Raw genomic sequence first — 72,089 nt, 5'->3', positions numbered from 1 at the left:
TGTTTTCAAATAGATGGTTGCTTTTGACATGTTGATTGTCAAGGTGTTTCAACCAATGGGCAAGACTTCTCTTGTAGTCATTGCAAAAGTATATCCAAGCTTAATGACTTTAGAATGAGAATATATGGAGAGAAGCTAGTACAAGAGAAGAGAGGGAATAGGGGAACAAGATTTGATAGAAGATTGGATTACCTCATTAGACAAGAGCTTAGGCAAACAACACTTGTTGTCAAAGGACATGTAAGAGATCTTACTCTCAAGTTATGAATGAGTAAGTCTCAACTTGCAATTCTCTTAGTGAAAATAAGGAGTTTACATGAAGCCAACATGGAGTCTATAAATCGAAAAGATGTTAAGAGTTTTTGTAACAATATAGTAGAAGCTCATAGACTAGGAAAATATGGTGGAAAGCTTTCTTCATGGGAATTTTTACAAGATATAGCTACAAACATGGTACAGTTAAAGGAACGTCAATGATATAGTGCAAATAAAAAAGCTTTGTTTTTGAGGTTGCAAAGATGTGGGATAGGCCAAGGTTGCATGACTTCATCACTGCTTATCTAAATGGCCCTTCACTCTCAACGAAAACCAGAGGCCATAGAAAAGCCACCCACTTTATTCTCGAGATACATGGATATATCTTTGATACTATTGTTGAAATATATCAAAAGGTAAAAGAAAAACATGGCATTACAGGAAACATTTCCTTTGTTTTGGTGGAAGATGAGACCGCTATAAAGAAGCAAATAAGGTAAATATACTAAAATATTTGTTCTTTTGTCTTGTAGAAATAATTATCAATCAATTTTTAAGATTTTATAACCTTTACTATTTTCATCGTAGGTGGAATCCCAAAGATGATACTCTTGTTGGATTTGATGGCTGTAAATCTTTAGACCATGAATGTGGGACATCATACATGATTAAAGTTGGAGAAGGAAAAGCAAGTTATGATATCATTGTTGATGCATTTGAGACTCGTATCATTGATAGTTATGCAAGAGTATTTGCTGCGAATTCACTTCATGAAGCACTTCCACGTTTGGTTGTGGCTGCTCATTGTACTTGTAATCAATTTGATGCAAGTTTTATTCATAGACAATGGATTGAAATTTTGACATTGTGGGATGAGAAGCTCAAATCAAAAGTAGGTCCTATTATTGGACATGCATCAAGTGGAGATAGCTGACAAAGAAAATTAATGTTAGCTGATTATGTCAATAAGCATGGCACTCGATATGAGATCGGATGGGATGGATGGCCTCTTTCAGGCAAATTATTAAATGGAGAGGTCTCGGGCATGCTCATCAAGATTTTATGCATAATGGAAAAAGCTAGTTGATATTCTCAACAAATCAAAGCGTCAATTGGCTCTTGGGGATGTTTGGGTTACTTTGAATCATGTTACCATTGTTTATGATTCTTTTTCTATCGATAAACATATGCTTAAGGAAATAGATATCAAAGGAGATGATTGTCAAAATTAGGCTGCAATATGGAGGATATGTAGCAGGCAAGTCCAATGGTGTTTGGGAGAGCTAGCAAATAATGGAAAGTATAGAAAGGAGTGGAGAATGGTTGGAACACAAGTCTATCTTGAAGTTGTTGGAGACTACATTGATATTTTCTTATCTCCATAATTGAGCTTGGTGAAGAGAGTCCATTTAGTAGCAAAAGTGGCATTCTTCTTCCAACTCAGGAGATCTTGGATTTTAAAACATGCCACGCATACATTATCAAAGAATTTTATTTTAGTAAGGAGGCATTCTTAGATGTACAATTCTCATGCCACTTCGTTGTATTGCTCATAAAATATTTTAGAGACTTCCATCTAGAAAAGATGCTTCCAATACATTTGATTGGATTTGATGTAGTTGAAATCTTTTTCAGCAAAGTTGGCAGCATGGTTGGGCAAGAGCACACTTATGACTTGATGGACATGTTGCATAGTATAGGAATCTTGAATAGGCTTTCACATTTTGAATGTGAGGATGGTGGGAAATTTACATGGGCCCATAAGAAACAAGAACATATTTGAAAAAGTTAAATCTCAAAGAGAACATGAAAGAAGCAAATCTAGGTGATTATAAATGTGTTTCAACTAATGAAAGATCATTGATGCCTTGAAAGGGGGATTAAAAAGTGCTTAATAGATTTGTGAAGGTTTGCAAATGAAGCCAAGGGTAAAGAGGATACGAAATGGTGGTTGGAGCCTTGGTCTGAGGGCTTTTTTCAGGCTTACACTAATTCAAGTTTGCAAGATTCTGATACAGATGAGGAATCTTCAGATGATGGAATGAATTCAAAGGAGGATGCATCTAAAAGTGAGATAAGACATGTAGTAGATTTTATGTTGGATGAAAATGATGAGAAAAAAAGATAAAGTGAACCCAGTAGTGGAGCTTGAGAATAGTAGATTTCTTTTTAAGTTTACATTGGTAAGTCAACTTAATGGCAATCCCTTGTTTTCCAAAGATAGGCTTACAAGAGTACAACAAGGAGTATATCACAATAAGAAGAAGTATCAAACTCAGACAAATGATAATCTATTTGGCATTGGTTCAGATTCTGATGTATTCTTCCAAGAAGAGAATACCAATGGGAAGATCACAAGGTTATCAAAGCCAAGTTCTTCAAAAGGTATGAGAAAAAATAAATCAAAGTGTGTGGTACTTGGGACCAGTTCAAAAGATGAGAAGAAAAGTTAGCAGTGTCTATGTGGAGTACAAAAGAGGGTTTTACAAAATCAAAGGGACAGAGGAGTTTTACATATGATTTGATAGACCTTGATATGGTGGATATTGAAAGTATCATTGCCCTTGCAAATCTCACATATGATTGTAACAATAATAAATATGAGCTTGATGAAAATGAAAGATCTTCAACGAATTTGTAAAGAACCGTTGAGATAGGTAAAGGAACGTCACTTTTTCTCTCCTGTAATGTTGCTTGCTACATAAAATGACTATAAAATCTTATTAATCTTATTCTTAGAATTTTCCTTGATTTTAATTTCTTGTATTTTTATCTTTGCTTTAGGAATATAACTAGCGGATTACGATGATGCATCTAAGTATATGAAAATGACAGTGAACTCTAGCTTCAACAATGTTGAGGTGCTAAGTAGAATGCATGGCCTAGAGGAAAATTTTGTATATACAATTTTTTGTATAACCATATCTACTTTATAAAAGAAAATGAAATAAATTTTGTATAGATGCGAATATAAAACATTGTGCTTTTAGTTACATCTTCATGCAAATAAATTTGAAATTTAGTTGTGAACTATAGGAAGGCAATATATTTTTCCCTTCAATATAGCTATCTTTTTTAGCTACAAGTTAAACTCATTTTTTGGCTTTTGTTAAGACTTGATATTAACTAAGTGATTTTTTTTTGAGTATTTACTTCTTGTTATCTTTAGAATCTATGTGTGTGTGTGTGTGTTTTATTGATATGCTTTGTAGAAATGGCAGAGACAATTATTTAAGATGAATTAGATACAAAAGATGTAATGATATAGTCCAAGGTTATCACTAAAAGATAAGACTAAGATAATATTGCAATGTATGAGAGCTCAAAGATAGTATTATGATGGTGAAATTGCATATTCTTGTATTTCTATTTTAATTTTCATGTTTAAAGATCCACAAGGCTCACTTCTCACTCACTTTAAAGTAGACTTGAGCAACCTTGGATTAGTTACTCATGAATATATGTGTGCATCTCGTGAGTTCAAAATAAGATATCTTTAAAATGCTATTTTTATACATTTTTTACATACAAAAGGGTATAATATAAAGGGATTATTTATAGATTGAATAGAAAATGGTTATGTTTTATTTTAAAAAAACACAGATAAGGATATTTATAAATAGGCCTTGAAGAACGCATGTAGTGTAGAGAATATACATATAGTAACTTACTGGAGTGAGCAACTAGCTTAAGTCTAGCACATGTACACCATAGCTTGTGAATTTTAGGCAATGGTAAAATGCGTTAAAACTTTCTAGGATCACTTTCTTTTAAATGGAAGCTTGGAAGTTTTAGGATCTTATATGTTATGGGGTTGTTTTAATGAGCTGATCAAGTTTAGAATGCATTTTTAGCTCATCAAACATTTGGTCGTACATTGTGCTTGCTTGTCATATCTTCTTTAGATGCACCCTTCATGGCGTTCAATGGTGAGAACCATTAATATGCTTGTACCCTTCCACAAAATAGCTTGAAGTCGTGTCTCAACTAGTTTGTGATCAACTCTATGATAGAGCTAGTGTTTTGTATCTATTACATAAGGATTTGTTAAATTCTTTTATGAAAAAAATAAACTTATAGTAAGGGATTTATAAATTATGGTAAAAAGTTACATAAGGGTCAAGAAAATATCACAAAATAGGTTGCATAGGGATATATAAAACATGCCATGAACGCACATAATATATAGGATTTTTATACCTATGACAAAGCTTCAATTGCTACAATGTTGGTTGCATTTTTGTCCTTTTCAAGATCAAGAGAAAATCAATGAATCATCTCAGTTGGAGATTGAATCATAGAGTGTACCTCATAAGAAACTTTAGAAAAGCATTCAAATTGATGGCATTCTGTAATTCTTCATATTTAACCAACTCCTACAAAGGAAATGTAGTAGTAATCCTATAATCCTACTCTTCTTGCAAAGGAATTACTATGCTAATCTTGCAATCCTGCAATTCTTATAGTAAAACATTGACTCATTTAGATTAAGTAATGTAATGGCCTAAAAACTTACCTTGCATATTGGAAACATGGGTATTTTAAATAAATACATCCAAAGGTGGTGCATTTTACACTAGGAGTAGTGGCGCTTCTTCAAGTTCTTTCATTGAAATCCAACTTAATTGTTGCATTAGCTTTCCTAATATCAATAAGAGAACTAAGAAAATCATCCACAATAATATCCTCATTACGAAAACCATAATCCTTAAACTTATCATCCATAACAACATCATCTTATTGAATACATAACTCATCTTCTTGATCACCAATCCGATCATCTTCATTGTTCATAATGCTGGCTTGGCTTTTTCTTGATTAAAGAGCTGATTAGAGATTGGTTATGGTAGTTTACCAAACCAAAATATGAAAAATACCTTGAGATTATTGATGCAAAGTGTGTGATAATCCACTCTCCCGTTAGCAAGTTGACCTATTGGGTTTGGGACACTTAAGGATTCTTGGCTTCTTTAGCTTTTGTCCTCGGCAAGACCATAGGTAAAGAGCACCAATTATCATCATCATCATCATCACTTGAACTTGAATCGAAATCGAAATCCAAAACATCTTCATATCCTTCCTTGAGCTTTCCAAAAGTGTTGTGTAAGCAACCTTCCAATATGCTTAACACTTGAATAAGATTTTACCTTCTTGTAATCATGATTATCAAGCCATTCATAAGCATCATGAAAAATAACCTGAAAAGAATTGGACTTTTCCCATGCTTTATCCACCTTCAAACTTTAACCCTTCTTTGCTACTACTAAGAACTTCTTGAGAATACCATCAAACTCATTACATAAATCAAACAAACATAAATACTTGTAAGGTTTTTCTTTTTCACCAAACCCATGAATATAAGAATAATTCTTTGAAGTATGTACATACTCAAAACACACTTTGCACATCCTTTTTCTTCTTCTTTGATTTACCCATTGCAATCAATCAGATTGAAATTTTAAACTTTAAAATTGAAAATGAAACCTGAATGATCTCTCTTGAATCTTGCATAATTGGCTTCTTGTAGCAGGTAAAAGATAGTACTTCTTTCTCACTAGATTTAGCTAGAGTTTGTTACCAGAGAGGATATTTTTGTAATAATTTTGCATTTTGAAATATCTCAATGAACAACATGTCTTTATTCTTATCTAGGATTTAGAATATTTATGCTTCTTCTCTTGTAATCTTCTAATACTCTTGCTATTGTTGCTTTACAAATGGTTTCTTTAATTCCTAAGATTTGTCACAAGATAAAATAATAGAGTAATTGTTTGTTATACAACCATAAAGGAAAAATTAACCATGTGAACTATATCCTCCTACTTTAGGTAATATATCACTACTTTAGGTAATTGTCGATGCTTCAGGTTGTGACAAAAAATTTGCAGATTTCTAGCATCAAACAGAGATGTTTTCTTAGTAAGATTTGAAATAAGTGATGTAGGGTAAGAATTATTGAATTGCACCATGTTGCTATATGAAATGTATCATTGTTTTATATAGAAACTTTGAATTTCTGCCATCAAGTAAGTTCATCTTTCCTAGTGTTTTAAACTAGAGATACATAGAAATAATAACATGGTATATACATAGAAAACCCTTTGAACTACATATAGTAAATTTATTTTTCATCCATAAAACAAAGTCATTTTTCACAAAACTTCACATCAAAGGTCCAAGATGACAATGGCAGTGTTGCCAAAGTGTTTGAGCCCCAAATCTATGCAGAATGCATAATAGGATTGAATTGTCTCATACAAGATTAGACTATACTATTTCATATAGTGTAGAAAATACATAATGTTGCATGATCCGGCAATCAACCAGAACGTAAGATACAATCACATACAAACATAGAACTATACTCTTCAATACTAATAATGATAAAGTAGAGATAGAAATCATAGTGTATGCTGAAAATAGATTAGAAATATAGAGAAACCATGGCATCATCTGTCAAATCTAATATAATATTAGAAAAATCCATCATTGCTGAGGTCATAATCATCAATAATGAGCAAAAAATATGAGACACCCATAATACCTATTCAGGTCATGCCTGAAAACTACCTACATAACTACACTTCATGAGGTATTGTAAGTCTGGTTCATACAGAAAGTAGTAAAGACTAAGGTTCTAAACCATGCTAAGGGCAATGATAATGTATCAAGCTAGTGGCTAACAAAATTCTCTTCAGGTGTCATACTATGTACAAGAGCAGTGGGTGTCTTGTTCATAATGTATATAGGAGTAGCAATTACTTCGGTAGATGCACATTAGTGAGCATGTTTAAGTGTATGTTTAAGACTATATTTAAACTCATGGTCCATAAAATGTATGATGCACATATTTAAATTAACATATGTATAAATCCAAAGCAATATCCATTATACATTGTTTCTAGACTACTTTTAGATGCCTACATTTTCAAACATCCACCATATCAAATCTAGGCATTCCCAAAACCAAAGAGGATGCTTGGGACAAGCACATTGTACATAGGCTCCACAAAAACACAAATGCACATATAGAGAGAGAGAGTCACATGTATGCCTCGATTGTGTTATAGTATAACTACTAAAATAGAAGGATCTAAATAACATACAACATTTCAAAAGGGCTTTAGTATTGAGAAACAAGTTGGCAATAATCCCTTATATTATCTTTGTCGTGCTAGCATTTGCACATGAAGCACACATATAAGCATAAAGGAAAGTAGAAATATTGCTATCAAGAGAAGTGTTAAGGCATTTAATACTCTTTCCCAAATAAGTGTTATGTAGGGTCCCTAGGCATAATTGTTGCTACACAATATCTCACACCTCCAATATCTTACACCAATGTACAATAACATAATATTTTAAACTTATTGATAGTTTTAATAATCTTGCTTTATGATTGAGATTTATTGTAGTGGACTATTTGTAGATGTTACATAATGACTATTTCCTTGGTATTTGGTAAGCATATTTTATTTTAATGTGATTCTACTTGGGGAAAGTCTTTTGGCCAACACTCAAGTAATTTCATTGACTTGTGTGGTCAAAGGTAGTTTCCTACGAAGAAGAAGGATAGATTATCTACTATAGACATGATGTGGCGCCAACCATGCACCTACACAAATCTATGACCAAATTTACAAAGTAAGGGTTGCAAGTTTTGATAGTTTGTCATAAGTGAGACCAAAGATATGTGCAAGGCGACTGACTTGGTGATGATGGAAGAGAGTATAGTAATAAGTTTGCTAAAATGATGGATCTACATGAATATAGGATGATGTAGGGCTTCAATGGATGATAAGAGTGAGGCAATATTGGGTGTATATTCTATAGAATGATATACCCTAGATGAATGATATGAAGGTGGTATAATGTGACATAGTGCTTGGATGTACAATACTACCCAAGTGGAACAATGGTACAAGATGATTTAGCATGGATGGATTATTGTGTGTTGTATGGAATGGTGTAAGGCCTAGATACATAATAGGAGCAAGGCAATGTTGGATATGTATGTAAAGGAGAGATGGTAGAATGTGGTCTAGGATGGTATGAAGCTATGAGACAAGTGTGACATATGATGATGTATCTAATATGATCATATTGATAGGATGAACTTGGTGTATTTATTGGTACAAATTATGTAACCTAGAGGGACGATGGCAATATGTTAGTAATATGCTCTGGAATGAACCAAAGCTTGGATGCAATAATAGGACCAAGGTGATGGTGGATGTGTATGGTAGAGGATGGACACATATTGTGGATGGATAATTGAAGCAAGGTGATAGCTACAACTTGGTGGCGGATGTATGGTATTGGATCGTGCGATGTAGCATCTATGGATGATAAGAAGGTAAAAGTTTACAACTTAGGAATAACCACATAGGCCGAACTCACACGTGAGGCCTGGGGGGCACGTGTGGCCGACAGCGCCGCAGTTCAGGGGGTCAGAGAAGAGGTCGCAGCAGGTGCCGTTGCAGCAGGAGAGGCCCCAAGAGAGGCAGGCATGGCGGCAGGAGCCGCAGTGGAAGAGGTTGGAGAGCAGGTCCACGCACGTGTTGTCGCAGCACCTCGTCTCCTTCATCTTTCCAGTATGATCATTATGATTATAATGAAGCCCGCCGCCATGAACGACATGATTGTAATCAGAGCAAAGCTCCGGCAGCCACTTGCATCCCACTATCGGCACATCAGACTTCAGCCGACGACTCATTGCTGCAGTAGCCCATCGACCATCATTAATTTCATCATCGAGAGGCGGCTTATCGGCCATTATCCTTAGACCTTCTCCCATCACGATCGCAGTTACGATTGCTAATTCCATCAGCAGTACGTCAAGGCTGACGCTTGCCATAGCCGGCTTTGTATTTGCAACAGCGCCGAAGCAAGACATGGCGAAAGATGAGAACGATGATGAGAGAAGAGGGTATTTAGGTTAGTCATGCAGCGTTGAAGCAACTTTGAAGGATATTTTGGATTGGTGAACCTGCAGCTCTGGTTCCTTGACATTTTATACTTCTCCTCATGAAACTGAAACCGCTTACTTTGCCTTTCAAATCGGAGCACGACCATGTTTCATGCTTTTCTTTTTCTTTCTCATGGGCTTGCACGTCCTCTCTATGCCACAAATAATTATATAGTTCTACCACCCCGGAACTTTTGTGGAACAATACATTTCCTTGAGCCTGCGTGTACACCCTTCTATTAAAATGTTTCAATTTGATCGAACAATAAGATTATTTTGTCAGCCTACAAGGTGAGAGTCTCACTTCGATCACATAATTAGATTCAGGAAAATATATGTTCCCTTGTTCACTTCGTCTTGAGCTAGCTTAAGTTTTGGAAAAGCCATATTCAAAATGGTATGAGAAACAAAATCTTGTCCTTAAAAACATCAAAACATAGTTATGATCTTGCAAGAATATGATATATTGTAAAACAAGTTTTATTCTCAAGGCTACTGCCAAGTACTTAGCTCAAAACATATCTTGTAACCTTTCACCTAATTTTACCTCTTGGCTTGTCATATAACCATGAGGTGTCTTCTTTCATTATATAGAGCTTTAGTTAGCATAGAGCAATTGGAGCAAGAGGAGATTAATTTAACACTTTCGCAAGCTATGTTGTACATAAGATCTCATAGCGTGCTTTGGATTAAATGAGAGGGAAACTTATGTAGCTCAATGCTAGAAGAGGTTATGAAGCTAACAAAGTCATTAATTTTGTTAATGACACAAAAAATTGGGCTTCACTATACACATACACTAGTGCCTTACTTTGAGCACCACATATGGGTGTTTGCCTTCATATCTTATGTATCTCTAAGAGAAATAATGAATGTAGTACCATCCATGAATGCTCATGGAATGATACCCATGGATGTAAGAATAGGTATACATGCATGCTATCTAGGAGACCACCAATCAATTAACATGTGACTTTCATTAATTGGGGTTTTCATTCATTGCAACAAGGGATTACCACGGACAAAAGGAATAGAATATTGTAATATCTCAACATTTTCCACATATATCTTAACATGTGTGCTTAACCATTTGTGACTATGTTTTTCATTAAAGAGGGAGAGGAAGAGGAAGAGAAGGTGTGAACTAGAAGAGACAAGGACTTAAAGAGAGAGAGGGGGGCAGCGAGGAAAAGAATGAGAAAAAAAGGGAGAAAGAGAGAGGGGTTGAGAAATAAATAAATATATGCACACACACACACACACACACACACACACATGCATGGATTGCGAGAGACAAAGGGTGAGAGAGAGAGAGAAAGACAAAGGGAGAATGTGTGTGAGTAAGAGAAAGTGAGAGTCAGAGAGAGAAATTGAGAGAAAGAAAGAGTGAGAGAGAGAACAAGAGAGAATGCAAGAGTGAAAAAGAGAGAGAGGAGTAAGAGAGTAAGATGGAGAAAGTACAAGAGAGAGTAGGAGAAAGAAGGAGAGTAAGAGCAAAAGAGAGATTGAGAGGAAGTCTTCCTCTCTCTCTCTCGCTCTCTCTCTCTCTCTCTCTCTCTCTCTCTCTCTCTCTCTCTCTCTCTCTCTTGCTTGTCTCTCTCTCTTTCCCCTCTCTCTCTTACTCCTCTCTCTCCTTTTCTCTATCTCTATCTTTTCCCTCTCTTCCTCTCTCTCTCTCTCTCTCTCTCTCTCTCTCTCTCTCTCTCTCTCTCTAAAACTTAGACAACAAGATCATAAGTTGGATGAATTAGCATATATATATATATATATATATATATATATATATATATATATATATATATATATATATAGAAGTTGAGAGCCACAGTAAGGGATCATGAGGATCTAATGAAATATTTGGAGCTTACATGTACTGTAATAAAAATGAATAGCAACAAGGACTAACACATTGGGAAAAAAGAGTCACATATCACACATTATTTCCTTATCAATGCATTCAATATAAGTAGGCAATTTGTATAAAGCATCACATGCCCATAGAGCATGTGTGACACTATGGAGAGTTCTAAAAAAATCAGCTTATGCCCATGGAGCACGTGTGATAGAAATCATTAATTAAGAAATCATACACTACAAGGAAATGGAAGCATAACGACGGTAATTTTCGACGTGATTAGATGGTATTACCATAGCGTTGGCCATTTTCAATGCAATTAGGTGGTGTTGCCGTATGCGTCACTAGTTGTATCACTAATACAAATAGTGACGCAAATAGTGACACTAATAGCAACACAAATAGCGACCCTAATAGTGATGGTGTTCTGGGGAAAAACAATCACCCAAACTTGAGTGTGGCATTTTATAGGTTTGTAAATGAGCAAGAGCGTGAGAGCAAAAGAGAGAGAGGGAGAGAGCACACACACACACACACACACACACATACACACACACACACACACACGCACACATACACAGAGAGAGAGAGAGAGAGAGAGAGAGAGAGAGAGAGAGAGAGAGCCACTGCTATCCATGAACAGGGAGGAGATAGATGTAAAGGAGACGGAAGGAACCCACGAAGGAGAAGAAGAACAAGGAGAGAAGTGTGAAGGGATTCTTCTTCGAGCGTTGAGGTAAATGCATTCTCTTTTCACTCTTTGTTTTTTTCTTTCTTCACTACTCTCTTTCTTTTTATTGATGGAGAGAGAGAGAGAGAGAGAGAGAGATGGACATGGAGATGGAGACGAAGAGAGAAAGTAAGAAAGAAAAAAAGAGCGTCTACATAAGGCCAATGTGGCCTATGAGATAATCCAAAGTACATCCATGTCTAATGCCATCCCCATCAATAAGGTGAAGGTAACATTAAAATAAATAAGTGGCCTATGAAACAATGCTAAGAATAACTTTACGATGGGACTACGCTAGAATAGAACCATGTATAGTATTTTCCCATCAATAGAAAGAAAAGAAAACCCAAATTTGACAGAGCTATGTACATAAAAATGTGATGGAGACTATAGGATGTAGCCTTTAGCTAATCTTAGGGTTTGCACATGATCTTAGCTACGATGTGGTCCCTAACTACTGTTGAGTGTTGAAATGACCTATTTTTTGGCTGATTTTTGTTATGTTTGAGAGCTGAATGGTTGATTTTATGAGATGATTGATTGGTTTGGAAGTGTTTTGAGAGTTTTTTGGATAGGTTGGAATGGTTTTATTAAGTTCATGATGTTTATTAGTAGAGATGTGAAGTTCTATTGATGATTTGATATGTTCTGTTTGGTCCTGATAGCTTCTGTTGAGCTTCTGTTTTGTTCTGTTTTCTCTCTGTAAGGAAGGATGGAGTATTGATTGATAGGGTTTGAGATTTTTTGAAATATTATTGAGTGATTTTTGATGGTTAGGAATGGTTTTGGTATGAGTTATGTGGTTCTGATGCTTTCTATTGACCTTCTGTAACTCTCTGTTGAGCTTCTATAACTCTCTGTAGACCTTCTGTATGCTTCTGTATGTGTTCTGTTGGATGAGAGTGTAGCTTGGGAAAATTTTCTAGCCTTGGAAAGAGGTGAATACAAGTGCAAAACAGCTAAAAGAAGTCAAAGATGTAGCTACTTAAGACTCAAGTAAAGACTGGAGAGAAGTGACAGTGGTGAGCTATGAAAAGACACTGTAGTGGCTCTATGCCTCTTCATATCAGACATACCTCTTGGGAGGTGTATCCACGACCCAAGAAGGATTATTGAGGGTTATTATTGGGTGATTGTAGTAAGGAGAAGATGTACTATTGATGGAGAGAGAGAGAGAGAGTCAAAGATAGCCAAATCTATCAAAACAGTGCAACTGTATGGTGCACAGATCGGACGTTGTATACTCGCGTAGTGAATGCTGGAAGGTCCCCAAGAACAATGAACTCTACTTTTTGCACAAATTACAAGGTAAAAAGCATGAACGACAAGAGCAAAAGACCAATTGGGTGCAATCTCCCCCCATGCATTGTGTGAGCGCTCCACAAAGCATGTATTTTATGTATATTTCATCTTCATGCTCAAATAATAGCCCAAATTACAATTTTTTCAGGCTTTTAGCTTTTGAGTTTTCTTTTACACATGAATAGGAATAAAGCTAATGGATAGTGCCCAAAGAGTCTGGCACGCCCAATACAATGTCCAAATAGAAATAACATAACCGTGCGCCCATGCGCATACAAAATAATAATAAATAATCAATGCCTCAATAAATAGGCATGACAAAATATAGGCGTGGCGCCTATCAAAATATAATCCATAAATCGAATACTCACTCTCCTCCATCACTGCTGCTATCTCTACACATCAACTGAAGCATTCACAATCGTTAGTAAAATAATACAATTAAACCAACAAAAGTGAATACCTAGCAGTCTTCAGCTACATAAATAAATCAATTGGTTAGAAATAAATCCTAACCTTAATTTATTATAAGTGCGCACTCTAAACTCATAAACGTTTATTAATTTAATATGCATTTTGCAGAATCACCCGTTATGGAAACACCCATGTACACACTAAATTAATGAAACGCCCGAAAAGGACAGGCGTCCCCATCAACTTCTCGCACAAAGAATCCACTTTGTGTATGAGCCCTGGTCATCAAAGTTTACGGAATCCACCGTAAAATCTCACGGAATCCACCGTGAAATATGCCTCATAGCATCATACCTCCGGGGTGGGATAGCAATTGACCTTAATTGCTATTAGCTCAATGTGGAGCTAACAGAGTGGGGAAATCATTTAAGTCTCTAGCGTGCATCCATTGTGCTTCCTCTACTGGATGGTTCTTAAATTTAACTAGATATCTAGAATATCTTCGGCCATTTCTAGTGGTCATGAAGTCAGTGTCTATGATAGCTTCGGGTTCAAGTATTTCAGTCTCTTCCTCTAATAAAGGTGGGTTTTCATAAACAGGGTGTACAGGTAATTGGCCTCTAAATGGTCTCAATAAACTAATGTGAAATGTGTTGTGAATTTTCCAATGAGGTGGTAATTCTAACTTGAATGCATTATCATTAATTTTATGAATGATCCTAAATGGTCCATAGAATCTAGGGGCTAATTTCACAACTGGGTGTCTATCTACACTTTGTAGTCTACATTTTTCTATTCTCAACCAAACATAGTCATCAACTTTGAAATTCATTGCTTGTATTTTCTTATTGGCTTGTTTGGTATATGATTGCTGGGCTTTGGCAATCATATCTTTAACCTCATCAAAAATAGTGTAATGCATACTAGCAATATCATCACCACTTTGAATTCTATTTGATAAAGATGCAACACGTGTAGATAATCTATATCTATAAATCACTTCAAACGGTGCTTTCTTTGTAGATGTGTGTGGTGTATTGTTATATGCAAACTGTAATAAATACAAATGTGTGTCCCATGTCTGTGATTTAGAGATAGTATATGCACGTAAACGATCTAGAATTGTGCTGTTAGTGGCTTTTGTTTGTCCATTAGTTTTTGGATGAAATGCAGATGAGAAATCAATATTGGTGCCTAGGTTAGCAAACAGAGTAATCCAAAAGTTGTTACAAAATCTAGAATCACGATCTGAAATAATAACTTTTGGCAATCCATGGTTAGTAAAGACAGCTTTCAAAAACAATTGTGCTGCTTGTGATGCTGTTAAAATTTTCTTACATGGAATGAAATATGCTTGTTTACTAAATCTATCTACAACTGTCCAAATCATATCATGGTTAGATTTTGTATTAGGTAAACCAGTAATGAAATCCATAGAAATTTGTTCCCAAGGTTTAGATGGAATAGACAAAGGCATAAGTAATCCATACTGTTTACCATGATGTCTCTTAACTCTTTGACAAATCAAACATTCAGAAACAAAGTTAGATACATCAGTGTCCATATGCGGCCAATAAAAATCTTCAGTTAACGTACGTAAAGTAGATATGATACCTCTATGACCTTGATATGGGGGAGAATGAATCTCATTCAAAACAAAAGTTCGGAATGGAATTGTAACACACAATCTCTTTTCATAAAACATAAATCCATCATTATATGACAATGAATCAATAGGAATCAAATTATTTTGGACTAATTTATTCCAATCAACATGAAAAGTAATATCCTGATGATAAGTATCTTTCATAGCAATCAAAGAATCAAAAGATATAACAGAAATATTATGAATGGCAGGTCTTCTACTTAATGCATCAGCCACTACATTTTATTTTCCAGGTTGGTATTGAATGATAGGATGAAAACTTTGAATAAAGGAGGCCCATTTGATATGTCGGTCAGAGATTTGGGGTGGGCTAAGTAAATGTCCAATACATTGCTGATCGGTCTTAATCATAAATTCTGAACCCATTAAGTAGTGTTTCCACTGTCTTAATGCTTGTATAACTGCTAATAGTTATTTGTCATATGTGGAATATTTCAGTTCAGAAGGTTTCAGCTTACAACTAGAATAGGCTATAGGATGATTGCCTTGCATAAGTACAGCTCCTATTCCTGATCCACTAGCATCGGTCACTACTAGAAAGAATGGTCTATTAAAATCAGCCAACTGTAGAACAGGGGCATGGGTTAATGCATGTTTCAGTAAGTCAAAGGATTTCTGTTGATTTTCAGACCAATGATAGACAATACCTTTCTTCAGAAGTTTGGTCAATGGTAAAGCAAGTAATGAAAAATTACGTACAAACTTCCTATAGAAACTAGCAAGACCAAGGAATGAGCGTAACTCATGCACGTTTTTAGGTACATGCCAATTCAATATTGCATCAATTTTCTTAGGATCAACTTTAATTCCATCAGATGATACAATATGACCTAAATACTCAATTTCTGTTTTAAAGAATTCACTCTTTTCAGGATTTGCATACAGTTGATTTTCTTTCAATAACTGAAAAACCAATGACAAATGCTCATAATGTTCTTTCTCATTTTGACTAAACACCAAAATATCATCAAAGAAGACAATTACACAATACTGATATTTCAAAAATATACGGTTCATCATTCTACTAAACGTAGCAGGTGCATTAGTCAATCCAAATGGCATCACTAAAAATTCGTAATGACCAAACTGTGTCCTAAATGCATTCTTGAATATGTCTGACTTATCTAGTCTCACCTGATGATAACCAGACTTAAGGTCTATTTTACTAAATATAGCAGATCCTTGCAGTTTGTCCATAAGGTCATCAACTCTAGGAATGGGATACCTATTCTTTACAGTGATCTTATTTAAAGCGTGATAGTCAATGCACATACGATAGGTATTATTCTTTTTCTTGACTAACAGAATAGGTGCACCGAATGGAGAACTGCTAGGTCGAATCAATCCTTTATTTAGTAATTCCTCAACTTGACTCTGAATTTCTTTTTGCTCTATCTGGTTATGCCTATATGGTGCTTTGCAAGGTGGTCGTGTGCCAGGGATCAAATCTATCTTATGGTCTTCTGGACGTGAAGGAGGTAAACCAGGTGGTAGGCCTTCTGCAAAACAGTCCTTAAAATGTGCAAGAAATTCTTTATGCCTAGGGTGCATATGACTTTCTTTTACTTGCAATTCATTCACCCAAATGAGATAGGATTCACTACTCTTGCGTAATGCACGTTTAGCTTGAGTATGCGAAAGCAGTGGAAAAACATTAGATGCATGCATACCATATAATGTAATAGATTTTCCTTGAAAGTTAATATTCATTGAATGTGTGGAATAATCTATATCTGGGTTATGCTGATGATGCCAAGGCATACCTAAAATAATGTCACTCGACTGTAATGGAACAACTAGGAAATTTCTTCTTTCAGTGTATTGACCAATTTGAATCTCTAAGTCATGCACTTCATGTATACCATTATACCTAGTGCCTAAGAATGCAGCTTTGATGCGATAATGCGTAGGTACAGTCTATAACTTCAATTCTTTTACTAATTTTGCTGAAATAAAATCATGAGTGCTACCGTCATCATGCAAAATAATCTTTTCCTTTCCATGCACCAAACATTTCATAGTCAATAAAGAATGTGGAGTAGGCATACCTGGTAAAGTATCCGAAGGTGTAATACTGTCATCCTCATCTTCAGTGAAATCAGGCATATCTTCATGTTCGTCTTCGTCCATTGCTCCAAGGTAGTTGATATGGGCAGGTGGCTTCTTTGAATGACAATTTGCTACTAGATGTCCAGGCTGGTGGCATTTATAGCATACTATTGGCTTGGCTTTGGTTACATTGTTTGCAATGGTGGGAAGTCTAGGTACATTAGGATTTGGCTGTGGAATAGGCTTAGGGTTTTCATTGACATTGGATGGTAATGCAGGTGGTTTTGCCCAATTTTTGTGAAAAGATGATGAAGAGAAACGACCTGGATTAAATCTTCTAAAATTGGGATTGAATTGTTTAGATCCATAGTTACCATTGGCTTGGAATTGCTGTGGACATCTGTCTCTACCTCGTAGCTTATCTTCAGTGTCGTGAGCTAGTGAAATGGCATCTTCAAGTGTAGCAGGCTTGAACATGTTAACTTCAGCGTAGTAATGCCCAAGGAGTCCAGACATATACTTGCGCTTGTGTGTCACTTCAGGTACGTCTTCAAGCATGCGTAGCTGGAGTAATGCATTCCAAAAACGCTCTGTATACTGAGGAATAGGCTCATGATCCCGTTGCTGAAGAAGATCCCATTTCTTAATAGCTTTCTCATGAAATTGTGGTGGAAGGAAATTCTGCATGAACTTCTTCTTGAAATCCTCCCAAGTAGCAAGACAATCTATACTCTTGCGTACTACAGTCCACCAAAGAGATGCTCTGTCTACTAAATGATTAGTGACACACTTGATTTTATCTTTTTTTGCATAGGTTTCTTCATGGAAATAGTCGTCAAACTGACTAATGAATGCTAGAACAGTTTTTCCTTCTCGTATGCCATTGAAAGTACGAAATTTGAAACTTCTTTTACTTATCTTTGATTCCTTGCGGATGGTTTGAGCTTCAAGAGTTGCATCGATGGTACGTCAAATAAGATCTTCAGCTTAAGGTTCTTCTTTATCGGTAGACGCTCTTTGTAAATTTGCCAGTTGAACTTGCAATGCTTGCCTAGCCCTTCGTTCTTCTTCCAATTGCATCATGATTAAGTCCATCTTTTGCTCCATCGTAGGTTCAGGTAAGTCGCCTTCAGCCATAAGATCATCCATATGTGGTTCCGTCATCCTGCAAAACTCAAAAACCTTTCTCACTCAAAATCAAGTTAGTGGGATGAGCGTAGCTCAAGTTCGGGAATACAAGGCTTATGTGTTTTTAGGTATAGCTTTCACAATCTTCAAAAAATCTACGTTTTATCCTTCTTCGTATGCTGAAAATTGCTTCAGCAAACCTGCGTATGGGTAGAGTACCTTCCAATTAACAACTTTGCAGTTCGGAGTTTCTGCGCAGGAACAATCCTTCTAGGAGCTTTGAGCACAAGTCAGTTCTGACTCGGCCAGTTGACTTATCTGACTTGCAGAGTTGCAGACTTATGTAACTTGTAGAGTTGTAGACTTGCAGAACTTAGTCGATTTACAAAACTTGCTGAACTTGACTTGAAGATACTTATTGAACTTGACTGTTTGGGTGTGACCTGGAGTTAGTTGTGACTTGCAGGATTGAAGAGCTTTGTGTGACTATAGCTTAATTGATTAAGCTTGAAGCTTATGGGCAGTAAACGGCGCAAATCGGGGGGGGAGGGGGGGCGTTTTTCTGATGCCGCGAAATTCACGCTGGTCTCCCGAATTTCTAGACGTTGATTTTTGTGGCTTGTGGCTTATTTATTAAGCTTAATACTCATAAAAGCTTTAAAACTTATTGGCTATGGAGGATTTCTCACTGTTTTTTGACGACTTGTATATGAGGATGTAGGAGTGGTCCTCCGCCTCTGTAGCCCGGTCCTTCGCAATCCAATGACAGAAACGGGGGTTCTTGGCCAGAAGTCTGTTTGTATCGACACTTCACGACAAGATTAACCGTAGAGCCTGATCGTTCTAGGAGCTCCGCCTTCGCACGAGATGGGTAGCGATTGGAAGCTCTTGATCTCAACTCTGCTCTGATACCACTGGTGCGCAGATCGGACGCTGTATGCTCGCGCAGTGAATGCTGGAAGGTCCCCAAGAACAATGAACTCTACTTTTTGCACAAATTACAAGGTAAAAAGCATGAACGACAAGAGCAAAAGACCAATTGGGTGCAATCTCCCCCCATGCATTGTGTGAGCACTCCACAAAGCATGTATTTTATGTATATTTCATCTTCATTCTCAAATAATGGCCCAAATTACAAAATAGTAAGCTTTTAGCTTTTGAGTTTGCTTTTACACAAAAATAGGAATAAAGCTAATGGACGGTGCCCAAAGAGTCTGGCACGCCCAATACAATGTCCAAATAGAAATAACATAACCGTGCGCCCATGCGCATATAAAATAATAATAAATAATCAATGCCTCAATAAATAGGCATGACAAAATATAGGCGTGGCGCCTATCAAAATATAATCCATAAATCGAATACTCGCTATCCTCCAATGCTTTCCTCCACCATTGCTGCTATCTCTACACATCAACTGAAGCATTCACAATCGTTAGTAAAATAATACAATTAAACCGACAAAAGTGAATACCTAGCAATCTTCAGCTACATAAATAAATCAATTGGTTAGAAATAAATCCTAACCTTAATTTATTATGAGTGCGCACTCTAAACTCATAAATGTTTATTAATTTAATATGCATTTTGCGGAATCACCCGCTATGGAATCACCCATGTACACACTAAATTAATGAAACACTCAAAAAGGAAAGGCGTCCCCATCAATTTCTCGCACAAAGAATCCACTTTGTGTATGATCCCCGGTCATCAAAGTTTACGCAATCCACCGTTGTCGTATTGCTGTGCATTCGAGGTGTGAAATCCACCCAAAAATTGTGTGTGTGGGATTTGATACTTTGTACATATTTAGTTGTTGTCTTTATACTTTTTTTCTGCGTGAAAGAGGGTTTGGAGCAAGAGGAACTTATCAATAATGCTCTAGTTGGCATGTCTTGCCAAGTGGTCAGTCAACCTAGACGAGGAGGTTTTGATCAACAGCCCACAGGAGCTTTGGGAGATGTGGCTGAGACTAGCACAGACTCTGAGATTGGTTATGCATATGGTGCTTTGATATTCGTAGGTGTGGTTGGTGGAGTTCTTTGTGAAGCTCAATATTTTCAGAATGTCATGCATGTTAGCTTTCACATTAGATCTTCTATGATTGCTGCTGTATATTCCGTAAAACATTACGGTTGACTCATGAGGGAGAAGAAGTTTGTCAAGAGAAACTTAATGGCTGGAGGAAGCTCACAAGTGGGTACAATAAGTGAGGATGAGCTTTTGAAGTATAATGGAACAAATCCGGAACTTCCCGTCTATGTGGCGATAAAGAAAAGAATTTTTGATGTATCAAAGGCTAAGAACTTTTATGGGGCTGGAGGTGCTTATGTTGTTTTTGCTGGCAAAGATGCCAGCCGTGCTCTTGCAAAAATGTCTGTCAAGGAGGAAGATGTTAATGGGTCATTGGATGGGTTGTCAGAGAAGGAGTTGCAGGTGCTAGAGGATTGGGAGAAGGCCGCTTTTCTGAGGCTATTGTGAGAGGAGCCGAAGAAAAAAAAAGCAAGAAGGGGATGACTATTTTCAAATGGGGGGCTTTTTGGAGGGAGAAAAAAGGGAAGGATGGTGCCCTGTGAGCGTGGAGGAAATGGAGAGACGGGCACTGCACAGCGATCACACCAGAAGGATGGGGGAAAGTTCCAGATTCTGTGCTTGCTTCTTTCAAAGAAACTGTGCTGAACGTTCCTGGAGTAAAGGGATGTGACGAAAGGAGGAGGAGGTGCATGCTCCTTCTCAAAGGAAAACTGTCAATCACTCTCAACCTCTGAATCCACAGTCAAATGCATTTCTGGCATTGCATAAAATAGCCCAGAACAATACAGAGAGATCCAGGAAGGTGGAGAGTATAGTTGAAGATGGGAAAGGAAGGAAAAGTACTGATCAAGGGAGTAAACTGTATCTGGTACTGGAATTAAATAATACGTCATGGCAGGGTGAAAGAAAGGAAAGACTTGAGGATGACATGCTGCAGCAGGTTCAGCTTGCTGATAGGAGATTCCTGCTCTGGGATGTGCCTATTATTCTTGTGCTGGTCAATGATGCTGCCGACCTTGCTTTAGTGCAAGCAGCCAATGATAGAAAGGTAGGCAGAAGATGAAAATTCTAATATGAAGGGGAGGATTATCGTCTGGTTTTGGAGGGCGAGCTCTCCGTTCAGAGTGAGAGGAGCAAGACATCGAAAAGGAAAAGAAACGAAAGAAGTTGGAGAAACGGGCGTGTTGTAGGCCACCTGGGGGGGAAGGAAAAGCAACAGTTGAACAGGTTAAGAGAAAAAGAAATTGGAGAATCATCGTAATAGCACAGGAGCAAGAGCTTATGAAAGATCTTCCAGGTCCCGATTTTCGAGCTCTAGGAAAAATCCAAGATGAGAGAGCTCATCTCCTCCACCAACTCCATTCGGCATAGCTAAACTGGCTACTCAGCATTGATTCAAACCAACAATCACAATGAGGATTTCATGCTTTGTCTCTCGCACACATGCATATGTGTATATATCAGAGTCGAGACTGCTCTGGAAGACACCATTACCTTCTTCATCAAGCTTCTTAGAGCTTGAAGCCTGCTGAGGAATGACATCGTATCATCTTCTTCAACCTCTACTCCTCTTCATAATCTGGTTGATTCAGAGATGAGATTATTCCTGTGAAGACAAAGTTGGTGGATGCAAAAACTGGGGCAGATAGGCATGTTGTTTCGGTTGATGATGGGATCAGACCTGGAACTTCCCTTGCCGACCTAGCCAAATTAAAACCTGTTTTCAGAAAAGATGGTACTACACTTGAAGGAAACTCGAACCAGCTAAGTAATGGTGCTGCTGCAGTGCTATTTATGAGAAGAGATGTGGCCTTACAGATAAATCTTCCAATTCTCGGTATATTCAGGAGCTATGCAGCAGTAGGTGTTGATCCAACAATGATGGGGGTTGGACTTGCTGTTGCTATTCCAACAGTTGTGAAAACTACTGAACTAGAAATCTCTGATATTGATCTTTTTGAAATAAATGAGGCTTTTGCATCTCAATACACATACTGTCTATAAAAATTGGGGCTAGATCCAGAGAAAGTAAATGTAAATGGTGGTGCTTGAGTCCGATAGCTCTTATGTTTCTCACAAGAGCTCAGTTGGATACTTGTAGAACTATGATCTCTTATGTTGTACCTCCATCATAACATGGCAGCTTAGGAGAAAGCTTGTGCCTTTGTATTTCTGGCTTCCTCCACAAGAAACTTTTTGTGGTCTTCCCAGACAGCCTGAATCCAAGAAGATCACGATAGTGTTGTATTTTTTTTAAATTCTAGATTTCTGCACATAGTGTTTGAGGTCAAGGATCTACAAATGCAACAGAATTAAATTGGGTGGCCTAAAATCAGTGGACTGATCAGATTTGAAGTCATCTTGTGTTTTGCAAACTTCATGGCAGTAATATAAAAATTACTTGGCATCATTTTCTCGTCTTTCTTTTTCACATGTCGGATCTTCTATCTTGAAATTCGTCAAGGTCCTCTGTGGTCGCGACTTTGCTTTTGAAAACGCTTCGACATCTTTGGTGAACCCGATGTGAAAGCGTCGCAGAAATTTCAGGATGGGGGATACTTCAGCATCATTTTCAGCCTCTTCTACAATTCCAGCTGCGTCCTCTACTTCAGCTCCATCAATGACTGCTGCGTCAAGTACTTCAATAGATGATCTAAAGCAGATTTTGCAGAATGTGTCCATGTATATGCAGCTTCAAAATCAGCAGACACAATTGTATATGCAGCAGCAGCAGCAATTGCATCAACAACAGTTGTCTCAGCAAAGGCAACTATATTCAGAGCAGGAGAATGCAAACAGCGTGACTAAGGTGATTGAAGCAGTTGAGAATGAGAAGAAGCTATTTGATGGCCATAATGTTTCAACATATTTGAAGACATATGAGATCAAGATGGGGTTTTTTGGAGTTCCAGCTGGACTTATAAGTAAGTACTTCCTTTGTCTTGTCACACCCGCCTTGAGGGCAAAATTGACTGATCTTTTTATTCAAAATTCACATTGGCAAGATTTTAAGAAGGCCGTGAAAGAAGATTATTTCCTTGAGGACTTTGGGATGGCTACACGGCGGTCATTCCAAGAGTGGGTCTACATGCCAAACAAAGGTCTAGCTGCTTCAGAGTTGATTCGAGAATTTGAAGAGAGGTATAGTCAGCTTGATGCCATTGAACAAAGAGCATTGGATGTTGAGAAAGTTGAGCTTTTCTTGCAAGCTGCAGATCCTGCTCTTCAGGAAGAATTGGGAGAGCTTCTTGAGGATCGCACGAAGCCTATGGGACTTAAAACAGATTGGCAAGATGCCCAGGATGTAGTCTCGACTTTGACCAAGAGGAGGATATGGAAGACCCGTCTACAGAATGGTTCTATGACACCGACGCCATCTTCTGCTCCTATGCCTGCTTCTATTCCTGTTATTTCTTCTCCTCCTCAGCCAGTTTCTTGGCCTATGCCAGTGCCTACTGTTTCCACTCCTCCTATTCCTCCTGTTCCACGACCGATGCCGGCTCCTTCTGCTCCAAAACCATCCAATCCGTTGGTGCCTACCTCTCTTGATGACATAATAAAGGCATAACGGATTTGACACTGGAGTCAGTTAAAGCGGAGTTGGTGGGAAAATTGAAAGAGCAGTTTGCTTCGACTGCGCCTACTATTTCTTCTAGTGCTCCTACTACACCTAGGAGTGCTCCTAGTGTACCTAGGAGAGATCGAAGATGTATTTGGTGTGATACTATGGACCATCAGCATTGCAGGGATTGTGAATCTTTTCAGGATGCAAGGAGGAAGAATTTGGTATTTTGGGGACAAGATGGTAAGATTTGGTTGATTGAAACAGGAGCTCCGCTTGCTACCAACTTTGGAAAAGGCGGAATGAAAAAGTTAGTGGATGACATGGCTGCGCGTACTTCTTATGTTATAGCTAGAGGATATGCTTGTGCATATGGAGTCCAGATTGAGAAGGGATCAGAGAATCAGTCAGCACTATGGACTTATGCTATGGAGACTGCAAACAAGGGAAAAATTCAGCAAATTGTTTTGACTAGTGCAGGCTCTAGAATCAGATCTGAGACAGGTTGGGATTCGCGTGTTGACAGGTACTCTATTTATGCCTACTTGGCTAAGTCACAGGGAGCAGATGTACTTGTTGAGGAGAAGCGTAAGAGGGATGAAGAAAATCCAAGTGTAGCTAAAAAGACTAGAGGGGGTGAGTTTGTTACTCCACCTATTGCAGGACCGTCTTTGAGACCAGGGCCAGAACGACAGATGGAAGATGCTCAAAAGAGAGAAAAGAGGCAAGAGCCTAGAGAGAGAAAGCAGCCAGGGTTTAGATTGATGTCTGATATTGAGACATCTACGGACATGAGGAAAATCTTTAATGACAAGATACTTGGCAGTGAGGTGACTTTCACTATTTCTAAGGTTTTGGGCATCTCGAAAAGAGAGTTTCAAGATCAGTTTCAGGAGGTTCTGAAGAGGAAAAGACATGCATTGCCTACTACTGATATACAGGGAGTTTTGATTGGGGAGTTGGAAGAGGATGAGGATGAGGTTTTGGTTGAGAATGCTTCTGTTTTTCCACAGATAGAGAAGAGGATTCAGCCTATGCATTATGCTGAAACTGATGAGCCTATCTTGATACTGCGTAGTCACTTTTCGCGGAGTCATTGGGCTAGGGCAACTACAGAGACGATGGTAAAAATTGGAGAGAAACAGGTGCCTTATGTTGCTTTGGTGGATCATGGTTCAAAGATTAATCTCATAGTTCGTGGAGTTTATGAGAGTAACAGATGGCCTATGGATGTAGAGCATGGGTGGTGTATGAGAGCCGCCAACAACACTGCAGGTGATTTGTATGATGCTTGTCCCAGTGTCAGGGTTTCTATTGGAGATGTAGAGGAGGATTTCCATTTTTTTGTGCAGGATTCATGCTCTTATCCCGTAATTCTTGGACAGTCATTCATCATAGAGATGTGCATGGAAACAAAGGTAATGGATGATGGATCTGCTTATGCACGGATTCGCAGTAAAGATGGCATGAGAGCAGTTCAGTTTATGACTGTGTGTGTGAACCATGTTAGAAACAGGGATACTCTCAGAGATGCACCTTTGCCCACTGTGAGGGATTCGGGTTTTCATTAGGTACCACTGTTTCGTGAGACGATGGTGGTACAGAGCAGAGGAGATTGGAGTTCTCGCCTCCTGGCAGCAGTATTTTCTCCTCCGGTTTTGTTGGGATTTCAGCAAACAGTTCGATGAGCTATCAAAACACTTCTAAGTTGCCTAGAGCTGCCAGGTAGTATATATGCAGGAAGGAGAAAAAATTGAAAAATGCAGGAATTTTAGAGGATGATGAGTACGTAGATGGGATATATGACAGTATGATTTGTGCAAATATGATGACAGAGATGGAAGATATGCTGAAAGCTGATATGCAGAGTTGTCACAGTAATGTATTAGTGCAATCCCTGGACATGTTTCATGAAATTGCAGATTTTGTGTCACAGATTGAATCAGAGGCTGAGGTGACTCAGCAAAAAGTGTTGAGTGCTGAAGAAATTCAGCAAACAGAGTTTTCGGCTGATTATGATCAGCTTACAGAGACACAGAGGGCTGAAACCTTTCAGCCAACAGAGTTTACTGCTAAAATATTTCAGCATCCACAAATTAGGGATGTTCCTATGCAGTCCATAGAGCAGAGGGTTGAGGATATTCAGCCATTGGCATGCAGAATTGCTGATTTACAGCAAGATTTGAGTAATGCAGAGGATCATAATGAAGCCAAGGTTGACACGAAATACAAGACTGTGGATAAGAAGTTGAAGCCGGTAGCTGTATCGCTTCCACCTGACAGTGATCAGCAAATAGAGAGGGCTGCCAAACAGCCAATTTTGAGGAATCCGGAGCATATTGGCCATAAATTTTCAACAGAGACTCTTGCTGAATTGAAAATTGGAAATGGTGATTTCTTGCTACCCACAGAGAAGCAATGCTTTCAGGAGATGCTTGAGTGACATGGAAGGGGGTTTGCTTTTTTCCCGCATGAGATTGGATGTGTGAATCCGGATCTTGTTGCTCCTATGGTCATTTTTACTATTCCTCATATTCCATGGAATCTCCGACCTATTCCAGTGCCTAAGGCACACCTGCCAAAGCTGATTGATTTATTGAATGAGAAAACCAGGATGGGAATTCTTGAGCCTTCATTTGCACCATACTCAAACAGGTGGTTTACGGTTCCAAAGAAGAATGGTACTCTCCGATTTATACAGGACATGCAGCCAAACAGAGTTACTATCAGGAATGTTGGTATAGGTCGAGTTGTGGATGAGTTTGCAAAAGCATTTGCTGGACGTGCCAGCTATTCTTTAGGTGATTTGTATTCAGGATATGATCAGTTTCAGCTAGCTTTGGAAAGCAGGGACATAACCACCATGAGAACTCCTATTGGGCTTGTTAGGATGTGTACCTTGCCTCAAGGTGCTACTAATTCTGTTGCGCATATGATGAATGCCATGCATAAGGTTCTTCGTGATTATATACCTCAGCTTACTATGCCTTTCTTGGATGATGTGCCCATTAAGGGGTGTGCAGAAGAAGAGAAGAATGAGAGTTTAAATGAGCAGGGATGCATATACTTTGTGGCTGATCATATTTCAGCTTGTGAGAAGATTTTGGCCAGGTTAGAAGAAGTGAACTTGACACTATCAGGGCAAAAATCTGTTTTTGGAGTAAATGAGGTTGTCATTGTTGGACATATGTGTGGGTATTATGGCAGGAAACCCTCATTTGATAAGGTGGATGCTATAGGCAAGATTACGAAGTATTGTTCTACCACTTCAGAGGTACGGAGATTCATTGGAGCTTGTGTGTTTTATATGATTTGGATACCTCATTTTGCACACATAGCAGATTGTTTATATCAGCTGCTTCGAAAGGGGCAGAAATTCTATTGGGATGAGAGCCACACTAGAGCCATGCGGAAATTGAAGAAGTTATTGTAGATTGCTCCTACTCTCAAGAAAGCGGATTATAATTGAGGAAGGCCTATTGTATTGATAGTTGACACTAGTCCAATTGGCATAGATTGGGCTGTGGGTCAAGATGATGCAGATGGAAACAGGTATGCTATTCAGTTTGGGGCGAAAGTCCTAAATGAGAGACAGAGGAGATATCCGCAAATCAAGAGGGAGTTACTGGGGATTGTTACGACTCTCAAATGTGACAAGGAGTACTTTATTGGAGCTTCAGTTGTGGTAGAGACAGATTGCTTGCCATTGATTGGTATGATTACGAGTTGCTCTACTCCGGATATAGCTATGTTGAGATGGATTGCATACATCAAGTCATTAAATCCGGAATTTAAACACATAGCAGGGAAGGATAATCCAGTGGCAAATATGTTGTCTAGAGCCAGATATGATGAATAGGAAATACTACTTGCAGAAGAGGATGATGTAGAAATTCCAGCCGCTATGGTTGATCATGTTTGTCATGTCTATGATATTGTGGCTTTCATAGAAGAACTCTATGTTGGAGATTGGTTGCGGATTGGCAAGTATCTTAGTACACTAAGCAAAAGAGATAAATGGACAGATGAAGAGTTCAAGAAGATCAGAAGGAAAGCCTATGGTTATTTTCTCAAGGACGGATTTCTTTGGAAGCATCCGAAGAAAAGAGGTGGATTACCTTTGCGGGTTTTCTACGATAGAGAGTCACAGTTACAGGTGATGACGGAGTTTCATGAGAGTCCTTGGGCTGGTCATAGAGGAGTGTGGGCTACTTATGAGAAAATCAAGGAGAAATATTGGTGGAAAGGCATGTATAGAGATGTTTCTCACTTTGTAGAGACTTGCAGAGATTGCCAGATGTATCCGGTAGTGCATCATCGAGATGAGCTTCATCCGACCTATCCGCTATGCATTCATTATAAGTGGGTAGTTGACTTGGTTACTATGCCTATGGGTCTATGGTAGATGAGATATATTGTTTTGGCTAGAGAGGATCTTACCAATCATGTTGAGGGCAGATCTTTGAGAACGAAGACCACTAGTGCAGTGTGTAAGTTCTTATTGGAAGAAATTTTTTGCAGGTATGGCTGTGTGGGTAAGATCACTGCGGATTGCAGTGAATTTGATGCAGATGAAGCTAGGGAGTTTTTCTCTCAACTAGGAATCAAGTTGGCTCTAACCACATCATACAATCCAGAGGGAAATGGAAAGAGTGAAAGAGGGCATCCGCCGATAGTGAAAGCATTAGCTAAAGCATGCAGAGGATGGATTGGAGAATGGCCGAGACTTCTACCATTTTCTTCATGGGCTGATCGTATGACTCACAGTGTTACCACAGGATATATGCCCACAGAGTTGATGTATGGTCAGAAACCGGTTATGCCGACTAAGACTTGTGCTTTGACTTGGCCAGTTTTACCTTGGCAGGAGGATTTGACGAGAGAAGAGCTCTTAGCTCTTCGGATTCGGCAGTTGGAGAGAAGACCAAAGGATATTCAGTTAGCTATTGACAGGTTGAAGGTTGCTAGACTAAGAAATAAGGATAGGTTTGACAACAGGCATCGCTTGCGGCCTAGAGCAATAGAAGAGGGAGACTGGGTATTAGTCTTTGATAGCAGCCTTGAAAATCAGCATACTACATATGAGTTTACAGAATTGGATGGGACAGTGCTTAGAGTGCCTATTGCTGGAAAAAGAATTAAGATTTTCAAGAAAAGAGATGATGAAGATTATGCATTGGAAGAATTTGCAAGAGAAGAGCAACGAGAAGAAACTCCAATGGAAGAGATAGATGATATGACAGATAATCTTGTTGATATACCGGAAATGCATAATGAAGAGATTGATCTGTTTGTGGATCTTGATGATAATGATCATGGGTAGTTGGCCCATCCAGAGGATGTGCAGGATTAGAGGGGGTGGATGTCGTATTGCTGCGCATTCGAGGTGTGAAATCCACCCAAAACTTGTGTGTGTGGGATTTGATACTTTGTACATATTTAGTTGTTGTGTTTATACTTTTTTTCTGCATGAAAGAGGGTTTGGAGCAAGAGGAACTTATAAAAAATGCTCTAGTTTGCATGTCTTGCCAAGTGGTCAGTCAACCTAGACGAGGAGGTTTTGATCAACAGCTCACAGGAGCTTTGGGAGATGTGGCTGAGACTAGCACAGACTCTGAGATTGGTTATGCATATGGTGCTTTGATATTCGTAGGTGTGGTTGGTGGAGTTCTTTGTGAAGCTCAATATTTTCAGAATGTCATGCATGTTAGCTTCCGCATTAGATCTTCTATGATTGCTGCTGTATATTCCGTAAAACATTACGGTTGACTCATGAGGGAGAAGAAGTTTGTCAAGAGAAACTTAATGGCTGGAGGAAGCTCACAAGTGGGTACAATAAGTGAGGATGAGCTTTTGAAGTATAATGGAACAAATTCGGAACTTCCCGTCTATGTGGCGATAAAGAAAAGAATTTTTGATGTATCAAAGGCTAAGAACTTTTATGGGGTTGGAGGTGCTTATGCTGTTTTTGCTGGCAAATATGCCAGCCGTGCTCTTGCAAAAATGTCTGTCAAGGAGGAAGACGTTAATGGGTCATTGGATGGGTTGTCAGAGAAGGAGTTGCAGGTGCTAGAGGATTGGGAGAAGGCTGCTTTTCTGAGGCTATTGTGAGAGGAGCCGAAGAAAAAAAAAGCAAGAAGGGATGACTATTTTCAAATGGCGGGCTTTTTGGAGGGAGAAAAAAGGGAAGGATGGTGCCCTGTGAGCGTGGAGGAAATGGAGAGACGGGCACTGCACAGCGATCACGCCAGAAGGATGGGGGAAAGTTCCAGATTCTGTGCTTGCTTCTTTCAAAGAAACTGTGCTGAACGTTCCTGGAGTAAAGGGATGTGACGAAAGGAGGAGGAGGTGCATGCTCCTTCTCAAAGGAAAACTATCTCTCACTCTCAACCTCTGAATCCACAGTCAAATGCATTTCAGGCATTGCATAAAATAGCCCAGAACAATACAAAGAGATCCAGGAAGGTGGAGAGTACAGTTGAAGATGGGAAAGGAAGGAAAAGTACTGATCAAGGGAGTAAACTGCATCTGGTACTAGAATTAAATAATACGTCATGGTAGGGTGAAAGAAAGCAAAGACTTGAGGATGACGTGCTGCAGCAGGTTCAGCTTGCTGATAAGAGATTGCTGCTTTGGGATGTGCCTATTATTCTTGTGCTAGTCGATGATACTGCCGACCTTGCTTTAGTGCAAGCAGCCAATTATAGAAAGGCAGGCAGAAGATGAAAATTCTAATATGAAGGGGAGGATTGTCGTCTAGTTTTGGAGGGCGAGCTCTCCGTTCAGAGTGAGAGGAGCAAGACATCGAAAAGGAAAAGAAACGAAAGAAGTTGGAGAAAAGGGCATGTTGTAGGCCGCCTGGGGGGGGAAGGAAAAGCAACAGTTGAACAGGTTAAGAGAAAAAGAAATTGGAGAATCATCGTAATAGCACAGGAGCAAGAGCTTATGGAAGATCTTCTAGGTCCTGATTTTCGAACTCTAGGAAAAATCCAAGATGAGAGAGCTCATCTCCTCCACCAACTCCATTCGGCATAGCTAAATTGGCTACTCAACATTGATTCAAACCAACAATCACAATGAGGATTTCATGCTTTGTCTCTCGCACACATGCATATGTCTATATATCAGAGTCGAGACTGCTCTGGAAGACGCCATTACCTTCTTCATCAAGCTTCTTAGATCTTGAAGCCTGCTGAGGAATGACATCGTATCATCTTCCTCAGCAGGCTGAGATTATTCCTGTGAAGACAAAGTTGGTGGATGCAAAAACTAGGGCAGAGAGGCATGTTGTTGTTTCGGTTGATGATGGGATCAGACCTGGAACTTCCCTTGCCGACCTAGCCAAATTAAAACCTGTTTTCAGAAAAGATGGTACTACACTTGAAGGAAACTCGAACCAGCTAAGTAATGGTGCTCCTGCATTGCTATTTATGAGAAGAGATGTGGCCTTATAGAGAAATCTTCCAATTCTCGGTATATTCAGGAGCTATGCAGCAGTAGGTGTTGATCCAGCAATGATGGGGGTTGGACTTGCTGTTGCTATTCCAACAGCTGTGAAAACTACTGAACTAGAAATCTCTGATATTTATCTTTTTGAAATAAATGAGGCTTTTGCATCTCAATACACATACTGTCTATAAAAATTGGGGCTAGATCCAGAGAAAGTAAATGTAAATGGTGGTTCTTGAATCCGATAGCTCTTATGTTTCTCACAAGAGCTCAGCTGGATACTTGTAGAACTATGATCTCTTATATTGTACCTCCATCATAACAGGGCAGCTTAGGAGAAAGATTGTGCCTTTGTATTTCTGGCTTCCTCCACAAGAAGCTTTTTATGGTCTTACCAATCAGCCTGAATCCAAGAAGATCACGATAGTGTTGTATTTTTTTTTAATTCTAGATTTCTGCACATAGTGTTTGAGGTCAAGGATCTACAAATGCAACAGAATTAAATTGGGTGGCCAAAAATCAGTGGACTGATCAGATTTGAAGTCATCTTGTGTTTTGCAAACTTCATGGCAGTAATATAAAAATTACTTGGCATCATTTTCTCATCTTGCTTATTCACATGCTGGATCTTCTATCTTGAAATTCGTCAAGGTCCTCTATGGTCGCGACTTTGCTTTTGAAAACCCTTCGACACCGTAAAACCTCACGGAATCCACCATGGCACGGAATCCATCGTGAAATATGCCTCCTGGCATCACTGTATGTGAGAGATTGAGAGAGAAGACTATGAAGACATTGAAGATGAATAATATGTGATTGATTTCCATTCAAAGATGGTGTATTCCTTTGTGTTCTTTGTTCTATTGATGGATTTTGTGACGATGTTGGAGATTATGGTTGATTCTATCAAATCCGTGGGAAATATCTACTATGATGTTGCGTGAAGAATTGTTGTTTTCTTTGTTTTGATGATCAAAAGAATGAAATAAAAGCTTGTTGATGTTACAAGATAGATTTTCTTGCAAGAGAATTTCCTTTTTCTTTGGTGTTCCTCTTGGGGCTCCATGTTTTTGGTGCGCAGCCGGGGAAACTTGCCATCAACAAGCACCAGAAGAGGCTAAAAATGAAGGAAATGGCATTGCCAAGAAGAGAAGAAAATTCAATGGATGTTTGTAAAGTTCCTTCTTCCACTGAAGAGTTGGAATTTCTCATTATCAAAGCCACTTTCCACAAGAAGTTCATCCCACAATGGCGGAAACATATCACCATCATGATGCAAGCTCTTTGTGGTGGACAGTTTCCTCTTCATGTTGAAGCAGCAAAAACTTGCATCTTGGTGGCAAACTGTTTGGGAACAAACTGAAGAGCAGAAATAGAGAGAATGACCATCCATGGAAGATTTGGTATTCATTGAGAAGTTTCTAGACATCATCAAGTGGGAAATTGTGAAGAAGCTTCAGGAGTCTTGGTGTGTGGAGGGTCACAAAAATAAGAAGGAAAACAGTTGGAATTTGTTCGTGGATGCTCAACAGCAAGATACATGGGATGCTTGGTGCACTAATAATCTTCCATTTGTCCAATTGGCAACCCACTGGAAGTTGGTAGACAGAGTGTTCTTTACAACATACACTGTTGAAACCATCAGAAGCTGGCATTACTATGATGATGGCACCACCACAATGCTTAGACGTATGCATTTTGACACCTTCAGAACCGAATACCTTCCTCTGTGCAGTGGCATGAAAGCAGAATTCAAAGACGTTGAAAAGGAAGAAGTAGAAGAAATGTTGGCAAGAGAGTCCTCCAGAGATTGAAGCCTTCTGTTATCCCTCTGTGGAGCACTAACAACATAATGGAGCCAACCCCCTGATGAATGACGCAATAAAGAGGCAAGCGTTAGAACAAGTCCAGAGGTACGTGAGAAGAGAAAAGGAAAAAATCAAAGCTGAGAACGAGCTCGCAGCAGAAGTCACATTTGATGCCCTTCCGGAACTCTTTACAGAAGTCCCAATGGCACATCAAGCCCTTCCTCCTCCTGCTGGAGGTCCATTTCTAAGCCAGATCCGTCCTGGAAATATTGATGACATGCCAGTGAACGTAGTTGCGTTGCCAATTTTTAAGGGAGAGTACAATGAAGACACTGATCTTCATGTAGGAGAGTTTATGGTAGCATGTGTGGCTAACAATCCCAAAACCCCTGAGCATTGGTTGGCAATATTCCCCGCCACTTTCAAGGGCGCGGCGTTTTAGTGGTATGAGAGACAAGCAGCAGGAACTTTTGGCACATGGGACGACCTGAAGTTGGCCTTCCTCACTAAATTCAAGCGTGAAGGTTTTGAAGAGCGGATGCGAGAGGAATTTATGAATTTAAGTCAGTCCTCTGGAGAAAGAGTAGAAGCTTATGTCTCGTGAATGGAATCCATCCTAAAGAGATGGACTAACCATAATCTAGATGATGGCATTCAGAAGGGGGTGTTTCTCAGAGGATTACAACTAGAAGTCTGTAAGTTTGTGGAGCTGCAAAGACCAGCCACACTGCAAGCTGCAACAGAAGGTGCAAGACGAAATTGGATCAGCCCATCTACTATGCAAGCCGAAAAGTCACTAATAGAGAGTGGAACTATACAGTGATAGAGCTGGAGTGCTTGGCAATGGTGTTTGCCCTAGAGAAGTTTCGCCACTATCTGTTGTCTACCCACTTTAAACTTTATGTGGATCATGAGGCCCTTTCCTTCCTGATGAACAAAGCAGACGTGAAAGGACGACTGATGAGATGGTTGCTCTTATTCCAGGAGTTCGACTTTAAGGTAATTACCAAACCTGGTCGTTCCCATGTTCTGGCTGATCATCTGTCGCGTATCCCATAGACTGCAGACGAGGAGCAGGATGATCCGAACCTCCCTAATGCTTCCCTATTCCTAGTAGAAACTGTAACCCCCTGGTATGCAGACATTGCCAATCTGCTGGCAACCCAATAGTACCCTCCTGGCATTTCTAGTCGAGAAAGGAAGAAGCTTCTGTTAGAATTAGCCCCCTACACCCTGTTAAGTGGTGCACTGTACAAGAAAGGAAAAGATGAAGTGTTCAGAAGATGTGTTGCAGGAGATGAGATTGGGATTGTTCTAAAGGCTTGCCATGATGAGCCATGTAGAGGCCACTTTGTAGGAGAAGCTACAGCCAGGAAAGCTATGTTAGCAGGTTACTGGTGGCCGACCCTCCACAAGGATGCCTATGATTACTGTAAGCGATGTGATGCTTGTCAGCGAATGGGAAAACCCACTAAAACAAGTGCCATGACACTGCAACCTATCCTTCCTTTGAAGCCGTTTGAGAAATGGGGCATCAACTTCGTCGGCCCAATTGATCCACCCACCAGAAGGAAACAGAATAGATACATCGTGGTATGTACGGATTATGTCACAAAGTCGTGTGAAGCTAAAGCCCTAAAGCGGGACGATGGTAACAGCGTGGCCCTGTTCATATAGGAGAATATCATCACCCGTTTTGGCAGTCCCTTGGAGCTAGTAAGTGACAGAGGCACTCATTTCATTAATAAAGTCATGGAAGAGTTGACAAAGCTGTATAAGATCCGCCATCGCAAGTCCACTCCTTATTACCCTAGAGCCAACGACCAAGTCGAAGTCACGAATCGCATCCTCTGCTCGATTCTGACAAGAACAATTGTCGCACATCGTCGTGATTGGGATGATCGACTTACACAGGCCCTCTGGGCGTACAGAACCTCCCATAAAGCAACAACAGGACAGACACCCTTCCAGCTGGTATATGGTACAAAAGTTGTTTTCCCTGTTGAACTGGAATTGCCCTCTTTGCGAGTGGCTATCAAAGAGCGTTTGGGGGACAATGATTCACTGCAACGCCATCTCTTGCACTTGGAATGTTTGGACGAAACTCGCAGGATGGCTCTACAGTGTATGGAAGCCATGCAAGCTCGACGTAAGGCTTACCATGATAGCTTCATCAAGCACAAGGAGTTCAAAGAAGGTGATTTGGTCCTAGCCTATGATTCACGATTTGACAAGTTTCCTGGAAAGTTCCAACAGCGGTGGATGGGCCCATATAAGGTACTTGCTGTCAACCCTAATGGCTCTGTCCAAGTGCATACCGTTGATGCCTCTGATGATCCCTTCTTGATCAATTGCTATCACCTCAAGAAGTACTTCCCTCCCTGGGGATCCTGACAATCACAGTCGGCCGACTCTTTTTCTTTTGGTCGTCGAGCTGTACTCCTTCTGGTGCTTCTGATCGCCATCCTGTTTATTCTGATGAGGCGGCCTCATTTTGTTAGCCCCTCACAGCCACCTCCCATCCTTACTTTGTTCTCTTCCCGTCTAATCCAGCAGCAGTGGCGAGGTTGGTTCTGACATATGGTCTTTCTACCATTCCTTTCCTAATGAAAAAAAAAGAGAAAAAAAAATATCGGTCATGGGAGAAAAGGACTTCGGTCCCTGTCATGTCGACCTATTCTTCGAGAAAAGGTGGAGACACCCTTGGGAATAGGAGAGAGAAAAAAAAAACAACAACATCAAAACAAGAAAAAAAAAGCGAAGAAAAAACAAAAGAGAAAAGAAAAAAAAACTGTTATGGGAGAAAAGGAAGCAATTCCCTGTCATAGCAGGCCTCGTTCCAAGAAAAGGTGGTTAACACCCTTGGGCGAGAAGCTGGCTATGGAAAAGGTGGCAATACCCAGCAGTCCAGAAAGTGGATTCATCAATTAACATCCCCAGGATCCAGTTCCGAAGCTGCCTCCCTTGGTATGTTGTGTCCTGTGCCTTTCTGCAGAGCGTTTGACAGTCCTCTAGCAAACGCCATGTTCCTATCTAACTCCACGTTCGATCTGATGGCTACCTCCCTGGGTACGCCTCTTCAACAACTGACGACGCGATCTTCATCGACAAACAATTGAGTGATGTAAGCTTTCATCCTAACCGGATGGGGATGTGAGTATGGGTTGCCCTCTGTACCTATCAAATGAGTGTGAGACAGAGGGTGGGGTGAGAGACCAGTCTTTTCGCTTCAAATCAAATGAGAGGTGAGAAGTGTGAATGAAGTGTTGCATGCACGGGATGGGCCTCTCAATGCACAAAGCACGATTTGTTCTATGCACTGCACTATAAGGCTCCCTGGCCTTCCTTCTCACACCGTATGCCGGCACAGGGCGGGATGCACACTTGCACCATCAAATGCGCACAAGGCATACAACCTTTGCACAAGTGATTGTGAGGATTACCTCAATGGGTTTCAGGAATGGGCTGCCCTCTGTATCTTTCAGCAGAGCATGAGACAGAGGGTGGGCTGAGTGTGACTGGTGTTTCCTCAATCACTTATTGAGAGGCGAGATTTGAGGGACGTTACGACACTTGGAGTCAGGTACGTTCCCGTTTCCCTATGCACCCACGGGGTGGGTCTCTACCATCATCACAGGACACGCCACCCTGTTCCGTATACTGCACTGTAAGGCTCCCTTGCCTTCCTCCTTGCACCTATGCCAGACGGGATGAATGCACCATCAACTGTGCACCCTGGCATACTCCCTCTGCACCATCCCCCTTGTCAATTCCTAAACTGGGGTGTGAGACATGGGTTTTCATCTTGCTTTCCTTGAGTGATATTAGTCATGGGGCGAGTGACTGCTCTTTCATTCCATATGAGTGATTGTACGTTGAGTGCAATATTCCTCATCATCGACGAATTTCCTACGATTCCTTCAACCAGCTACCTCCCTGGGTGCTGCCACGTGGTCCCTGCCACGAAGGACGTGTGTTGTGAAGATGCCTTGGTACCTACTGCAGCCGACAACAACACAGGACGTGCCATCGATAGTCAACCTTGATTTTCGACAACATGGGCTAAGTTTTTCTAACCTTACACCTTCTGTTTCTCAGTGATGGTCATGTTTTAAGTGTGGGAACATTAGCGGTTGGTTTGTTGAGTGGTCCTAGGTCCCTGTTGCTCGGTTAATCTTGTCCGTTAAGGTTTTAAGTGTGGGGACGCATCCCTGCGCGTCTACATTGCATACCCCTATGCATATGCCTCAACCTGCTAATGCCTCTATGCCATGACTTGCTTTCACCCTGATGGGGTCCTTTCCCAACCCACCCGTTCATTTTTCACCCACCCTCGGGGCTGTTCCCTTGCAGTTTTCCTTCATTCCCTGATTTTGCTGTCCTGCCAGGTGCACGCACCCTACGTTCACCAAAATCCACATCCAACCTTATAGCCCTGTTCATCCCTTTGAACTGACCATTTTTCCTTTTTACCCACCCTTGTTCCGATGCACGGTTTTTGAGTTATTAATTTTTGACGGATTTTGCGTAAATTGATCAGTTTTCCATGTGAATGCACATTGCTTGTTTCGAAACCGTGATTTGACGTCATAGCCCTGACAACTACTTTCTCCCTGGAATTTTTCCTTTTTCCTCCGTGTCATTTTGATGCACGGTTTGTCCACTACTAATTTTTGCAGTTTCTCAAGACTTTTTCGTGCGTCTTTTTTACATTTTTTCATGTGAACCTACCCTATTTGCATCAGAATTTCAATTTAATTTGACAACCGTGTCCACGCACCTTCCCCCACCTTTTTTCTTTTTCCTCCACCCTCTTTCGACTTCTGGATTTTTAATTATTAATTTTTAAATGTATTTTTGGGTGTATTTTTTGTGTTTTCGCATGTGAACCCCTCCTACTTCCGCCAAAATTGTGTTCTAACATCACAACCCTGTGCCATCTCTTCCTGCGGACATTTTTTCTTTTTACTGCATGTCACTCCGGCTAGTGGTTCGTCCAATATTAATTTTTGATTCCCTTTTCGGGCCTATTTTTAGGGTTTTTCCCATGTGAACGCGTCCTATCTCAGTTGGAACCATGTTTTGATGTGATAGGATTGTCGGGCACGTTTTTTTGCACATTTTTCCTTCTTCCTGCACCTCGTTCCGATGCACGGATCTTCCGATATTAATTTTCGTTTATGTTTTTTGGGCCGTTTTTTGCTTTTTTTGCATGTGAACGCCCTGTCTTTCCCCCAGAACCCCTGTTGCATGTTTCCTTTGTCTTTCCCCTGCTATCCTGCCCAATTTTTATTTTTACATCATTTCATTTTGATGCCCGGATTGTGAGATATTAATTTTTCTTTATTTTTACGTGTTTCGCACGATTTGTCCTGCGCGTGAACGCGCCCGTTTTCAATTTCACGCGTCTCCACACGCCCCGGTCACGTCCACGTGCCCCGTACCGACATCCTGGTGCCATTCCGATTCCGTCATGGCAAATTTTTTACCTCGTCCCGCGCACGCGTGCAGGACGGGGGCACGCCTTTCTTTTATTTCATTTCTTTGTTTAATTTATTATTATTTTTAACAAAAAAAACAATTTCTTCTCTCCCTCCCCCCACGGGCACCCTTCCCTATCCCCCCCACCCCCCCTTTCTCTCTCCCCGACACCCTCCCCCCAACCACCTCCCTCCCCCTCTCCCCCTGCATCCCCTCCTCTTCTCTATCTCCATCTTCTCCCTCCTCCTCCTCTTCTCCTCCTTCCCTCCTCTCTCCTTGCCCCCGCCCGCTGCTCCTGCGGACGCCCTCTGCGATGCTCCTGAGGACGATCTCCCCACCCGCCCATCGCTTGTGGCCACGATCTCCCCGTCCCCGCCCGCTCCTGTGGTCGCCCGCCCTTGGCATCCCCTGGTGTTGCCTGCGCCTTCCGCCTGGGCTCCCGCCTCCTTGGTCGCAGCCGCCACCTGTCGCCTCCCTCTTGGCCCTGTCGCCTGGCTGGCGCTCCTTCACGCCCTCCCCAGCCTGTCGCTGGCGCTCCAACGCCTCGCCGCCTGGGCCTCCTTCACGCCCGCATCCGTCCCCATTTCTCCCGTTCCCTCCACCAATTCCAACCCACCCCCTAAGTCCCCATTCCCCCCCAATCCCTACACCCCCCCACACACACTACAACCCCCTTCCAAGCCCCCATCCCCCCCCCCCCCCCCCCCCCCCCCCCCCAGGCACACAAACACCCACAATCCCCCCACAAGCCTCAATTCCCACCAATCCCACCCACCTACCCCCCCACATGCCCCCAGTCCCACCCAATTCCAACTCACCCCACTACTACCCCCCCCCCGCCAGGCACACAACCATGCAGAAACCCGCAGAAGACCTCCACACCACAACAAAGAGACGAAACCCGCAGAAACCCGCCGAAACTCTTCTCAACCCCCAGTCCCACACGAGGTGTGTACGCGTGGATTCGTATGTGCGTTGTTCGTGCGAGAGTCCGTTAGCAGCCGTTCACGTGCGGGGACACACGTTAGCTTGTCTGTGCGGTGGTGTGCACCAGCCAGTTGTTCACACGCAACTGACACGCAGTCCATTCCCGGGTATATATTCCCGAATGTTTAATTTCCAAACCCGCAAAAACCCTTAAAATACATTTAAAAATTAAACAATTCATTAAAAATCAATTAAAATTAAAAAAATTTACAAAAAAAATCTTTTAAAATTTTCCAATATTTTTACAGTAAATTGAAATATTTTTCCAAACTAAAAATCTCAGAACAAAATTTCAGAAAATTCTAAAAGTAAAAATTCTTTCAAACATACATACAAAATGAGCAAAAATTCATTAAAATTGGTAAAAATACCAATTTAATTACAAAAAAATTCTTGAAAATTTCATCAACTTCTTTGCTTATTTTTGGAATCTTTCTTAAGTTGAAAATGTTGTGCCATTTTATTCCATTATTATTTTATGGCAAAAATGCTTCATTAAATGCCTAAATTCATGAAAAATCCTCTTTAATTCCAAACACAAGCTGAAAAATCTGAAAAAATCCAGATACTTTGGTCACACGTGGTGGATTGATGCTGAAAATCTTCAACATTTTTGTATGTGTTTTATTGTCAAACTTTTTTCACAAATATCAATAAAAACACAAGAAAAAGAACATTACAACAAACAAAAACACATAAAAACCAAAATACACAATCAACAATACACAATATTTTTTTAAAAAAATAAAAACAACATATAAGCCATCAGTCATCCAAATAAATTCATATACACTAATCTTGCTATGTCGTGTGTCTAATTATTTTCAGTCCGTGGTTTTTCTTTTTGGATTGCTGACCTACATTTTGGGGATTGAGACGTGCGCATTCATTGCATACACATATACCCACTTCCAGGTATTTTTTCTTTTATATTTTTTTTTGCTATCCCAAAATTCACGCTTAATTTTTAACATGAATCCTCAACACCACCATGGCACGCGCGCTTGCGCTAAACACACCTTTTTCTAATTAAAATCAACCCATCGTTCACTTAGCACGCACTACGTGCGCTTCAGAGGCAGTTTAATTTTTAATAACAATGAACCAGCCATCACAAAAGCACGCGCTGGCAAAAAAGCGCTCCACATCACCTTAATTTTTAATAAATAAATTTGCATTTAGAGACCTCAGTCTGGTATCGAAGTTCGGGATTCGGATTAATGCACCGTTTCAACCTAATAATTTGTAATTAAAATTTTAAGAAGAAACCACCGTTTTCTTATTAAGGTTTATCACTTAATAACATGTCACCCATTGTTAATAATTTATTCCAATGAACCTTTCATTAAATTTATTCACCCTCACTGCACTTATTTTCCCTTTTTAATGAACTCGCTTCGTGGGATGGGTGCGTACAAATCTATTAGTTGCCACTAATGGTCAAGTTATGGTTCAATTTTGATGTCCGTTTTTTTTGTAGTCTGATTTGTCCATTTGATACGGTTAAGGGTACGGTGTGTAGTTTTTTTTTCTTTATTGCCTGATACGGGGATTTGGGTGTTTGCATGTTGCATAGCATGAAGCTTTCGGTCGCATATGTGTAGAGGTCATGTCAAATTTTTTTTTCTAGGCTGTGGTTTGCTTGGGGATAGTTGGTTGAGTCATGTTTTACCACCTTGGTTGATATCTTATCCTTGGTTTTCGTCTGTTGCTTTGCAGGCGTTCTCTTTGTTTGTCTGTGTTTGTGGTGTGTGTGTGTAACCATCTAAATGGCGCCCTCTTGTATTCCTCCCTCGATCCAGTATGTTCCTTTGGCTTTACATGATTATTCTTTGTTACTGGATTCGAACGTTGTCGCTAAAGCGGGCTTGTCCAAGTTCGTAAGCCTTTCTTTTCCACTGGTTCCAAATGATCCTACCATTTGTGACGAGTTTTTAACCTCTTACAGTAAGAGGTTTGGTCTAGTCCGTGGCACTACTGTTCTTCTAACACCGAAGAGTCTAGGCAAGGCTCTTGGTCTGCCATATCGTGGGGAGTCTGTCCCTGCTGCCAGACAATTCGCCAATGATGATATTTTGAAGCTGTTGCAGAAGCAAACTCAAGATGTTCTTAATTCGAAGAAGGTCATTATCACGTCAGGAGTCGGTGTCTCCATGTTTTTCAATCCCCTATAGAAACAGCTATGCCAATTCCTTCAAGACAGGTTTATGCCTGCAAAATCCCCATCTCATTATCTTTCCAAGGAGTTGTTTACAGCTTCACGAATGATTTTGAAAGGCATAACTATTGATTGGAGTACCTATCTCCTCTCCAAGATGGATCACCATTTTATCCAAGCTACTCAAGGAAATATGACTAATGTTACATTTGGGTTCTTCCTCTATGTCTTCTTGCTACATGTTGCCCCTACAAAGGAAGCTCCTTTACCTCCAATTGATCCTCTAGAAGTTCCTCCTCCGCCTCATAATGAAGATGATGATGTGATAATTGAGAATGATGATTCTCCTCCTCCCCTTGTCATTCAGAGAAAACGCCTCAAGATGGTAACTGAGTCAGTGCCTATTCCTCCTCCTCCAGTTCCAGTGACAATTCCTGCCCAGTCTTGCAACACCTTGGCTACACCAAATCTTTTCAGAGCCCATAGAGACAGGATGCTAGAACTTACTATTCCTTCTGTTCACCGCCTGGTAATAGGAGATGCTATTACGTTCCTGTGCAAGGATATCCAGAGTTCTATTGAACTGTCGATGACTGTCTATATCCAACAATTATATTCTTCATTTTATGATGAAGTTCAGCAGTCTAAGGAGGAACTGAATAAGACCAATACTGAGTTAGCCTCTGCTCAGGAGAAATTCTCTGACCTTTGTACGCAAATGGAGCAGCAGAGTAAGCTCATGGATACTCAAAAAGCTGAAATCTCTAAGTTGAAAGCTGAGTTAGCAGAAGCTAGGTCTCAAGTGGTTGCTGTAACAGAGGAGAGGGATAAGTTACAGAAGGAGAGTCAAGAGATGAAGGAGGTGATAGCTGCCCAAGCAGAGAAGTTTAAATCCACCACAGCTATCTTAGACCAGAGCAATGCTCAAATCCAGCAACTCAAAGATTAGTTGGCTCAGTCTCGATCTAATACATAGAGTCCTGTGCAACCAGTTTCTCTTTTATCCCCTGCAGACTTGGCAGCTCTTCAGAGACAGGCTACATTATGTCCCTTATTTCAAGCCAAGGTGGAAAGATTGCAATCTTGCATGGATTTATTATGGTCTTCTTTTGAGCAGTATCAAGAATATGTTCCACCATATCATTCCTTTTTTGTCCATTATCAACAATAGAAGTTGGCCTTCTATATAAAACTTTCCACGATGGATTTACCTATTCCAAAGGATGGATGGAGTGGGGCTTGGTCATCTGATTTGCTGATAGAAGTAGTGAGGATGGTTTTTGAAGACTCTGTCCTCTAGATACGATGCTTCTGTCCTATATGTATTTGAGGGGTGATTTACTGACTCCAGATTATGAAGATCTGGCTTGGTATGTCAGAGATGTGGTATTGCAAGCTTCTTTGTATGTTTGACATTTGGAGCTGAGGATTGATGAGATGTTCCAGGGATATTCTTCAAAGGTGGCTGAGTGTCCTGAGTTTTCATGGCACACTATGGTTGATGCTATCATTTGGAATCACTGTCAGGTCAAAGCTTCAGCTCATGCCCAGAACATTAACCAACCAAGGGTAGATCTTTTAGCCTATCTCTCCAACCAACCCCCATTTGATACTTCTTTCTTTGAAGCCTATCATTGTAGAACAGCTTTAGGTCCATCCTTACCATGCCTAACTCATTATCAACAAATGGCTCATAGGTATGATGCTTATATTTTCCTTTTTCAATCTAACCCAAAGGTCATTTTACCCCTTCTTTTCCAACCTCAAGGATCTCCTCAAATTCCTATATTTACCCATTGTTCTTTTATTGAAGATCGAGTTTTTCTAGCTCCTGATCCTTGTCCTTCCCCATCCCCTGACATTCTATCAACTTTTCCTGCTTATCTTTTAACACCTTTCTTAACCGAATCTCCTCAATTTTCAGCAAATCCATCTTTAATCCATTCTTCATTTTATGATTTTGCCTATCCATCGCTTCATCCTCTCTCATTAGTCCCTCTTCCATCTCCTAAAACTTCTATTCCTAATCCTCCTCAATTGGTTAGTGGGTATCAAGGTTTTGATCAGAAGATTCTTCGAAGAAGAGGCTGGAGTTCAAATGATTCCCTTACTGGACCTCAAAAATCAATTGGCCATTGATCCCAGGAGAATGGATAAGTGCTAGTCAAGCTTATCAGAATTATCTGCATTTTGCTCAGCAGTATTCTCAGTCCTGCAGATCCTTCTGTGCGCTAATTGCTCATTTTACTTGGTACCTAGCGTATATGCATAGGCATTCTCATAATGATTCAAAACCTATTCCAAAGTTGTGCATGAATGTCAATGTGAGTATTGATTCCCAGCAACTAGATGTCTTGTACTTTCATGCCCTCTGTTTGCCTAGCAGATACCTTGTCTTATTGGAAAGGATGTGCTGCCTTCAATTCTTTCAGAATCCTCCCAAGACATTTGTAGATGAATCCTTGTCCATGGATCGTTTTCGAAATCACCAAGCTTTTAAAAGGGATCATCTCCATTGATACCTTTGCAATGTATTGTGGATGATTTTTAATGATAAATCTCTCTTTTTGGAGGAGTCATTCAGATGGTTGTGTTGTGTGTAGTGTTTGTATTGTGGGTTAATTTATGTGATAAGATCGTGGTGGTTGCCTATTCGATTTGCTTTCATGCGAGCTATATTTTTGGAGAATTACGGTGATGGTGTTGCTGGTTGGATAGTTGAAGATGCTGATGCAGAAGAAGAAATCTCTTATATCCTTTACAAGTTTGTTGTGATTTCTAGTTTGATAAGAAGTATTAATGTATAAAGGGTTTTCATTTCATTGTATTCTTTATATCAGATACAAGTTATAAGTTGGAGTCGTGGTTGGATGGACTGTTTTTGAAGATTTATTGAAGATCAAAGTTGAGCTCTTGAATGAACTTGTATTCCCTTTTTCTTGGGTCGCGAGGACGCTTCCTTATTAAGTGTGGGGATATGTTGAGTGTTGAAATGATCTATTTTTTGGCTGATTTTTGTTGTGTTTGAGAGCTGAATGGTTGATTTTATGAGATGATTGATTGGTTTGGAAGTGTTTTGAGAGTGTTTTGGATAGGTTGGAATGGTTTTATTAAGTTCATGATGTTTATTAGTAGAGATGTGAAGTTCTATTGATGATTTGATATGTTCTGTTTGGTCCTGATAGCTTCTGTTGAGCTTCTGTTTTGTTCTGTTTTCTCTCTGTAAGGAAGGATGGAGTATTGATTGATAGGGTTTGAGATTTTTTGAAATATTATTGAGTGATTTTTGATGGTTAGGAATGGTTTTGGTATGAGTTATGTGGTTCTGATGCTTTCTATTGACCTTCTGTAACTCTCTGTTGAGCTTCTATAACTCTCTGTAGACCTTCTGTATGCTTCTGTATGTGTTCTGTTGGATGAGAGTGTAGCTTGGGAAATTTTTATAGCCTTGGAAAGAGGTGAATACAAGTGCAAAACAGCTAAAAGAAGTCAAAGATGTAGCTACTTAAGACTCAAGTAAAGACTGGAGAGAAGTGACAGTGGTGAGCTATGAAAAGACACTGTAGTGGCTCTGTGCCTCTTCATATCAGACATACCTCTTGGGAGGTGTATCCATGACCTAAGAAGGATTATTGAGGGTTATTATTGAGTGATTGTAGTAAGGAGAAGATGTACTATTGATGGAGAGAGAGAGAGAGAGTCAAAGATAGCCAAATCTATCAAAACAATGTAACTGTATGTGAGAGATTGAGAGAGAAGACTATGAAGACATTGAAGATGAATAATATATGATTGATTTCCATTCAAAGATGGTGTATTTCTTTGTGTGTGCTTTGTTCTATTGATGGATTTTGTGAAGATGTTGGAGATTATGGTTGATTCTATCAAATCCGTGGGAGATATCTACTATGATGCTGCATGAAGAATTGTTGTTTTCTTTGTTTTGATGATCAAAAGAATGAAATAAAAGCTTGTTGATGTTACAAGATAGATTTTCTTGCAAGAGAATTCCCTTTTTCTTTGGTGTTCCTCTTGGGGCTCCAACTACAATGATATACCTAGTAGTGAGTCTTCAGTGTCTCACGATAATGGCTTTAATGAGACTATCGTGCAGCCTTCTGAGATGTGGTCTTGGTAGATGGGGTCATCGTGCTTGATGAAGTGAAATAGTTCTATCCAATATTCCATAGTGTGGAATGGAAGGTCTTTGGTGGGATGGCTTTGTTGCTGTAAGGCTAATAGTATCAATTTTTTAAAAGTATTCTATCATTGCTCTTTATGTGTGTCCCTTTGGATGAGCTTATCTCCTTTCTAGTAGTAGTGCTATGCAACACCTTTCAAGATCTAGGAGGAAAAGACCTAGGCATATCTAGTCTTTGTACTCCATGAAATGACAAAGATGTCCAAAACCAACATAGAAGTGGCAATGGTACTATCCTCATATGTTATAGTATATTTTGCATTTGCATATGTAATGCTCCTTAATCTCAAGGTGGTGGCCACAAAATTGGCAACTCCTTCCTTTCCTAGAGTATTTATTCATCTACTTGTCTCCATGTGTAGCATATGAGAGGAGGTACCAATATGTTTAATAGCATCCCCTTATGCTATGGGAGAGATTGGTGTCCATGCATACTAGCTCAATAGTGAATCCATCCTCCTCGGAGAGACATAAGAAGTGACTCTAATATAACTCCATCCTCAATCTTGAAGGGAGTGGTGGCTAGATCCATGTCCTCACTCTCTCAATCCTCAAGATGTTAGCTCTGATCACCCTGTTATGCTTTGATTGGTTGAGAGAAAGTATAGGGCAATCAAGGTTGTAGTCAAAGTCTTGAAGGTGACCATATAGGCATGATCCAAATAATCATCTATGAAAACTAATAATTCTTCTCACCCTCTATTGGTAGTTGTTTAGATAAATTTAGTGGCAATTCGGAGTATTTATGACATGGGAGATCCCATAATTTGTGTTAAAATGTCATAATCTTGAAGAGTGCCTCCATGACTGTAGGTGTTGCTCTTTTCTCTAATGTGACAATGGGATGTGGGGTGGAGGGCTTACTCCTAATTATACATGGTATCATCATGATGAGTGGCCTTGCTATCTATCCTAACCACCAGAATAGTCTCTTTGTTTTGATCTAATCACAGTGAGTGGACTAAGACGCACGTGGTACAAGTTACAGCCCCATACCACTACTCCATATAGTAGTGTAGGTATGACTAGGGTGTTAAACAACCATAGTTTGGTGGGCGCTCATGGACTTGTACGTGAGCATTGACTCTAAAGTGCCCCTAGTACTACATAGCCTTGTGCTAGATGTGCCTTTGATGCCTCTCTCAATGTAAATCATGGGCCAAAGATTGTGACTCCTAGATAAACATATTTCCTCACGTGCTCCACTATGTCTCCTCCAAATGTGAACTAGTACATAGATCTAGTCACCCCTATTGTTGAAGTATTAAGAACCATGGTTTTGTTCCTCCCAAGGCTCATTGTGAGGTATTTGTCTCTACAAAAGATATGCAATGAATCTAGGTGGTGTTGTAATTCCTCTAGTGAATTTAAAGTAACAACAATGCCATCTGCATAAAATAATATTGGTATCAACACCCCTACTAGGTTGGCTCTGGCCCCTCCTCCTTGGTCAATGTAATTAGACACTTCATGTATATATCTCGGGGGGTCCACTAGGGTTTACCGTATGGTACCACGTGAGTGTAAGGGAGGGGGGTTATTTAAGGGAAGGAAGGTATATTTTATGAGGTAAGATCCCATAAATAGGGGGTAGATAAGGGGTATTTTCATAAATTTATTGCACACAGGTGATGTTTCCTTATTACTACTAGTGAATCCCCTGTTGTATATATAAACCAAACAATGTGGGTGAAAGTGGGCATTTGTGTTTCACTCCTATGGTATTGTCAATCCTCTTTAACAACTCACTAGGTGTCTGTACATTACCTATCACTCTCTCATATAATGCGTAATCCCCATTGTATACCTTTTGGTACTCCAATATCGTACATTCTTTGCATAATGCATATATGAGGCGCTATATCAAAATCCTTAAGGAAATATACAAAGTAGCAATACATTGTCTTGTCAAGAGCTCAACCCTCCTTGATAATGGCTCTAAGTGCAAGGATATGGTCCAATGTGGTATCCACATATGAAACATGCCCATGTGCTCTTTTGCTTTGAGTCTCAACCCACTCACTGAGCTCATATTCTACTATAGGTCCCTATATCTTGGCCAAAGTATTGCTAATCATGATAGTTCTATAATTTCTAGGGATTAACGGATCACCACTCTTAAAGAGTTGAATTATAGTATTGTTTGATCAACTTGTTAGGGAGGCCCTCACTTCCTAATATATTGAATACATGTGCCAGTATGGGTGCTAGTATATCACAAGCACATGAGAAATCTTCTACCACCCATCCTCACCGTGTGCCCTCCCATTTTGAAATCTAATATAACCATTTTTTAGGTGAATAAAGACCACTCTGTTGGCCTAAACCTTTGTGCGGGCTAAATAGGTGGCTATCCTTGCAAAACATACAACTATCTTCCATAGTCAAGCCAAGCATCTAGTGATGTAATATGTATGGGAGGCTGTCTTTCATGAAACATCTTCCATGCACTCTTGCTATCCTATCCTAAAAATAATTGATATATCTCTACTTTTGCTCTCTCCAAGAAGTCACACTTCTTCTTCCTCCTTACAACGCATTTGAAGAATGTCCTTATTCTAAGAATGTGTTCGAGGGCCTCTAACTCAACTTCTCTCATTACCACGAAGAGAGAGAGAGAGAGAGAGAGAGAGAGAGAGACAGAGAGAGAGAGACAGAGAGAGAGAGAGGTTTTAAGAGAGAAAGATAAAAAATATGGTAGAGAAAGAGGATAGAAAGAAGAAGATTTTAAAAAATATAAGCAATGGGAGGTGTCACAGACATGCCACGATCAAGTATACAGATCAATTCTTGCTCATGCCATATGAAACCACACCCCATGGTTAGGGACATGCCATGATCAAGTGTATGGATTAATTCTTGCTAATGCCATATGAATCCACACCCCATGCAAACACACCCTTAATAGGATATTGTCAAGCCAACCATGCAAAACCACCCTTGCCATGTCATCATAGAATGTTCTAGAAGATATGCCACGTCATTGCCTACATCATTGATGATGTCATCATGAAACATTGTTGAAGAGCTTTAGCTACCCTCCAATGCCTATAAAAGGAGGGGCTCACCATAGAGGTCCTTAGTCTTACCAATGCCAGTCTTTAGAGCTCAAGGAGTCGAGATCTCCAAGTAAGTAACTTTGAGTTCTAGTTCTGGTTCTTATCTAGTCATGGTATCCAGTCTTGTCTTGTCTTCCATTATACTCTTGTTATCTTGTTACCTTGTAATCTTGTAGTACAAGATCTTGTCTAGTACTATCTTATATCTTATTCATCCCCATCGAGGGAGATCTTGTAATTCTGATATCTTGTATCCATACCTATGGTTCTAGGTTGTGGGATCCTTCATAACCTATCTAATCTTGTTGTCTATACCTATGGTCTCAGGTTGTAGGATTTTTTTAAGTTATCATTGTACATTGTGTCCCTATGTGGGATTATCTTGTAATCAAAATTATTCTTATAAATCTTGCATCTAATCTAGTCTCTCGAGCATAGTCTAGTGCTCCCATTACAATTTTGGCAAGGCTACTTTTGAGAGCTACTAAATAAGCACCATGGAGGAGACCCTTGAAAGAATCGTGGTCTCCCTTCAAAACCTCCAACAACAAATTTGAGACTTTAATGGATGATACGCGCAACTTTAAATAGGACACCCTATGCATCTAGTCCCTATGCTTCAGGAGATGCAATACTAGATCTGAGACTTGCAAAACAATAGAGGAAATGATCAGATGAAGCCCTATGTTTATCAACTCCCAACAAGAGAACCCAAGATCAACATGCTGGAGAAGTTCAATGGTGACCGTTCGAAGTTCAGGGGATTCCTGTAACAAGTAAAGCTCTATATCCGCATGTAATCGGATAGGTATCTATATGATAATTCCAAGATGGGATTCATTGGGACTTTGCTTTGTGGTCAATCTTTATCATCATTCACCCCAATCCTAGAAAATAATATGCCAGTACTTCATAACTATGAGGCATTTCTTTGTGAGCTCACTTCCACATTTGGAAATGTAGACATTGATCTAGTAGAAAAAGAAAAACTTCAGAAGCTACGACCAAGTAACCACCCTGCATCTACTTATGCATCAGAATTTAGGAAATTAATCTATGACCTCACTTGGCATGAGGAGTATTTTATCAGCCAATTCAGATGGGGTCTTTGAGGTGACATCAAGGACCTTATGCTCACTATGCTTGAGGTGAAAATACTTAGTGATTATATCTTGCAAGCCATCTAGTGTGATAGTAGATTGTTCCAGAGGAAGTAAGAAGAAGATTTTTCCAGAGGAAGTAAGAACCCAACACCAATCATCAAAGACCCAATCAGAGAAGAAACCAAGCCCAAATCGATGTAAAAAAATAATTGACCCCACCACAAGAAAAACAAAGATGAAGAGAGAACCATCTATGCCTATATTGTGAAAACCTTGGACACATTGCCCTAAATTGCTCAAATAGGAGGGTAAGAACCCTAAGAGTTAATGCAACCATCCCTCAATAGGAAAACAAGGATCTCTGGTTGTAAATGAGACCGTACAATTGGACCTTGATATAAGAAAGGGTCTCTTGATCCCAGCCACACCCATGGAAACTTTTCTCGTCATAATCTAGATGATCCTATCGAGAAAGACCCTTTTCGTGAAAGACTTGGTTGAGTCTTGGGCCTTTGCATGTTTCATTGATGACGGATTTGTGAACAAATACCAGATTCCAGTACTCCATAAGACTAATTGTGGTAGCAGTTGAAGTCGTGGGGTGGATGGAAGATCTGTAGTATCTAGAGATATTACCAAGGAAACTGAACCACTCATGCTAACTCTTGGCGATCACAAATCTTTTATAAGCTTTAATGTCATATCTAATCACACAAATCCAATCATCCTTGGGATGCCTTGATTAAAGGAACACAACCCAAAAATTGATTGGGTTAAGCAAAATATTACATGTTGTAAAAATCAAGAAAAGTTAGCGGTCACAGGTGGGAGATGACACACCTTAGACGCACCCCAACATGGTATGGATACCTCATAAATGACAGGATAGGTGCTGTGATCATGAATAATGAGGGGAGAATGGTGATGTCTTGCATGAGAGAGTTGTGCAAACAAGACGATTGACAGAGACTCAGGGAGGAGGCTACAGATTCTCCAGGATGATGACGACAATTGAACAGGAGGTAGTGAGGGTACGATTGGAGGTAGGGGTCGTTGTGCATCATCAAGGGAGTGGTGGCCACTACATGAATTATCTAGAGAACTTTGTAAGTTTTCTTTTGGTTCTTCTCACTTTCTTATTTGTAATATCACTTTTGTACTAACAATTGTGTTTCTAACAATTGTATTCTGTTTTCTTTGCAGCACTCCATCACAAATCACAATTCAATGCAGAGAGACACTGTCTCACTGTACTCATCGATAGATTGTATGTGTGTGGCGGCTCAATAAATCAATTATCTTTCTTATTCATAGTCACTTTTTTTAAAAATGGATTATGTATGGGGGACTGATGTGTAGTTGTTCATTTTGGAGAGTTCATTTTATGTTCCTTTGCGTCAAGACGAGCTTTTTGATGGAAATTTGTAGCACGTATTTGGATTTGTGGAGGGTACAACCTCTTCTTTTTTGGTCTTGTGATTTGTACAGTAATCTTTCATGTACTATTCCTTAGATGTACTTATCTCATCATTTGTATAAAATCACATCTTGCCATAATTAGAGATAGAATTTCATGTTTGTTTTGGCTCTTCTCTCTCCATGGTTCCATGTAATGTCATAAGTTGTCATCACTAGTCTTGTACTTATTCTATGAGTTATCAATCTTCTGCATTTAAGTAGTTTTTGCGCTCATCTTGATGACCATTGCATACCCAACATGTAATTTATTTACAGAATATTATACAGCACATGGTGCCACATGTGGCAAGGCAGCTTGTTTCCCTACCACATATTTTTTTTACCTCTGAACCGTCGCTATTAGCATTGTTGATTTCTCTACACGCATCAATATTGTCGTCGCTATATACATTGCAAACCATCGCTATCTACTTTACATCCCTCCAAAATAGTCAAGACTCTAGGCACTTCAACAATGCCATGACACCCTAGAGCAGCAAGACACTTTGGAGTTAATAAGGCCTTAGAGCTTATTTTAAGAGATTTTCGATGGCCCTAGATGTGGAAAGAAGTTAAGAAATATATAAAATAATGTGTCGTCCACTTCTTTCACACAAGATTCGGGGCTTTATTAGACTTAGTGGTAATCGTAGGAGCAATCCTTAGGCCATGTCTTCTTATTAGTATGCTTTTAAATTTCTTTTGGCAAAATCCGGGGGATAACATCAGCAATTGTGAAAATGTTAGGTTTGGTTTGAAAGTGTTTAGGTCTTAAACCAAGTCATACTCTTTGATAGGATCCACATGCTTCTCCAATTGGCTACGGAATGGTGCAACATTCACTTTTATTTTTGTCTTTTAGAAGCAAAAATATCTATACTTCTTCTATCACTAAGGGTACTTCCACATCCTCTATCTCTTGAATCTCTGGTCCTATCTCTATAATTGTCCTTGTATCCTTTTGTGGTACTGGACTGCTCTATACTATACCGCTTTGTTCTGTACTATTATGTTTCTCTTTTGGAAGATTGAACTTCGTCATTTTAGCAGAGGAACATTCTCCTTTGGAATTGTAGGTTCTCTTCTCTTGGCACGTGTTATCCCTACAACCTCCAATTCCACCAAGTTGGAGGTAGGTTGTTGGATCTTCTATTGGTTATTAGTGGGGTTTCCTTCCACAAGAGCGCACTAGGACAATATTTTTTGCAATGTGGCATTCTCCCTTGCATTGACTACATAAGGGCTTGTAGTGCATGGACCTTCTAGGGTTTGGGAAATTTGGTGAGATATGTCCATTTTCTCCACATCTGTAATACTCGACTTTTGATCTCTAGTCATCGCCAGATTATTATCCTCTATAAATTTGAGAGGAAAACCTCTTTGGACCAAAATTAGGACCAAAATCTCTAGGCTTTGATCCGATATCCTAGGTGGTCATCTTGGATTCCAACACGTTGAATCTTACTTCCTTCATTCATGCATCTCCTTTAGAGAGTAGATATCCTCTGTATGTTCTTCCTTAAATAGTACAACTAGAAGACCCTAGGGATAGTTGATTTTCATGTACATTCAGTGGTGGCTGAATGTCTTGCCTAATGGCACTTTTTGCACCATGTATTAGATCGCATCACATCTCTTCTACCTCCTATAGGACTAGATATATTGGTGGCATTCACCTTCAATGTCTATAGCAGTTGTTTTGTAATCACATCCATAAGCTCTTTTCTTGATGCTTGCAAGTGAATTGGACAAATAGTCCTTCAAATTTTCTCCTCCTAGAGTATTTGCAGTAGGGTTTGGAAAAGCCTTCGTAATCACTGCATAGACTGGTTGGGTTGATCCAGAGAGTTCTCTCTGTTCTGTTTCTGATTTAGAGCTCCTATTGAGATTGGTGGTTATTGGGGTCCCAGTTTGGTAGTGTTTCACTATCATTGGAGTCACCATTGGGGAAACTATTTGAGGCCACTATTGTTGTGGTTGAACCATCATTTGAGGTACTATTGTCTACGGGTCCATTATAGATTCAATGCATTGTACTATAGAATTGTGTGAATTTGAGGGTAAGGGTAGGAAACATTCCCTGGGACTGCATTTGGTGGGGATACCATTCTTGACATGGGATGAGGTAAGACTCCTATTCATGAGGTCATTGTTGATAGCCTTACTTCAACTTCATTATATAGTCTCACACCTTTCACTATAGCTTATAGGTTGATTGGTCTTCTAAATTCCACCAACTTATAAACTTTTGGCTGTAGGCCTCTAAGAAAAACGCCCTTCTAGTTGCCTTCATCCAAGTGATCGTTGGTCCATCTCTTTAGTATGGATTCTATTCTAGAGACATAACTTCTACCCGTTCACCAAAGGACGTTCATAAACTCCTCTCACATTTACTCTTCAAAACCTTCATCCCTGAATTTAGTGAGGAAGGCAAACTTCAAGTAGTTCCATATGCCAAATTTTCCTATTGCTTGTCTCTCATACTACTAAAACGCTGTGCCTTTGAAATACTTGGGGATCCTGGCATTGTTGGCTACACACACTACCATGAACTCAGCTACATGAAGGTTAGGGTCTTCATTCTACTCTCCCTTAAAGATTGGCAATGGGACCACATTCATTGGCTTGTCACATCAATATTTCCATGATAAATCTGGCTAGGAAGGGGACCTTGATTCACCATTGGGACTTCTTTAAAGAGTGTCGCAAGGGCGTCAAAGGAGGCTTTTGCTACTAGCTTGTTCTCGGCTTTGATTTTTCCCTTCTCTCTTTTCATGTACCTCTAGACACATTCTAGTACTTGCCTCTTGATCGTGTCATTCATCAAGGAGTTAGCTCCACCTATTTTGTCTATAATCAACAAAATAGAATCAAAAGGTCTTTAGTCTTTAGATGGTTCTCTTGCCAACATTTCTTCTATTTTCTTCTTTTCAATGTCTCTGAATTCGGATTTCATTCCACTGATACAGTAGAGGGGAAGATATTCAGTTCTAAAGATATCCAAATTTATTCTTTTGAGGATCGCGATAGTGTTATTGTCCCGATAATACCAACTTCAGAGGGTTTCAATAGCATATTCTTGTGAACTTCAACTAACCACACAACTCCTAAAGCTTCTTCATAATCTTCCACCTATTAATGATGTTTGAATATTCTTCAATGAAGGCCAAATCTTCCATAGATGGTCATTCTCTTTGTTTCTACTTTGCTTTTCAGTTTTTTGGAAAACAATTGGCTATTGTGATACAGTTTTATGTAGCTTTAGAAGACAGTGGAATCAATTTTTCACGTAGAGCCCGCATCAAGATAGTAACATGATTCCACCATTGAGGAATACACTTCTTGTAAAAAGTGGCTTTGGCAATGAAGATCTCCAATTCTTCAATAATAGTAGGGATTCTCAAATCTCTCATTGCTTTTCTTCCTCTTCAATAGTGCCACTTCTTCATTTTTAGCCTCTTGTTGGTGCTTGTTGATGGTAGTTTTTCCCTGCTCCGCACTAAAAATATGAAGCTCTCAAGACAACACCAAGTAAACTGGTATCTTATTGCAAAAAAATCTATCTTGTATTCATTAACAAGCTTGTTTTCATCCTTTATATAACCACAATAGGAAAAAGAACACTAGGCATAACAAATCTTCACACAAAATCATAGAAAGAATCTCCCATGGCTTTATCTTCAACAAAATTGATCACATTATTTCTATTCTTCTTAGAATCTAGCAAAGAACCAAAAAAACACAAAATAATACTCCACTTTGAATGAAATTTTATCACATACTATTCATCTTCAATGTCTTCATAGTCTTCTCTTAATCTCTTGCATAGATATAATGTTTTTCAAAATAGAAATGGCTCTCTCTTACAATTGATATCTCTTAGACATATCCTCACTCAATAGTACATTATAATTACAATAATTAATCCTCAATAACCCTCTCTTGGTCATGGATATCCCTTCCAAGATGTATATTTGATATGAAGAATCACCAGAGCCACTATAGTGTCCCTTGAGAGCTCACTACTGTCACTGTCACTGTCATTGTAGTCTTCACTTCAAGTCTTCTTCAGTTTCTTATTCTACTTCTTTGAGATATTTTAAGATTACCTTATTTCTCTTCCAAGATTAAAAAACATTCCCAAGCTAAACATCCATCTTACAAAACATTCACAAAGACAAGCGAAAGAAAACAAAATAGAGACATAGGCTCTACAAAAGCTCAACAGAGGGTCAATAGAAGGCATAAAAACCATGCAGCTTCAACCAAAACCATTTCAAACTATGCAAAGGCTAAAAAATATATAGCATAAGGAGATTGTTTCTAGTCTACCAAAATTCAAATATGCTAACTTGGAATAGATATGTTTAGCATGTCAATTTGGAAAAACAAGCATGGTTTTCCTTTATTAGACATACACGTAACAATAGTAGACCCTTGTAGCTTGTTCACTCAGATGTATGGGGACCGCATAATGTATCTCTTGGAGGGTCTCGGCATTATGTGAGCTTTGTGGATGATTTCAGCAATAATACTTAGGCATAAATTTAAAGCATAAAGATAAATTTCTAGATAGCTTTATGGATTTCAAATGTCATGTAGAGAAAGAGTTCAACTATTATATATCATGCTTATGATCTGATGGTTGTGGTGAATATGTATCAAAGGAGTTTGACATTGAGCATGGGATTAGGAGACAATTGATATACAATTATACTCCACAATAAAATAAAGTGGCTGAATGAAAAAACAAGATCATTATGAAACTATTCAAGGCAATACTAAATGAGAAATATATTCCTCTTTCTTACTAGACTAACACAATTCTAATTGTTGCTTATGTCATGAATCAGACACCTACAGTTGGCATCCATGAGAAGACACCATATGAGAAATTTTATGGATATAAGCCTGGCATAAGACACTTGAAAGTGTTTGGCAGTATTACACATGTGCATGTACCTAATGAGAAATGGAAGAAGCTTTCTCGAAAAGCACTGAAGGCTATCTCTATTGGTTACTCATAGGAACTGAAGGATTACAAGTGCTATGTTTCATCTACTCATAAGACTTTGATAAGCTGTGATGCGGTATTTGATGAGCTAGCATTCTCATATGGTGCCAAGGAAGTAACAGTTCATGATGACTCTTCACAAAGTAAAAATTCTTAAAATGGAATGTAGGATACTACTGTTGCTAGTGGACCTACACGTGATGCATCTGCTAGTGTGAGTTCTTGGATAGGTAGACTATGCAGTCATGGATCTTAGTCCACTGACATGGATACACTAGTGAGGGGGAGATTGAACATGGATAAAGGAAAAGAGAAGGCATTGGATGATGTAACAAGTTCGTTGACATTGGGATATGATTCCAATGATAGTTTAGATAGTGAGAGCCTTGGCAAACTTGTAGTTGTTACACCAAGTGTTAAGCAGAGGTATATACCATCTCATGAGAGAGAGGAATCACATAGTGTATCATAGCTATGAAGATCACACAGAGAAAGAAAACCTATTGACAAATTTACTTACAATGGATACTCAAATAAGCACTATGCATATGTGACAAAAGTGATGAAGTACAAAGAACCCATGTCATTTGCAAAATCACTTAATGATGAGAATTGGTGCAAAGCCATGGATGAAGAGTATGATGCTTTGCTGAGAAGTGGAGCTTGGGATTTAGTTAAGGTATTTGAAGGAAAGATATCTATTGGATGCAAGTGGTTTTACAAAGTCAAATGCAAATTAGATGGCTCACTTGAAAGATACAAAGCTAGGTTGGTTGTGATAGGTTATGCTTAACAATATAGGTTGGACTATGAAGAGGCTTTTAGTCCTATTGCAAAGATGGCAACTATATGGACTGCTATTACATTAGCTACATCCAAAGGTTGGAACCTAAATCAAATGGATGTAAAGAATACTTTTCTAGATGGTGACTTGATGAAAGAAATCTATACCAGATCGCTCCTTCTTCATCTCCCCCTTCGGAGTGTTGTTCACTGCCTAAAAACAGCGGTTGCACGTCGTGCAATTTCATCAATCTCTCTTTTTACATAAAATCCTCTCAAATTGGCTGAAAGCTACATGCTTTCTTTTACCTGTCATCCTAATCTAGAAGTTGTCTATAGTTTCATGGATTTTTACAAGAGATAATATCTAAAATATTAAAAATTGGCTCAAACTTATCCAAAAATTTAATATTTTTGAACCATGGATACTAATACTAATGTCTAAAATGTCATTGGCTCTCTAAATCAATAAGAAAGCCACACTCTAGATGTTTTACACGGTGTGTGCGTATCGGTGCGACAACATGTCTCGTTTGCATACATTCGTGAACTGGTGTGCAGATCGGATGCTGTATGCTCGCGTAGTGAATGCCGGAAGGTCCCCAAAAACAATGAACTCTACTTTTTGCACAAGTTACAAGGTAAAAAGCATGAACGACAAGAGCAAGAGACCAATTGGGTGCAATCTCCCCCCATGCCTTGTGTGAGCGCTCCACAAAGCATGTATTTTATGTATATTTCATCTTCATGCTCAAATAATAGCCCAAATTACAAAATAGCAAGCTTTTAGCTTTTTGAGTTTGCTTTTACAAAAAAATAGGAATAAAGCTAATGGACGGTGCCCAAAGAGTCCGGCACGCCCAATACAATGTCCAAATAGAAATAACATAACCGTGCGCCCATGCGCATACAAAATAATAATAAATAATCGATGCCTCAATAAATAGGCATGACAAAATATAGGCGTGGCGCCTATCAAAATATAATCCATAGATCAAATACTCCCTATCCTCCAATGCTTTCCTCCGCCACTGCTGTTATCTCTACACATCAACTGAAGCATTCACAATCGTTAGTAAAATAATACAATTAAACCGACAAAAGTGAATACCTAGCAGTCTTCAGCTACACAAATAAATCAACTGGTTAGAAATAAATCCTAACCTTAATTTATTACGAGTGCGCACTCAAAACTCATAAACGTTTATTAATTTAATATGCATTTTGCGAAATCACCCACTATGGAATCACCCCATGTACACACTAAATTAATGAAACGTCCAAAAAGGACAGGCGTCCCCATCAACTTCTCGCACAAAGAATCCACTTTGTGTATGAGCCCCGGTCATCAAAGTTTACGGAATCCACCGTAAAACCTCACGGAATCCACCGTGGCACGGAATCCACCGTGAAATATGCCTCCTGGTATCATACCCCCGGGGTGGGATGGCAATTGACCTCAATTGCTATTAGCTCAATGTGAAGCTAACAGAGTGGGGAAAGCATTTAAGTCTCTAGCGTGCATCCATTGTGCTTCCTCTACAGGATGGTTCTTAAATTTAACTAGATATCTAGAATACCTTCGGCCAGTTCTAGTGGTCATAAAGTCAGTGTCTATAATAGCTTCTGGTTCAAGTATTTCAGTCTCTTCCTCTAATAAAGGTGGGTTTTCATAAACAGGGTGTACAGGTAATTGGCCTCTAAATGGTCTCAATAAACTAATGTGAAATGTGTTGTGAATTTTCCAATGAGATGGTAATTCTAACTTGAATGCATTATCATTAATTTTATGAATGATCCTAAATGGTCCATAGAATCTAGGGGCTAATTTGACAACTGGATGTCTATCTACACTTTGTAGTCTACGTTTTTCTATTCTCAACCAAACATAATCATCAACTTTGAAATTCATTGCTTGTCTTTTCTTGTTGGCTTGTTTGATATATGATTGCTGGGCTTTAGCAATCATATCTTTGACCTCATCAAAAATAGTGTAATGCATACTAGCAATATCATCACCACTTTGAATTCTATTTGACAAAGATGCAACACATGTAGATAATCTTTATCCATAAATCACTTCAAACGGTGCTTTCTTTGTAGATGTGTGTGGTGTATTGTTATATGCAAACTGTAATAAATGCAAATGTGTGTCCCATGTCTGTGGTTTAGAGATAGTATATGCACGTAAAAGATCTAGAATTGTGCTGTTAGTGGCTTCTGTTTGTCCATTAGTTTCCGGATGAAATGCAGATGAGAAATCAATTTTTGTGCCTAGGTTAGCAAACAGAGTAATCCAAAAGTTGTTACAAAATCTAGAATCACGATCTGAAATAATAACTTTTGGCAATCCATGGCTAGTAAAAACAGTTTTCAAAAACAACTGTGCTGCTTGTGATGCTGTTAAAGTTTTCTTACGTGGAATGAAATATGCTTGTTTACTAAATCTATCTACAACTATCCAAATCATATCATGGTTAGATTTAGTATTAGGTAAACTAGTAATGAAATCCATAGAAATTTGTTCCCAAGGTTTAGATGGAATAGACAAAGCCATAAGTAATCCATACTGTTTACCATGATATCTCTTAACTCATTGACAAATCAAACATTCAGAAACAAAGTTAGATACATCAGCATCCATATGCGGCCAATAAAAATCTTCAGTTAATATACGTAAGGTAGATATGATACCTCTATGAACTTGATATGGGGGACAATGAATTTCATTCAAAACAAAAGATCGGAATGGAATTGTAACACACAATCTCTTTTCATAAAACATAAATCCATCATTATATGACAATTAATCAATAGGAATGAAATTATTTTGAGCTAATTTATTCCAATCAGCATGAAAAGTAATATCCTGATGATATGTATCTTTCATAGCAATCAAAGAATCAAAAGATATAACAGAAATATTATGAATGGCAGGTCTTCTACTCAATGCATCAGCCACTACATTTTCTTTTCCAGGTTGGTATTGAATGATAGGATGAAAACTTTGAATAAAGGAGGCCCATTTGATATGATGGTCAGAGATTTGAGGTTGGCTAAGTAAATGTGTAATACTTTGCTGATCGGTCTTAATCATAAATTCTGAACCCATTAAATAGTGTTTCCACTGTCTTAATGCTTGTACAACTGCTAATAGTTCTTTGTCATATGTGGAATATTTCAGCTCAGAGGGTTTCAGCTTACAACTAGAATAGGCTATAGGATGATTGTCTTGCATAAGTACAGCTCCTATTCCTGATCCACTAGCATCGGTCACTACTAGAAAGAATGGTCTATTAAAATCAGGCAACTGTAGAACAGGGGCATGGGTTAATGCATGTTTCAGTAAGTCAAAGGATTTCTGTTGATTTTCAGTCCAATGATAAACAATTCCTTTCTTCAGAAGTTTGGTTAATGGTAAAGCAAGTAATAAAAATTTACGTACAAACTTCCTATAGAAACTAGCAAGACCAAGGAATGAGCGTAACTCATGCACGTTTTTAGGTGCAGGCCAATTCAATATTGCATCTATTTTCTTAGGATCAACTTTAATTCCATCAGATGATACAATATGACCTAAATACTCAATTTCTGTTTTAAAAAATTCACTCTTTTCAAGATTTGCATACAGTTGATTTTCTTTCAATAACTGAAAAACCAATGACAAATGCTCATAATGTTCTTTCTCATTTTGACTAAACACCAAAATATCATCAAAGAAGACAATTACACAATACTGATATTTCAAAAATATACGGTTCATCATTCTACTAAACGTAGCAGGTGCATTAGTCAATCCAAATGGCATCACTAAAAATTTGTAATGACCAAACTGTGTTCTAAATGCAGTCTTGAATATGTCAGACTTATCTAGTCTCACCTGATGATAACCAGACTTAAGGTCGATTTTACTAAATATAGCAGATCCTTGCAGTTTGTCCATAAGGTCATCAACTCTAGGAATAGGATACCTATTCTTTACAGTGATCTTATTTAAAGATCAATAAGTCAATGCATATACGGTAGGTATTATTCTTTTTCTTGACTAACAGAATAGGTGCACCGAATGGAGAACTGCTAGGTCTAATCAATCCTCTATTTAGTAATTCCTCAACTTGACTCTGGATTTCTTTTTGCTCTATCTGGTTATGCCTATATGGTGCTTTGCAAGGTGGTTGTGTGCCAGGGATCGAATCTATCTTATGGCCTTCTGGACGTGAAGGAGGTAAACCAGGTGGTAGGTCTTCTGCAAAACAGTCCTTAAAATATGCAAGAAATTCTTTATACCTAGGATGCATATGACTTTCTTTTACTTGCAATTCTTTCACCCAAATGAGATAAGATTTACTACTCTTGCGTAATACACGTTTAGCTTGAGTATGCGAAAGCAATGGAAAGACATTAGATGCATGCATACCATATAATGTAATAGATTTTCCTTGAAAATTAATATTCATTGTGTGTGTGGAATAATCTATATCTGGGTTATGCTGGTGACGCCAAGGCATACCTAAAATAATATCACTCGACTGTAATGGAACAACTAGAAAATTTCTTCTTTCAGTGTATTGACCAATTTGAATCTCTAAGTCTTGCACTTCCTGTGTACCATTATACCTAGTGCCTAAGAATGCAGCTTTGATACGATAATGCGTAGGTACAATGCCTAAGAATGCAGCTTTGATACGATAATGCGTAGGTACAATCTGTAATTTCAATTCCTTTACCAATTTTGCTGAAATAAAATCATGAGTACTACCGTCATCATGCAAAATAGTCTTTTCCTTTCCATGCACCAAACATTTCATAGTCAATAATGAATGCGGAGTAGGCATACCTGGTAAAGTATCGGAAGTAGTAGTAATATCGTCCTCATCTTTAGTGAAGTCAGGCATATCTTCATTTTCGTCTTCGTCCATTGCTCCAAGGTAGTTGATATGAGCAGGTGGCTTCTTTGAATGACAATTTGCTGCTAGATGTCCAGGCTGGTGGCATTTATAGGATACTATTGGCTTGGCTTTGGTTACATTGTTTGCAATGGCGGGAAGTCTAGGTACATTAGGATTTGGCTGTGGAATAGGCTTAGGGTTTTGATTGAGATTGGATGGTAATGCAGGTGGTTTTGCCCAAATTTTGCGGAAAGATGATAAAGAGAAATGGCCTGGATTAAATCTTCTAAAATTGGAATTGAATTGTTTAGATCCATAGTTACCATTGGCTTGGAATTGCTGTGGACGTCTGTCTCTACCTCGTAGCTTATCTTCAGTGTCGTGAGCTAGTGAAATGGCGTCTTCAAGAGTAGCAGGCTTGAACATGTTAACTTCAGCGTAGTAATGCCCAAGGAGTCCAAACATATACTTGCGCTTATGTGTCGCCTCTGGTACGTCTTCAAGCATGCATAGCTGGAGTAGTGCATTCCAAAAACGCTCTGTATACTGAGGTATAGGCTCACGATCCCATTGTTGGAGAAGATCCCATTGCTTAATAGCTTTCTCATGAAATTGTGGTGGAAGGAAATTCTACATGAACTTCTTCTTGAAATTCTCCCAAGTATCAGGACATTCTATGCTCTTGCGTACTACAGTCCACCAAAGAGATACTCTGTCTACTAAATGATTAGTAATACACTTGATTTTATCTTTTTCTGCATAGGTTTCCTCATGGAAATAGTCATCAAACTGACTAATGAATGCTAGAACAATTTTTCCTTCTCATATGCCATTGAAAGTACGAAATTTGAAACTTCGTTTACTTATCTTTGATTCCTTGCGAATGGTTTGAGCCTCAAGAGTTGCATCGATGGTACGTCGAATCAGATCTTCATCTTGAGGTTCTTCTTTGTTGGGAGACGCTCTTTGTAAATTTGCCAATTGAGCTTACAATGCTTGCCTAGCCCTTCGTTCTTCTTCCAATTGCATCATGATTAAGTCCAGCTTTTGCTCCATCATAGGCTCAGGTAAGTCGCCTTCAGCCATAAGATCATCCATTTGTAGTTCCGTCATCCTGTAAAACTAAAAAAAAGACATTTCTCGCTCAAAATCTAGTTAGCGGGATGAGCGTAGCTTAAGTTTGGGAATACAAGGCTTATGTGTTTTGGGTATAGCTTTCTCAATCTTCTGAAAATCTGCGATTTATCCTTCTTCGTATGCTGAAAATGCTTCAGCAAACCTGCGTATGGGTAGAGTATCTTCCGATGAACAACTTGCAGTTCGGAGTTTCTGCGCAGGAACAGTCCTTCTAGGAGTTTTGAGCACAAGTCAGTTCTGACTCCAGTTGACTAGTCTCACTTGTAGAGTTGCAAACTTATGTGACTTGCAGAGTTGCAGACTTGCAGAACTTAGTCGATTAATGGAACTTGCAGAACTTGATCAGAAAATACTTGTTGAACTTGACTTTTGTGGTGTGACCTGGAGTTTGTGACTTGCAGAGATGACTTGCCTTAGATGACTTAGCTTAATTGATTAAGCTTAGGGAGGCTTAATGAAGTGAAAACGACGCAGATCGTGGGGGGGGAGGCCGTTTTTTATGGCACGCATGATTTTCGGAGGTCCTCAGAGGCTTCATGATTAAATTCGAAACTTTATGCTTCTCCTAAGGTCTCTAAGCTTTAAAGCTTAAAGCTTGAAAGGTGGGAAATTGATGACTTATCTCTCTGTGTAGCCACGACTTGATAAAGGAGATGAAGGAGTGGTCCTCTGCCTGTATAGCCCGGTCCTTCGCGATCTAATGACAGAAACATGGATTCTTGATCGCCAGAAGTCTGCCTGTATCGACGGTTCGCGACGAGATTGACCGTAGAGCTCGATTGTTCTAGGAGCTCTGCCTTCGCACGAGATGGGTAGCAATTGGAAGCTCTTGATCTCAGCTCCGCTCTGATACCACTGCTGCGTAGATCGGACGTTGTATGCTCGCGTAGTGAATGCCGGAAGGTCCCCAAAAACAATGAACTCTACTTTTTGCACAAGTTATAAGGTAAAAAGCATGAACGACAAGAGCAAGAGACCAATTGGGTGCAATCTCCCCCCATGCCTTGTGTGAGCACTCCACAAAGCATGTATTTTATGTATATTTCATCTTCATGCTCAAATAATAGCCCAAATTACAAAATAGCAAGCTTTTAGCTTTTTGAGTTTGCTTTTACAAAAAAATAGGAATAAAGCTAATGGACGGTGCCCAAAGAGTCTGGCATGCCCAATACAATGTCCAAATAGAAATAACATAACCGTGCGCCCATGCGCATACAAAATAATAATAAATAATCGATACCTCAATAAATAGGCATGATAAAATATAGGCGTGGCGCCTATTAAAATATAATCCATAGATCGAATACTCGCTATCCTCCAATGCTTTCCTCCGCCACTGCTGTTATCTCTACACATCAACTGAAGCATTCACAATTGTTAGTAAAATAATACAATTAAACCGATAAAAGTGAATACCTAGCAGTCTTCAGCTACATAAATAAATCAACTGGTTAGAAATAAATCCTAACCTTAATTTATTACGAGTGCGCACTCAAAACTCATAAACGTTTATTAATTTAATATGCATTTTGTGGAATCACCCGCTATGGAATCACCCATGTACACACTAAATTAATGAAACGTCCGAAAAGGATAGGCGTCCCCATCAACTTCTCTCACAAAGAATCCACTTTGTGTATGAGCCCCATTCATCAAAGTTTACGGAATCCACCGTAAAACCTCACGGAATCCACCGTGGCACGGAATCCACCGTGAAATATGCCTCCTGACATCATGAACATCCTATTAATTAATCCTCACACAACATCCTATTTTCGTTGTGCCTTGTTGAGGTCCCTTTCTCCCCTGCCCAATATATTTTACCTCGTTCATGTGGTCTTTTCCTATCCTTTAGTAGTTTTATCATTTGGCTTATCCTCCATGTGAAGGTACACTATGTTCACCAAAATTGCAATTTGACCTACAATCCTATTTTTCCCTTTGAACTGGCCACATTTTCTTTTTATGGCTATGAGTTCCAAGAAATGGTTAATGAGTTATTGATTTTTGAAGAATTTTATGCTATTATACCATGTTTCCATGCGAACGTACCTTTTCATGCCAGAACTCTAGTTCGATGTGATAGCCTTGATCTTTCCCTTTTCTTGGATACTTTTTCTTTTCCTAGCCCATATTTCCAATGTATGAGATAGTTGTTATTTATTTTTGTGTGTTTGTAGATTTATTTTTACATGATTTTTACTATTTTTCCATGTGAACACACTCTTTTCTCGTCAAAAATTGTGTTCTCTTTGCGTAGCATTGAGTTTTTTATCCCCTCTTGAACATTTTCCCTTTTTTCTCCCATTTCTTCCAGCCTACAAATTCATTATTATTAATTTTTAATTGTGCTTTCTTTTGTGTTTTTAACTGTTTTTCCATGTGAAGGTGCTCTTCTTCCATCGAAATCATTCTTTGGCCACATAGCCCTACATCCACCATTCCTCGACCATTTTTCTTTTTTGTTGCCTATTGTTCTAACTTACGGATTGTTTGGAATTAATTTTTATTCGGATTTTCGGGTGTGTTTTTATTGATTTTTCCATGAGCCCCACCCCATTTGTTATCGGAACCATGTTTTGACTTGATAGCCCTATCCAACTCATCAACCCAAATATTTATCAGTTGTGCTATATTTCATTATGACTTTTTAATTTTTTGTTTTAATTTTTTATTACATTTTTTGGTTTTATTTTTTCATTTTTTCCATACAAACGGGTTTTAATCTCATCACAAGTGCATTCTAGCTTGAAAGCCAATTTGACATCTTATTATGGATATTTTTTCGTCTTTCTGCACTTCATTCCGAGTGACATATTTTTGTGAAATTAATTTTAAGTACTTTTTGTGGTTATTTTTTTATATTTTTCTATATGAACCTCCCTATTTGATGTCAAACATGCCAGATGCTTTATCTATGTCATTCCTACCCTTGCCTTGCCCAATTTTTCTTTTTAATATTAGTTCATCTGGTACTTGAATCCCTTCGAATTAAATTTTCTATAAAATTTTAATTCTCTTGCTCCCCATGTGTCTCACGTGCACAATAGGTTTTTATCCCATAATGCATACCAGGCGTTTGACATGTCGCATATGGCCACCTTGACTTCTTCCTCACTCCCATTCGTTTCATTGGTGTGTGGGAGGGGGGGGGACAAATTTTTTAAAAAAATTAAAAACAATTATTTTTTTAACATTACCCCCTCTCAACCCTCCCTTCCCTCCTATCTCCTCTCTCTTCCCTCCCTCTTTCTCTCTCCCAAACCCTACTTTTCCTCTTCTCTCACCTCCCATCCTCCCCCTGCTCCTTGCAGCTCCACCCTCTCCTCTCACCCGCTCCTTTCCCCCACCATTTCCTTCTTCCCTCTCTTCATGCTCCTTCTTCGCCCTCGTCTCCTTCTTCTTCTTTCTCCTCTCTCGTTGCTTCCTGCTCCTCCTCCTCCTCCTCCTCCTCCTCCTCCCTCCCTTCCTCCCCCCTCTGTCCGCCCTCACCACTGTCCCATTTGCTCTACATGATTGCGTCGTCTAGCTGTCGCCGCTTGTTTGCTCGCTGTTGTCGCCCGTGCTACCGATCACGCCACCTCCTGCGCTGCGCCCCGCCAAATGTTGCCTGTTCGCCCACCCTTGCTGTCTATTCACTCACCCTTGCCGCCTGTGCTACGGGTCGTGCCACCTGTGTTGCACCCCACCAGGTCGCCGTCACTATTTGCTCGACATGTGGCTAGCCGCCACATGAAGCCTCCTCCTCTTTCTCCTCCTCCTTTCCACCCCTCTCTGCGACCTTCCCCCCACCCGCTTATTGTGACCCCACCCCCACCCCCAACCGCCCTTCCCTTGCCCACCCCCCCTTGTCCACCCCTCCTTTTGTCCCTCTCCGTGTCCACCCCTCTTTTTGTTCCTCCCCTTTGTCCCCCACTCCCAATCGCCCTTTCCACCCCTTTGTGCCCCCTCCCAACCCCCCCCTTTGTCTGTCCATCCCCCATTGACCCCCCCATTTCCACCCTTCTCCCACCCCTTCCCTTGCACTAACACACACACACACACACACATATATATATGTATATATCCATTTAACCAAAGAAACACATCAGCCCATTCCACCCCCCTTCCAAGTAAAAACATTCGTGAGCGAGGATGTGCATGTGCTCTTGTTCGTGCGACACTAGGATTGTTGCTATTCACATGCAATCAACCTACAACCCTAGGTACACACATTCCCATAAATTTTTAATTGCAGAAAACACAAAAAATATAAAACAAATTAAACAAAAATCATAAAAATCCAAATTAAATGAAAAATTCATGGAAAAATAGCCAAAAAATCAAACTTTTTTGAAAATTTTGGTTATGTATATTAGCCTAAAAATAAACATAAAAATATTCAAAATCGAAATCTCATAAAAACTCAAAAGATCCATTAAAAAATTTAAAAATAGCAAAAAAACTTTAAAAATTTTCAAAAAATACAAAAATTTGCATGATCAATTTTTAGTCCTTGTCTTCTTAATTGAACAATATATATACTTTTTTAATAAAAATGAAAAATAAAACAAAAATAAACACATCCAAATAAATTTATTAAAAAATTAAATAAAACCAAAATAAATCAAACAAAATATACATGGTATTGTGGTATTTTTGCTTATGTCAAACACAAATGCCTGTTGTATTACTGCATATGGCCTAGAAATAACTTGTAACATCTTGCTAGCAATAGCAACCCACTTATCATGCATCACACTAGTCAAAGTAGCTCTCATAGCAGCCAAATTGTGCTGCATAAACACAGAACCATCCAAACCAACTTTCATGTTACTCAAAAGCTGCTTTTCAACCTTAAGTTAAGATTGCAATCGAGCATCCAAAAGAATCCTATCAGCCCTAAGTTTAGCATTCTCTTGAGCCACCAAATCAAGTTCACCTTAGAATTTCTCCTGCATGTGTGCCATCCATTCCTTGAAACCAAATGAAGATATTTTACATTTAGCCAATATATCACCATAGTCATCAATTTGTCTCTACAAAGCATCCACCTCATTAGCATGCAATTCCTTCATCTTTTCCATCTCAATAAGCATAGCATCCCTCTTAGATTTCATATATGATAACTCTTCCTGCAAGGACTAAACTACATCCAATTTAACAGCATCACTGGCATGCAATGAACCATGAACCGATGTAAACCTGTCACAAGTAAGCAAGCTTCCTCAAGATTTTGAGGCACATAATTGGTTGGAAAAACTTTCATGTCACAAGGCATACTATAACCCTGCTTCATAGAATCAGATAGCTTAGGCATAAACATATTCTCCATTTTGACTTTAGAGAATCTAACCTTCTTTTTCACCCCAGCAATAACTACATCCTCATGAACATTATCATTTTTTGCATCATCATTTAGCCATTCTAAAATATCCAAAGAAATAGCACCACTCAAAGTATTACCATTTGACACATCATGAGAAGAAAACCCCATAAACAATGGATCTACAAATGCTTTATCTTGACCATTTTCAGCATTGATGGAAGCATGAAAATGAGACAAATCCTTGTCATAAAGATCTATAAGAATGCCATCGACCAATTTCTGCTTTTTGAAGGCACAAACTTTATCTATTTTTGGTGATTCCCAAAGAGATGCATGCAAAGTTGGGCACATCACCTACAAGTGAGCATACAAAGCTGCCAACATTAGTCCAATTCTATTCTTCTCTGCTACTGCTTTTGAACTGTGGGTACCTGCACCTCTTGCATGATCTTATCATACAAAGTACTAGGCCAATTAGGAACTACAACATTCTCAGCATACCAAAGAATTCCAAATGTATCCTTAGTAATAACATCTGTCTTAATGAAGTAGAGGAACCTTTGCATAGACCACCAAATGAAGAATCTCCTTTGAGGGTCAGCATGCCTCAAAACATACTGATTTCTAGCACTAGTAACATTGCCAAACTCCTACTACATTACTTTATCAATACATCTCCAATGCTTAGGTCTATCATTAAGATAAAGAGAGAATACTTGCGATAGAAGAGAAAGTGTGAGGTCCAATTTTCCACTTTCTCTAATCATCAAAAGTTGCTGTTGGTGGGCATGTACATTATTTCCCCAAGAATACCATGGAAATTCAGCAAAAGAAAGCAAACCAATCAGCTTAAGCCAGCCCCTAGTAGTGGACTTAGAGACATCCATGAATATAGAGCAATCTACCATTGGTGTGGCCATTTCACCGTCATCATCACTAGACATAGTTGAAGAGGCTTTTGGTGTAGAATCCTTCACTTTGGAAGGAGTTGTGTTGGGAGGGCTGTTGCTCCAATCCACTTCTTGCTCAAGAATTCCTCATAATTGTTGTTGCCCCTTCTTGATAGGGGTTTTGGGCATCGTCTTCCGCCATGTTTTCACCATTGTAGCGCCAACAACAGCTTGCAAAGAATCAGGTAAGAAAGGAGATGAAGAATATGAAGGATGATGAAGTCATGGAGTCAAAGACTGGCGTAGCTGGATGGGCAATTCAAAGGTAGGCATCAAAGATTGTGGCTTCTTTGTCATACATTTCCCTTTTTCTACCTCACAATGAGTGAATATCCTAGAAAAGAGAGCATTAGGGACAAAAACACTTCCAAAAATGCACTTTTGTTAATCACGGGATTAAGAAATAGGCCAAAGAGAGTTTGCCACGTGTGCAAGAATATGGTATTCTTGTCTCCTCTTTTTTAGAGATAGTGGAGTCCATTTCGTGATTCTCTCTTCTTTTTTAGCCAAAATCCCCAAATTCTAACATATTTTGGAGTCCCAAAGACGTTATTTACTCACAAATCTAACAAAATACATGATAGAGATGTGATGAAATTAATAATCAGTTTTTTGAAAGTCGGGAGATATTTCAATATTCTTTTTGGCACCCAATACATATTCATTTGTGTTCTTGACGCTACTTTTTAGTTCATTCAACCCTCTTTGAGCTTCTTTCTTTGCACTTTCATTCTTCTCATGGCTTCCTCTAGGCACCCTTCTTGTTTAATACACTCTTGCACAGTCTATAGCTAGGGAGCAGATGGAAATTGGGAGCCCAAAACCTTTACTGTAAACAATTGGGTTACCATGCTGCCATCTTGCAAGGGCTCTCATAAGGTGAAAAGAAGAAAACAAGATGATATAAAACATCACTGGAAGGGGCGTATCATTGCCTTCAAAATTATGCTCGAAGGGTGGTTTGTCAAGGTGCAACATGTTTACATGCCCAAGGATATGCACTTGCCTCCAAACGAACGTGTTCCCCAGAATATCGAAGATTTGCCATTGCCAAGCCTTTCATCTCTAAACTCGGAGATTCCTAACAAGGTAACGGTGCAGAGTTTCAAATTCAAAATATCTCAGGATATTCAAAAGTCCATGACAGCTGGAAGGATCTCAAGAATAATACGCTTATCATAGTTTATACCCCTCCATATCTTCGTGGCTTGCTTCAAAACAACAAATTTACAAAGAACGAAGGTATCCTGGCTAAGTAGAAACTTTTCGGAAGAGGATTTGGACAACACTATAGGGACGCTTTGGAAATCTAGAGAGTGCGACCATAAGGGTGATATCTTGAGGTGTAGTGCATGCCCACAATCCTTGGCTTTGGCTTACAGTATCCCTCGCCAAACTCTTGCTTTGCGCTTTGATTACAGGAGATACAAACTAAGATTGGGTATTTGGGTTCCCTTGGAATCCGATACAGATTGCATACCATATAAACTTGCGGTATACATTTTGCCGCATGAAGAAGTAAAGAAGATGAATGTTACTTCCAATTGGAGTCTGAAAGATGTGAGGGATACCTTGGAATTGCTAGACAATACATCCCCTAGATATAAGCTCAAAGTGAATGGCATAACAATTGGTAAAAGAGCCGAGCGCTCTTTCTCTTGTACAAGTTGTTTGTCTCTCACAATTGTGAGTTTTGAGCCTTGAGAATGAAAACTTTGCAGGAATTTATCTTAATTGACTGTCCTTAAGATATTTATTAGTGAGAACTCATAAGCTATCATGAAGCAAGTTGCCTTTCCAATGTATAGAAATAAATGTATATTACATTCGATTTATAAGTGAAAAAGTTCATTACATCATGAGGTACAAAAATGTCATATAAATGTACAAAGCCAAAATAATAAGACTTGTGTATGCTTATGTTTGCTCTTTTGATTCTTTATCTGCCTTCTCCTTTGTTGGCTTTGTGGCTTCTTTATCAATTTCTTCAAAGATGTTTTTTCTCACATGGCCTTTCTTTGATTGTTGAAAGAATTTCACATTTACAGGTACTCTCTTTTCTTGGGGTTTAAGAGGGGATGGATCAAATTTCAGAGGAGAAAGCATTGGCATTCCTTTTCTTTTAGACTCGACAGTAGTGGTCTTTGTGGGGTTGACTTACCATTGCCATTGCCATTGCCATTGCCATTGCCATTGCCATTGCCATTGCCATTGCCATTGCCTTTACCCTTTCCCTTGCCCTTTCCCTTGCTTGTGCCCTTGGCCATTGAAGTTTTGGGAGGAAGAGGGGAGTCAGGATCATATGGTGTGATTACCTTGTTCAAAATCAACTCAATGCATC

At 39.3% G+C, this 72,089-nt stretch overlaps 2 pseudogenes across 1 annotated transcript; both read left to right on the top strand.

The window, feature by feature from the left end:
- Positions 1-2,383, top strand: part of LOC148032116 (stomatal closure-related actin-binding protein 1-like) — a 9,329-nt pseudogene extending 6,946 nt beyond the window's left edge.
- Positions 2,384-20,534: 18,151 nt separating this feature from the next.
- On the top strand, positions 20,535-29,802 carry LOC148032115 (putative steroid-binding protein 3 pseudogene; annotated as a pseudogene). The gene is made up of 2 exons (XR_015691740.1): positions 20,535-20,803; positions 29,779-29,802. The product of XR_015691740.1 is annotated as a putative steroid-binding protein 3 pseudogene (transcript).
- The last annotated feature ends 42,287 nt before the right edge of the window (positions 29,803-72,089 follow it).

This window comes from Lygodium microphyllum, chromosome 8 (genome assembly GCF_053477565.2).
Source record: "Lygodium microphyllum isolate KBCC chromosome 8, Lygodium_microphyllum_v1.1.10, whole genome shotgun sequence".
Lineage (NCBI taxonomy): Eukaryota > Viridiplantae > Streptophyta > Polypodiopsida > Schizaeales > Lygodiaceae > Lygodium > Lygodium microphyllum.
This window is presented reverse-complemented; position numbering and strand designations above follow the sequence as displayed.